This window comes from Vigna angularis, chromosome 2, assembly GCF_016808095.1.
Source record: "Vigna angularis cultivar LongXiaoDou No.4 chromosome 2, ASM1680809v1, whole genome shotgun sequence".
NCBI classification, from domain to species: domain Eukaryota; kingdom Viridiplantae; phylum Streptophyta; class Magnoliopsida; order Fabales; family Fabaceae; genus Vigna; species Vigna angularis.
This window is the reverse complement of record NC_068971.1, coordinates 5,165,742-5,237,830: the sequence shown is the minus strand read 5'-3', so window position 1 is coordinate 5,237,830 and position 72,089 is coordinate 5,165,742. Positions and strand designations below refer to the sequence as shown.

General features: G+C 31.8%; 4 protein-coding genes and 1 long non-coding RNA gene across 11 annotated transcripts in view; 1 reads left to right on the top strand and 4 right to left on the bottom strand.

Annotated features, from left to right (window-relative positions):
- Window positions 1-2,792, bottom strand: part of LOC108329412 (serine/threonine-protein kinase D6PKL1) — a 4,485-nt gene extending 1,693 nt beyond the window's left edge. Inside the window, exons 1-2 of one of the 2 annotated variants that reach the window (XM_052873135.1) lie at window positions 2,375-2,792; window positions 168-1,627 (exon numbers count right to left, since the gene is read on the bottom strand). In XM_052873135.1, the coding sequence (XP_052729095.1) occupies window positions 168-1,579 (1,412 nt within the window). In that variant the 5' untranslated portion in view covers window positions 1,580-1,627; window positions 2,375-2,792. The remainder of the gene's footprint in view (window positions 1-167; window positions 1,628-2,374) is intronic. The other variant, XM_017563598.2, reaches the window with a different exon arrangement.
- Window positions 2,793-5,611: 2,819 nt separating this feature from the next.
- On the bottom strand, window positions 5,612-8,118 carry LOC108327183 (uncharacterized). The gene is made up of 2 exons (XM_017560915.1): window positions 6,522-8,118; window positions 5,612-6,003 (listed from the first exon to the last, which is right to left on the bottom strand). The coding sequence occupies exons 1-2, from the start codon at window positions 8,116-8,118 to the stop codon at window positions 5,612-5,614; spliced, it is 1,989 nt and encodes a 662-aa protein (XP_017416404.1).
- A 27,956-nt stretch (window positions 8,119-36,074) lies between these two features.
- On the bottom strand, window positions 36,075-41,564 carry LOC108329167 (nitrate regulatory gene2 protein). Its single transcript, XM_017563247.2, has 4 exons — window positions 40,211-41,564; window positions 39,613-39,797; window positions 38,427-38,650; window positions 36,075-37,133 (listed from the first exon to the last, which is right to left on the bottom strand). The coding sequence occupies exons 1-4, from the start codon at window positions 41,418-41,420 to the stop codon at window positions 36,347-36,349; spliced, it is 2,406 nt and encodes an 801-aa protein (XP_017418736.1). The 5' UTR covers window positions 41,421-41,564; the 3' UTR covers window positions 36,075-36,346.
- An 8,530-nt stretch (window positions 41,565-50,094) lies between these two features.
- On the bottom strand, window positions 50,095-59,280 carry LOC108327128 (uncharacterized). Of its 5 annotated transcripts, none has more exons than XR_001832049.2 (7): window positions 58,661-59,280; window positions 58,061-58,157; window positions 57,837-57,945; window positions 56,089-56,186; window positions 55,952-56,000; window positions 52,108-52,189; window positions 50,095-50,530 (listed from the first exon to the last, which is right to left on the bottom strand). It is a non-coding gene; the product is annotated as an uncharacterized LOC108327128 (long non-coding RNA). The 5 variants fall into 5 exon arrangements; XR_001832048.2 differs by having other exon boundaries at window positions 50,095-52,189; window positions 58,661-58,764; window positions 59,097-59,280; XR_001832047.2 differs by having other exon boundaries at window positions 50,095-52,189.
- Window positions 59,281-59,891: 611 nt separating this feature from the next.
- Window positions 59,892-68,314, top strand: LOC108327061 (COP9 signalosome complex subunit 7). Of its 2 annotated transcripts, XM_017560752.2 has the most exons (9): window positions 59,893-60,169; window positions 60,673-60,748; window positions 62,086-62,174; window positions 64,100-64,189; window positions 64,960-65,004; window positions 65,119-65,189; window positions 65,636-65,771; window positions 67,305-67,363; window positions 67,953-68,314. In XM_017560752.2, exons 1-9 carry the CDS (start codon window positions 60,014-60,016, stop codon window positions 67,972-67,974), a joined length of 744 nt encoding a protein of 247 aa, XP_017416241.1. In that variant the 5' UTR covers window positions 59,893-60,013; the 3' UTR covers window positions 67,975-68,314. The 2 variants fall into 2 exon arrangements, with proteins under 2 accessions (XP_052729655.1, XP_017416241.1); XM_052873695.1 differs by lacking the exons at window positions 67,305-67,363; window positions 67,953-68,314 and adding an exon at window positions 65,893-67,285 and having other exon boundaries at window positions 59,892-60,169.
- The last annotated feature ends 3,775 nt before the right edge of the window (window positions 68,315-72,089 follow it).

Sequence of the window (72,089 nt, the reverse complement as noted above, 5' to 3'; positions counted from 1 at the left end):
TGTATAGTATCATCAACAGCACAAAATATGAAAGGAATCAACAATCAAAATACAGATGAATACATAAAGGTCACAGACTAGAAAAAGGAGATCTTCACAACTGAAAGCAGCTACTCACAGTTCTGATAAATGAATGTGTATTTGTATCTGTAAAGTTCAAAGCATACCGTGCAGCATACTCCAAGAAATGTTTCCCAGGTTGTCTTTGCCTTAAGGTGTGAAGATCACCCCCTGGACAGTATTCCATTACCAAACAGCAGAATCTGTCGGTCTCAAAATGTGTATACAAAGTAGGCAGAAATGGATGATCCAGCAACTGCAATATCTCTCTTTCTGTCTGAGCCCTAGTCAGCTTATTTCTGCTTGCTAAGGATGCCTTGTCCATAACTTTCATTGCAAAAAAGCATCGAGTTGCACTAAGCTCTGAGAGATACACACTTCCAATATCACCACAACCAAGTCGTTTGAGTAACCTGAAGTGACTCATGCCAAGAATTCCGTCCCGTGCTCGGATGGCAAGGATAGCCTTCCATCTAGGATCATTTCCTTTGTGTGGCTTGTTGGCACTGCCAGTTATGTTACTCCAGTTGCTGTCATCACTGAGGCCACTGCTATCACTTGCTCGGCTAGCACTAGTTTTTGCACTCTCCAGTGAATCCCCTCTAACACTTCCTTTAGTGCTATCACAATTCCTGTCCAAACTAAGCATGCCATCACTAGTGACTGCATCACTCCGGTATGTACTTGCACAACTATTAACGATGCTCATTGTTCTGACAACACTAGTACTATCAATACTACTAAGGGGACTAACATTACCACTTGGAGGCAAAGATGCATCCCAAACACATTCTTTCTCCTCAGAATCTGGAGCAGTAGGAGAGTTCTCGGTATTCTGAGATGCACGAGCACCCGAAAGTGGCGAGGGTATGTTATGCGTCACATTTGACTCATCAACCAGGCTTTCTGCAGGAGAAACAACAGCCATGCTTTGTTTCTTGGCAGGAACACAAATTGAAAGATCTTCTAAGAAAGGACCAGAACCCTTCAAGGACACACTCTTCATCAAACATGCTGCCTCGGATTTGGTTTGACCTATTGGCACATAAACCGTTCTCATAAGATCAGTATCAACAGGTTCTGGGGGATGACTTGCACCAGCAAACGAACTTGGACCAGTTTCCCCAAAAGAATCATTGCTACCCTTCAATGTCTGAATATCAGGCACAAGTTCTACGGCTTCAGGTAAAGAGCTCTTTCCTTTCCACGTTCTTGTAGGAACAGGGGAGGGAGGCTCTTGACAGGACCGTGTATCGAACCCCATATCCTCTCTAACCAAAACTATTCGTGCATTTGATAACTGAGCCACTTCTCTGATGGAGGCAAGACGTGTCATGGGGCCATCTCGTGACTTTGAAAACTGATTCCCTTCTCTTGATGGAATCCCTCGCACACCCGAAACATCCTGCGCATTTAGTCTTTGACCAGCTTCTCTCATTGCAGCAGTGTGCGCATTAGATACCTCAACCAGAACAGGCAAAGACCGAGGAAGTACCTTTGGCTCTGCAACCCTCTCCATATCCCAATATCACATATCATCAAACAATGACTTCTAGTTAAGAAAACCCTGCAAATTCAGCAAAGAACTAACTTAACAGAAGATTCACTCAACTTGAATTACTGTGTATTTTTAATTTAAAACCAATTATCAAGTGAAAAAGCCGGGAACCGAGTAAAATAACAAGAACATGGAATGAAAGAATAAAGTAGTCTTATTCTTCTTGGTAGTGACTAGTGGTAGCTGCGGAAAGCATAAACAGCATTATAAATTGGATCCACAGAGAAACGACAAATGTAGAAAGCTCAATTTAATAGCTTGAAACATCAAGCACAAGAAATCATAGACAACATAAAAACAAAGCCGTCTGTAAATTCTATTTCCCAATACTAAACACGCAGCATAACACAGAATATAAAGGAGCTTAAATTGTTAAAGTTTGAAAATTGATTTGAAGTGGGAAAACATAGTTAATCAGAGCAAATATGATGAAATGGTGGAATTGATGCCTGACAATCAGACACAGCCCCGTTGATAAGATAATCTCAAAGTACAAACCTTTGAGCAAGAAACCTCAACTTCAGAGGAAATAAGAAACATACAGAAGATAGAGAGAGAAGAACCAAAAAAATAAAGACAACAAGAGATGGAGAAATGTAAAAAATGTAAAAACTCCCAATCTTCTATTTTGTTTCCATTGGAAAACCATGACCCAAAACACGTCAAACAAAAGAAAACAAAGAGGGAAAAAAATGATGAAACAAAGAGAGATCTAGGCACCCAAAAGCATAATAGGCAGAAGGGATAGAGACCCACCATTGAAATGATGAAGAAAAACAATGGGTATCCTTTTGTTTTCCCTCCTCTTCACTATACTGTCTCCTTTCACAACTGAACTCAGAGCTTCTTCACCGTGCAGAACAGAAACAAGAAAAGTGTCTGTCTTGACTGAGAAGGTGTGAAAGAAACTAGAATGGTGGGAGAAGATTGGAAGATGAAGCAAGAAGAGAAAAATAAAAGGTTGAAGAGGGGTGCTTTTGTTTTTTATTCCTTTTAGTTGTTTATTTTGTTGGTGTGTGTTTTTCTCTCTCACTAGAATAGAATAGAAGTGAGTTTGAGTTTCTCTGTCTAGGGAAGGGGCTGTGTGTGACTGACTGGGGAACTAAAGTGGTGTTGGAGATAGTTATGGTTAGCTTTTGCTTTCTCTTTTTGATTTTTGGCATTTGAATGAGTGGGAAGAAGTTAATGATGGAAGGTAGTAGTAGCATAGTACTACACTTTGTTCACAGAGAGAGAGAGAGAAAGTGGGGCCATGCATGTTCCTTCTTTGTGGTACACTGCTTTTCAAAGGTGGGACTCAATCAAACAAAGAAAGTGAATGCCCAACTCTAACCTATTTTTGTGTTTTTTTTTTCCAAGTATCTCTGTTTTCAGATTGTGCTATTGGCACGTGCCAATCACTCCCATCAATTTTCTTTCACTTATTTTACTCTTTTATATATATATATATATATATATATATATATATATATATATATATATATATATATATATATATATATATATATATATATATATATATATATATATATATATATATATATATATATATATATATATATATATATATATATATATATATCTATATATATATATATTTATATATATATATAAATATATCTATATATTTATATATATATCTATATATTTATATATATAATATTTTTTTACAACGACCATTAATATTTTTTACACGATAAACAATCTGTAGTTTACATGTTTGGATTATATATTACACGTAATAGTTACAATGGGATGCGCCATTATACATATTATCAACTCCTTAAGAACATAATAGTTCTTTTTTTTTTATCTAGAGTAGTTCTCAATTCAAACTTTTATATTAAAATGTTTGGTTCTAGTTCTACCGTATTTTATACGTTTTTTTTAAGTTTAAGTTTTAGTAAATATTATATCTTTTTTTAATTTTAGTTTAATTTTATGTTTTAATTTAAAAAGTAAATAAATTTAATTATTTAAATCAAATTTTGTTAAAATTTATTTGATATTTTAAATATTTTTAATAATAATATTTAATATTTATATAAACAATTTAAATGTTATCATAAAATTAATATGTCAAACAATTAAAATGTTACCATAAGATTTAACAAAATTTAACTTAAAAGACTAAATACATGTATTTTTAAAATTAAAGATTAAATTAGACTAAAATTTTAAGAAGAGATTAATTCTATTTTTTATTGATCAAAACGTACTTAACAATTTAAATATGATTGTTTGTGATAAGAAAAATGTATAATTTCTTAAGAGAATACTCCATGTAATCAAACTCTTAATTAGTGCTTAAACATTCTTTTCACTTAATCCAACAATAATTGACTAGTATAATTATATGTTTAGTACAAATAATTTCTTTAGAAAATAATCATTTGTCGCTTTTCTTTTGAAAAAAACAGATATTTAAATAAAGAAGTTGTTCTCAAACATCCTCTTAAACTTAGATACATAAAAGGAATAGTTAACAAAAGGCATACTTTTTAAAAACATATGTAAAACAATAAAATTTTAAAATCATGAATAATTAATTGAACAAAAAAGAAAAATATAAATAAAATAAATATAGAAAATTGGAATAAATAATTTATAAAAAAATCGTTCGCAAAGTCATTGCGAATATAATCTTAAAGAAACCATTATTGAGGAGGTTCTGGAGATTTTGTCTTTTGTGAGTTAGAATGATGGCGCTAGGTGAGTTTATTTATTTATTCATTCCTTTATTTATATTTTGGTGAAGATGGATATTCGGGATGCTGAAGAGATTAGGGTTTGAAAGAATCCTCTCATTGGCTTAGCTTCGTTGCTTGCTGTTCCTAAATGCTTTTTTGGGCATATTTTGTTCCTCTCTTTCTTTATTTTCTCTTCTCTTCTTTCTAATTCTAATCAACAAATCTTATACTATATTTTCATTATTGTTTTTGCAAATATTTTCGAGATCGAGAGACTAACCTATTGACGTGTTTCTCCCGCTATCAAACGTCTGGATCGTCTGCCTTTTTTCAATCTAGACCGCTCGGTTACCTCTAATTTATTGTTGTTGTCCGATCGGTATTAGTGTAGATCAACCGATCTCCTGGACGAGGGAGGAGGTACCTGCAAAGGCACTCCGATGCCCAAGTTAGGCGTGCGATTTGAAGAGTGTTGGTCTTAATTGAATGCTTAGTGAACAATTCTCACTACTTGAGTATTTGAGAATGGGGTGAGTGTGAGTGAAACGTATTGGAGTATGAATTGAGCGTGAATAGAACATACCTGGCTTTCGGCCTTGGCTTTGTATTTATAATTTACCTCATGGATCCTAAACTGATATAAGCCCAATAAAATATAAACAGAATAAGATATAAACAGATTACCTGAAAATCCGGTTGGTTGTTTATAACCTGCTTATCAATATCTTTAATTAGATATTCTTTGATTTTATCACATGTTGGACTATTGGCCCAATAATAGCTTAAGTGTTGGCCCAATTGCGGCCCAATCTTTGACTCGGTTAACCGTAGCGGATGGACCCAACGGCCCTAAGTGGATGGACCGAACGGTTTACCCTAGGTACGATACATATGCCCCCCAAGTCTGAGTTAAGGGTTCGACTTTAGTCGTAGTTAACTATAGGACTTATGGGTTTGAGGGAGGCTGTTTTTAGTCGTTCTTCACCTGCGGCGGGATTTATGAGTTCTCCTTTCGAACTTTGCCATGAACCGAGCGGTAAATGATGGGAGTCCTTTTTAGAACTTTTTCCCATTTGATCAGTGACTGATATTATCCAGCTTACCTGTTATGAGGTAAAATAACAACTTAATATGAACTGTCAAAAGAATGTAAACCTCTAGACTAACCCATTTTATAAGGTCGAATAGCCAAGCAGGGGAGACCGCTCTGTTAAAGATGCTCGAATGAGAGTGACTGTTCCTCAGCTCTTTGTTTTTGGCCCAGGAGTTCCTAGAGAACTTCCCTGTAAACGAGAGTGACCGTCTATGGCCTAGGAGTTCCTAGAGAACTTCCCAGTAGACAAGAGTGACCGTCCGTGGCCCAGGAGTTCCTGAAGAACTTCCTAGTAGACGTGAGTGATCGTCCGTGGTCCAAGAGTTCCTGAAGAACTTCCCAGTAGACGTTAATGACCGTCTGTGGCCCAGGAGTTCCTGGAGAATCTCCCAGTAGACGTGAGTGACCATTCGTGGCCCAGGAGTTCCTAAAGAATCTCCCAGTAGACGAAATCTGTGAGGCCGAGCGGCTGAATGCCTGAACACTTGACGCCATGGTGGACGGACGGTAGAGGCCGAGTGGCTGAATACCTGTGAGAGCTGATGGTCGAGTACCTGTGAGGTCGAACGGCCGAATACCTGAATACTTAAGGTCACGGAAGGCTGAACAATAGAGGACGAATGAGTGAGCACTTGTGAGGCCGGATGGCCGAGTACCTGTGAGGCCGGATGGCCGAGCGTTAGAGGCCGAATGGCCGAGCACCTGTGAGGCCGGTTGGCCGAGCGTTAGAGGTCGAATGACCAAGCACCTATGAGGCCGGATGGCCGAGCGTTAGAGGCTGAATGACCGAGCACCTGTGAGGCCGGATGGCCGAGCGTTAGAGGTCGAATGACCGAACATTTGTGAGGCCGGATGGCCGAATACCTTACTACTTGAGGCCCCGGAAAGCCAAACAGTAGAAGCCAAGTGGCCGAATATTTGATAACTTTGTTTAAACAAAAAATTGGTCGAGCGTATTTGCTTCAACAAAACAACTTTAAAGAAAAAAGAACAAATGTTTTAATAAAACATGACAATAATGTTTAACTGAAGTAAAATTTGATATGAGTCTCTTTTCCTAGTCTATGGATAGTTTTTTCTTTGAGCCAATAAGTTCTTTTAGCAAGATGTCGAGTTTAACTAGTAGTTATTTCTGCTCCTCTGTCAGTTTGAGGGGGAACGAAGGGTGTGACTTTTAAGCTAGCATTATAGCATTCTCGAGTTGTCCGTTGATCTGCCCGTACAGTGCATATGGTACCCTTATCTGACGGGAATTTCAAGGCTAAATGTGGGGTAGAGACCACAGATCCGAAAGCATTCAAACAAGGTTGTCCCAACAGAGCGTTATATGGAGTATGAGCTTCTACTAACAGGAATCTTATTCTGAATTCTTTCGCTTCTCTATCCATTCCAAGCTGAGTCCTCAAGTCTAAGTATCCGTGAGTATTGACTCTTTCTCCTATGAATCCCACAATTTGCTCATTAAATGGGCATATGGCATCTTCAGACAAATCCATTTGTAAGAATGTCTTCCAATACAAGATGTTGATCGAGCTACCCTGATCGACTAACACCTTGCTAATAACACAACGAGATATCTCGGCTGTAATGACTATATGATCATCTTGAGGGGCATGGAAGTCCTCATCAATGAAGGTAATTGGTGGTAAAGATCGAGACTTTCTATCCACCATGTGAACGGTTTTGAGTCTCCTCAGGTGCCTTTTCCTTGCTGACGATGATGTTCCTCCTCCAGCAAAACCTCCAGAAATGGTATTGATGTACCTGCGAACCGATCGGTCACGTTCACAACTGCGACTGCGGTTGCGGTTGTGCCTATGTCCCCGTTCGGTCTTTTGATGGGACCGTCCGATTTCTCTAGTAGGACTTCTTGTTTGGTTTCTTTCTTTTTTTATGAATTGTTGCAGATGGCCTCCTCGGATAAGCCTTTCTATTTCATCTTTCAGTATATTGCATTCTTCTGTAGTATGGCCGCGGTTCAGATGGAAATTGCAGCTCTTCCTCGCAGAAGCGCTCTTGGGAGTGGCCTTTTCTCGGAGTGTGAGAAGTTCAGCATTGAGAGCTTCCTCGAGAACCTTAGCCCTTGGTGCATTGAGGGTGGTATAGTCATTAAATCTGGGGAGACACATAGGATCCTTTTGAGGAGGATCCCCATTGAACGATCGTTTTCCTTCTTTCTTATTTCCCTCAGAGGTTTCTTGTTGTTGCTTTTTTTGGGATTGCCTTATATCTTCAATACGAATAAACTCCGCCACCCTCTCTTGGAGCTCATCCATGGTTTTAGGGAGTTTGGCGTATAAATTTTTCGAAAAATATCCTGCTTTTAAGTAGGAAGGCAGGTTGCTGATGATGAAGGTATGATTGATATCCCTGACTCGCTGAGCGGTTTCGTTGTACCTTTGCATGAAGGCTTTTAGAGATTCATCTTTCTCCTGTTTGGTATTTACCAACTCCGCGGGTGTGAACTCTTGTATCCAACTAGATGCATATTGCCGCTCAAAAAGGGTTTGTACATTGACAAAGCAATCCACTGTGTTTGGGGGAAGGGTGTTATACCATGTTAATGCTTCTCCCCTTAGCGATAGTGAAAAGGCTCTACACAGGACCGGGTCACTGTTGGAGTAAAATGTCATTGCATTGACGAATGCTCTCATGTGATCATCTGGGTCGGTTGAGCCGTCATACTTGTCAAATGTGGGAGTAGCTTTCTCCGACATGGGTGCCTGCATGATTGTTGTCGTGAAAGGTAGTAGACCGGTCGGTCTAATAATTTGCAAAGGTGGGGCGCTTGGCCATGTGGGTTACCGTTCGGATTGCCATATGGGTTACCGTTCGGATTACCATTTGGGTTTCCGTTCGGATTGGTACGATGAGATCAGTCCTGACTGGGATGTGTTTCATTATTTTCGTCGTCATGACCCCGTTGGGCCGATGACGCGGAGGGCTGCTCGAACTGTTGTTGACGGGTCCGTTCGGCCCTTAGCGTCACAATCTCTTCTTCATGCTTCTGCTACATCTCCTGTTGTGCTCGAGCATGTGCTTGCAGTTGTGCTTGCAATTGAGCTATCAAATCTTTGGTGGTCTGCTGCTCCTCCATGCTCCTCGCGATCACCATATGGGTTTTCTTCAATCTGGACCGCTCGGTCACCTTCAATCTACTGTTGTTGTCTGATCGGTATTGGTGTAGACCGATCGGTCTCCTTCTGGATGAGGGAGGAGGTACCTGCAAAAGGCACTCCAACGCCCAAGTTAGGCGTGCGATTTGAAGAGTGTTGGCTCTTAATTGAATGCTTAGTGAACAATTGTCACTACTTGAGTATTTGAGAATGGGGTGAGTGTGAGTGAAACATATTGGAATATGAATTGAGCGTGAATAAAACGTACCTGGCTTTCGGCTCTGACTTTGTATTTATAATTTACCTCATGATCCTGAGCTGATATAAGCCCAATAAAATATAAACATAATAAGATATAAACATATTACTTGAAAATTCGGTTGGTTGTTTATAACCTGCTTATCAATATCTTAAATTAGATATTCTTTGATTTTATCACCTGCTGGACTATTGGCACAATAATAGCTTAAGTGCTGGCCCAATTACAGCCCAATTTTTAACCCGGTTAACCGTAGCGGATGAACCCAACGACCCTGAGTGGATGGACCAAACTGTCTACCCTAAGTACGATACAATTATTATTAAGTTTAATTATGTTTAAAATTCGTAATAAATTTGGAAATTTTTAATTAAATTTTTAATAAATTTATATTTTTTAATTGAATTTTATTATTAAACTTGTATATTAATAAAGTGATGTAACTTTAAGTATTGTTATTACCTTACTGATTTATCACCCTATATTATTTTATAATTTTATAAATGTGACGACGACAACTCAACAAAATTAAAATAACCATCATATCAATCACTTAACACTCATATAATTTATTTAATAAAAGAATTTAAAAATAAAAACTCAATTAAAAATTATAAATTTATTAAATCATAAAAAATTATAAGAACTCAATTTAATGTTTATAAATGTACCTTGAAACCTAATTAAGTTTTATTATTATTAATTATTAATATAAGGTATTTCAGACCAAAATTATCCTAAATTTATGGTGATTGTTTGTTGGAAAGACATCTTGCTTGTTTGTCTATGAAAAACACCTTAAATACATTATTAATTGTTTCTATGTTGAATAAGGTTAAGCTATGTATCAATAAGAAATTAAATATTTTGTAAGATTTTAAATTAAATATGATAATAAATAAAAATATATATTGTAATAACGAGAATAATAATTGACTAAAAATATTATTAAAATAATAAATAAAATAAAATAAAATATTAATCACAAATAAATTATTTTATTTATTATTCACTTTCCAATTTCTACTTTTTTTTTCTCTCTTTTTTGCAGTTCTCTATTTTCCATCAATTGATCGAAACGAAAACAGATGGTATGTTCTTAGAACTTACTTTTAACAACAATTTTCGCCATCATTTCGACACGTTGATTCATGACAAACACAAAAATTGTTATACATTGGTTACTTTCCGAGTGTTGTTCTTAAGATTTCTTTTTGTAATTTTCAAAATTAAAGACAACATTAATTACTATTTTATCATCAATACTTTCACACACTATTCAATATTCATTATTTCACATATATATAGATTTATTACAATAAAAAAGATTACAAATATTTTATTATAAAATTCTTATATTTTTTAAGAAAACCTTAAACTACGCTTAAAAAAAGCCAGAAGCTAAGTTGCAAGAATAAAATAATTGCCTTGAAATTAGTTTCATTGTAACGACGAGAATACTTTCTTGGCCATTAAAATGCAGTTACAGAGTACATCAATGATTGCTGTTGATATTTACCAATGAGATGCTTGTTTTTAGATAAGCATTTACAAATTTAAATTTATAAATTGATTAATAAAAAATACTTTTATATTATTATAATTAAAAGTAAACATATAATAAAGTTGAGGAAAAACGAGTTAACATTCATTGCATCTACTCAAACTTGAACTTAAAGATTACCAGTTCAAATTAACTGAGCATATGAGTGCGATAATAATAAAAAAAAATCACGTTTTAAAGTAGAAAAGATGTTAAATAACCTTAGAAGTCGTACTTTCTGAAAAAGAAATATTAAACCAAAAGTGTAACTCAACTAAAATTAAAATGAACGTAATATTTAAAATCAAAGCTTGAGCAAACTTGATGGGGTTATACCAAATAAGGTGATGAGAAAATAGATAAAGGGATTCAAACCCCACCATGTGAGTTACCTTACACCCGTCATTTTTGTTCTATACTGACAACATAGGTTGGTGTGTTATGTCAAAAAATATATATCATTTCTGATAATTCAAAGAAACCATTTTAATGCATATTTATTACGTACGTGTTTGCTTCTGCTATTATTTAAAAACTTTTTTTTTCCTGCACATTTAGCTCTGTTGTTTAGATGGAACCTGGAGTTTAAGGTCAGATAAAAAAGTAAAACTAGAAATGTTATGTAAAAAATGGGAGAACATGAGTTGTAAGCTATTAACTTATTGGTTTAATGTCTCCGTAGGCTCTTATTTTGGTCATGAATTTCAAATAGGTCCTCTTTCTTTTCGGCGTATCAATTGAGTCCTTGTTTTTGTAAAATTGAATCAATTACAGGCCTTCCGTCAAATTGATCAAACACCGTGAGTGAGGGTAGTACGTGACATGGTGACAGTGTAGATTTAATATACGTGGCATTAAAAACGTGGTTTAATTTTATTTTTTAATTTTTGAATTAAGAAATGATGTATACAGAGTGGTAATAATATAATTTCAGTAAGGGCAAAGTAGGGAAATCCTGCTGAAAGCCCCATTCTTCTCTGAAATTTGGAACTCGAAGGGGGAAATATGAGTTTTAGGGTTCATGGAAAATTTTGTTCGAATTAAGGGAGTGATGTTGTTGGAGAATTTTATATATTTATTTCAAACAATAGGCAAAGGTAGTATGTTTTGAAGAAAGACGAAAACTCCCAGAACCATGCTTCTAAAAATCCATAAATTACATTAAGGATCAATCCATTAACGTATGCTTCTTTCCAGTGAAAGACTTGAACTTTACTTGTTCTTCCTTTTGGGATTTCTCTTGACTTTTGTTTCCTATAAAAAACTAAAAACAAAGAAAATTTGGTTAGATGGACTTCTGAAGAGTATACTGATTGATTATAATGACAGGCTAATGCAGTGCTCATTGCATTGATGTTGAAGATGTTTCTTCATATCATCATCACTGCTCATACAAGTTCTTAACTTTGCCTTTAACCCCTTTCCAATTGGGCAGATTTTCCAAAAGCAAAGGAATCCAATCTCTCTCTCCCAACACCAAATCATCATTTCACTCACAAAACCCTATACTCTTCAACGTCTGCAAGCCCAAAAAACACTAACCTCAGTAACATCATCAGCTCAATGTTCTTATATCCTTGGAACTCCAATGACAACCTCCGATTAACTCTCTCACATTCAACGGTGTGAGAGAGGGCACAGCCTCAACCATCCATGGAGATTCAACAATCGCTGAAGCTCACCATCCACAAGAAATGACCATCGTCACCAAAGAAAACATCAAAAGATTCAGAACCGATAAACACCACTGCAACTCCCAAGCTCAAATGGAAGAAAATCTTCTTTCACACTAAAACCAAACCCAAAATCCAAACCCCCCAGATGAGTTCCTCTGCCCCGTTTCCCGTTCCCTCATGTTCGACCCCATCATCGTCTCCTCCGGCCACTCCTTCGAACGCTCCTCCGTCGAAGCCTGTAAAAATCTCAACTTTACACCACAACTCCCCGACGGCACTACCCCCGATTTCTCCACCCTCATCCCCAACCTCGCCCTTAAATCCGCCATCCTCAAGTGGTGCCACTATAATTTTCGCCTCACACCGGCCCGCCTCCGTCGCACTGTCACGCCTCACCGACCCGACGCTTTCAACCGGACTTGCCCTTCCGGGATTACTTCGCGGTAACTCGGTCCTGGCCACCACCGATCGACCCCATGAGAGGGGGGTTTTTGCAGCTGTCAATCCCATCAGCCCTAAGCCGCGCAGGGCCTCTTCAAAATCTCGGGCAATCTTCATCGCCGTCTTGCCCTTTAATTTTTTCAAATTTCCTAGTTTGCCCTTACCCAAAACTTAATATACATCTATGCATACCAATTATTTAATACAAAAATCATTTTAAATGCCATGTCTGAATAGTAATTGCAATGAACCGTGCCACGTAACCAATACTGTAACGGCCGTTTGTCCAATTTAACGGCAGGCCTGTAATTGATTCAATTTTACAAAAACAAGGACTCAATTGAAACGCCGAAAAGAAAGAGGACCTATTTGACATTCATGACCAAAATAGGGACCTACGGAGACATTAAACCTAACTTATTTTAGGATGTTAGATGGACATCCAGCCAACAAAACCATGACTAAAAAGAAAGGAAAAGATAAAGTCTCATGAAGGATTTTCTTCATTTTTTTTAGTCTTGTAAAAATGTAGATACATGTGTAGGTATAAATTTTTTTATAGTAATAATATATAAAATAAATTATAAAAACAAAACATTTGTAAGTAAATCAATCTACTAACTCCTCAAATGAATATTTCTTGTATAAATGATTGCCTCCAAATTTTTATTGAGAAACTTGAGAAAGTTTTAGTTTCTTAATCATTTTTCCTCTGTAAGTCAGGAAGAAATACTCCCATTAAAGTTAACTTTAAAAAATAAAATTTTATAGAATAAGAAGACATTCATAAACAAAAAATCATCAATTCTTATTAATTCAAAGTGAATATAAAAGAGTTTCTTATTTATATATGCAAAGTTCTTGTTTACTCATTGGACTAGATGATTTGGCACTAAAAAGCACAAAGTGTAGTTGCATAAGTCAAATTCATTACTAATTTCCAACTTGAACTTCATCTAGCTCAAAGTTCTAAAAAGTATGCTCATGAACCTAAATCAAAAGTGAGTCTAGAATCCAACACAACAAATTTAAACTCAAATGGACATGTGTGAAAGAAGCTAAGTCAAACAGATAGTAAAGCTGAAAGTATGAAAAATCTTTCATTTTTAGCCTTCTTCAAGTCTCACATATATCAAATCTTGTTTCTTTCCAAGCTTCCATAAGTGCTTTTGTGTTGCCTTGTTTGACCACTTCAATAAGATTTCTTACTCTCTAATGAAAATAACTTGTACATTTAACACCTAGCTTACTGTAAGTCTCACATTGACCGTGTATCGGAAGCTTTTTTGTATCTCTTTTATTTTTATAAAGAGAAAATAATAACATTGATTTTTTACCTTTTATTTTTATGTGCATTTTTGTTAATAAAATCAACTTATTTATAACTTTTATCTTATTTAATCCTCAAATTTATCTTGTTTGTGTGTTCTTATGTTTTAGTTATTTTGTATTTGTTTTACCTTTAATATTTGCTTAAATGTTTCAAATAAGTGAATAGGAAACAATTTTTGTAGAGAAAAATAAGTTGGATGTCAAAGAAACATGATTGGACAATACATGATGATTTTTAGGCAAATAAGAATCATTACAAAGTGAGAAAACAATTAGAGCTACATGACAAAAGGGTGTTAAGTGACATAAAACAGGTATTTGTGCCACTAGGCTTGTTGGGTAAGCAAGATGTGTCACTGAGCGAGACACACTGGAGGAAGGTCGGGTGATGACTCGCCAACACTAATTATGGTCATGCAGCGTCAGGTGGTGGTCTGACAAAGGCTACTCCTTTTGTGATATAATGAGTGTGATTGGCGGTAGCAGTGTTGAGATGTCAAAATTCGATATTTACTCATGCTTTTCATGATGGTTTAGGGATATTCCTCTTTTTACATCAAGAGAAACACCTTGAGTGCTTGAGAGAGTCTCTTGAAGGCTATTAGAGGTGTTGGGAAGCTCTCCCTTCCCTTCCTTGAGTCTTCTTCTTCATCTATGGAGGTTTTCTCCTCTTGGGTTGGAGAGGAAGATGAGTACGAAATGGAGATGAAAATGTGAAGGAGAGACGTAATTGGAGCATGAAACAACTACTGAGAACCTTAGAAAATGACTTTCTTGTTCCTTATAATTTCAATTTATTCCTTATATCTTCAATTTTTAAACCCTAAGTTCTCAACATTGAGTGTTAAACCCATTTGTTGATATTAGATGTAATAAACTTTTTTTCTTGTGTGTTTTGTGATGTTAATACATATATTTTTTCATTTTAATGTTAGTTTTTATTTCTATGTTTAATGCGTGTTGTGGCTTTATCACTCATGGTTTAATTGTTGGTTCTTGAGGTATTGAAAAATATCTTTTTTAATCTAGAATTGAAATTAAGAACCTAATAAAGCTTGTATGTAGGGATAGGACATGATTCATTAGTGATCCTAAGGCTCTTGAATTTAATACATGATTTCACTTGTTGATGATTTAAGGAATTGGAACTTAATAAGTTATTAAAGGTTCAAAGTCATAAGGAATAAAATTTGAGTAAACTTATGAGTTGATTTTGATATGAAATCGGAATAGAGAGGATTGTGAATACATGAGAATGAAGTGAATGATATCTAATATTGAAAATTGGAAGTACTCTATATTAAATTTCAGTTGCACACCAACTATGTGATATAATACCAAAAAGAGTTTTTTTTGTAAACATTATGGTCTAATTAAGTCATGAAATTGTAAGAATTGTGATATATTGCACAAATTCTTTGAGAGAAAATGATAAAATACTTATTACTTATTACATTACTATTGATACACTTATCGTTCCATGCTAACAAAAAATTACATTTATATCTACGTTTTTAAAAAAAATAGAAAAAAGCTATTTGTTTTCTACTCTTCAAATATAGAGTTTTCTTGAGGTTTCATGCTCTCATTCCTTTTAATCATCATTTTATTGGTGGGATGGTTTCATGGGTATCAATCTAATATTTTTTCAATTATTTTAATATAAAGAGTATATATATATATATATATATATATATATATATATATATATATATATATATATATATATATATAAACACATGTGAGAATTAAAATTTTAATTTTTTCATATAAAAAGTGTATATATATATATATATAAGAAGAAAAAACAAATACTGCGATAATTAAAATTTGAATTAAATAATTATAATGTTAAATAATTAAGTTTTTTTGTTAGCGTTGATGGTCACAGATGTGCATCTTAGCTTTATACTTTATAGTTAAACATCCACCAATAGCATATCTATAGGCTGTAGCTAATAGCCTAATTCAATGACGTTTATGGATAGGTAACCGAAGTAGATGATAGTTTTTGAGTGAAAAAAAAGAGAAAAAAGTTAGGTAGAAGAATGGAAGAAAAGAGAAGATGAGTCAAAGTATGATGAGAATTTCGTGACTGATTGTCCCTCAATTTCTTTAAATTTTGTTGTTATGCTAAAAAGCAAATTGAAACCAGAAAACAATAACCAGAATGTTTTATTAGAATAATTGCTGTGGTAAAGGTAATAATTTTTAGAGTAAAGAAATTATGAATGGGAGACTACGTACCATCATCTTTACACCAAACATCTCATCTCGACTCTCACCAACTTGCCTCTGCTCTTCCCAATTCTCATGCTTTTTTGTTTAATTTCTTTGTTTTTTTTTCTCCTCTTCTTACTTTCTCCCTACTTCCTCATTTTTTTATCTACATTAACCCAAATTTTTGTAAAATTAAATTGAATTTAAAATTTATTTTTTAATATAGATCTTATATTTATATATATATATATATATTTATAAAAAAAATTGTATTAAAATTTAATACCAATTAAACATAAAATCAATTTACAATATATAAATAAATATAAATTTTATCTTATAAATTTATTTTATAAGATCCTCATAAAATTAAAAAATTCACTTCTTAACAAGTTTTTAAACAAAATTTGAATCAAATTTTAAATTACTAAAATAATAAGACATTACAGATTTTATATTAACATATAATGATCATGACATATGTTAATATATTATAAAAATAATATATGTAAATAATAATTTTAAATATCATATAAATATGTATTTGACAATTTTAAATTTATTTTGACATAATTTTTAAACAATTTTTGCATTTTATTATTTATTTTGACATAATTTTTAAACAATTTTTGTATTTTGATCTTTAAAACGATAATTTTTTCTTCACAAGAAAAATGATTAATCTTTGAATAACAATATGTAACATCCCAAAAATATAGCTTTAAGTTATACTTAATGGTCCTTACATTTACAATAAAATAGAACAGTTATAAGAATAACATTTATCTTACAATTATCCCGAAATCACCAAAATTAAAAAAACTTTAAAGGAACCTATACTGCTGTTGTTACCCGTACAAACCGAACGGAAAACAAGCTTCGCATTGGACCGAGCGGTCTCAAACTATTTCAGAAATAGGTACAAGACCGAACAGTCTTACTCTACTAGAAACCATCCTCTCCTGCCAGCGCCTGTTCCAGAATACCTTCTACATTCTCTGCTCACACACACAGGGTGATCATTGCAAGGACAAAACGATCGAACGGACAACATGACAAGACAGAAAAATAAGGGTAAGCTAGTGTAATTTAATTGACTATATTAACATATAATTCAGATACCCACCTAACACAATCATACATATACATAAATCATAAAAACATGTTGTAATCGACCACTTTACACTGACTGTCCGGACTAGTATGAATATGAGTTATGGTCGTTCGTGCACTCGTGGGTGGTAACCTGGAAAACCATCAATATTACCGCAGCATGGAAAAACCCTTGAGCTTGCCACACGAGGTTAACCTGTTATACCTCACCTTAGGTCAAGGTAATACATACCGCCCAGGCTAGGGTCTCCTGCTATTCTCACCACATGCATCACCATTATCTACTTGAGACTCAGTGACCATTAGAATTTCAGGATGAACGCCAATACTAAGCTTTCCCTATTCATACTTTTACCACAATACAACCAATCACTGAGACATTCCTCCTTGGAATTCTCTTTTAGATCCATAATATAATTTTCACATCATACTTTCTCATCCCGTCACAATTATCCTATCATAACTTGATACCATCACACTTTCACATTACAGTATAATTATGATCATTCCTCATCCATCACATCTTTAACTAATTTCAAACCAAACATTAAATCAACATCACCATGGAGCATAACTGACTTGGAAAATATCAACAATTATTATAAACAAAACTTGACGGTAGAACACCTCCAATCTGCGAATCTGACCATATGGGATATGGTTTCCCTAAGATGAACCTGACCGAATGGAATATTGTTTCCCTATGGTGATCATGACCGAACGGTCATGTAAAGAGTGAAACTCAAGCATGAGTCGAATGTTATTAGATTGATCTGAGTACTATTGAATTAGACCGAACACTTATTGGTTAATGACGACCACTAGTAGACCATACCGAACACTATTATCTTAGACTAATCACTATAGGCTTAAGCCGAACACTAAGAGCTTATACCGAACGTTATAACCAGACTAAACACTTTAGATGAACCAAATACTTGTGAGATAGATCATTTTCTCATTATTCAAAGAATATAACCAAACGACATTTACTAGACAGAATCCAAAGAATTGACTGAATACTATAGAACATCTGTAATTGGACATAATCAAATACTAAAGCTTATAACCAAAAATCTAAGAACTTAGACTGAATAGTACGAGCTTAAACCGAACACTCTTATTTTCAATTTCAATTACATAATTTGCAAATATGAAGAAACCAAATGCTTAGTGCATCACTGAGCACTACTAAGACTGAGTGCTGGCATCTGGCCGAGCACTACCAAGATAGTTCAAGACCGAGCGGTCAATAATAGTTATAGCCTATGACAGACCGAACATCTTTTACAAACGAAAGCTATGTCTAGACCGAATTCTAAAATAAACTGAAAATCGCACTCAACCGAACGGTCATTATCTGAGGATCCACAATAGCAGAATTCAGTTAAGACCGAACACCAGAGAGAAGCCGAATGGTCAATTAAAGACCTTCAGCAAACTACATAATTATGCAGAATAACTGCAGAAATAGGATCAATACCAAAACCTTACTAGTTTCACTCAACCACTGAATTAGAACCAAACAGAAACACAATCATCATAAACGTATCAACAATATTTCATACCAACAACACCGAATATCAAATCATTCAATTTCATACACATGTATAATCATCAAACCAATTAAATTAGCTAGCTTCCCTTACCTCTTGACCGAACCGAACAACGATTGTTCTTTTCCAGACTTTGCTTCCTCCCCAGAAAATTCCAAGAACACCTATATTTCACCGATTGGTGAGGAAAGACCAACCCAAATTACCAAAAAAGTTAGCAGAATTAGGAAGAAGAAGTGGATGAACACATGCAACCATAAACTTGGCTTGCATGTGCCCGAAAATAGAATTTCTAAAAAGAGGATGAATTACCAACTTTAAGCTTGATTTTGATCGGTGTAAGGCAATGATCTTGAATCCTAGATTGCTTAAAAGTGGCTGGTTGAAGAAAAGAGAGTGAAAGGGAATGGAGAATTTCTAGAGAGAAGGAGAAGAAAAGGTAGAGACTTGAATTTTAGAGAGAAAAAGTGGAGTCAGAAAATAACAAGATGATTTAAAAATAAATTTAAATACTACCACCGAAGCCACTTGTCCACTTCAAAAACACACTTGCCTACTTCTTTCCGGTGTCATTTTCGGGTGATGACACAATATATTGTAGATTGTGTGCATTTCTCTCGGTTTATATTTTTTAATTATGTTTTGCTGAGTAATTTTTATTAATCATGGATTGATAAGTTAATTTCTCATCATGGATTTAAAAGAGGTGTGTTATATTCTCAGTAAGTATCCGAATGACTTTTTTCTCATTCACAATTCTAGTCTTTTTAATAAGAAGAAAAACAAAATGTTTAGAATATTATGAACTAAATTAATTGTTAAAACATTAAAAAAAGTCTTAAAGTCGTTATGAAAAGAACATTGAATTAGTAATCGAATTTAGTAACAAAAATTATTACCTTTTCCATAATTAGTTGAAAATACTTAATTTTACTAATTTCAATTAAAAAAATTACTTGTTTTTTTCTTTCCTTACAATACTCTTCGTTGAATTTTGATTGGATTAATAAAATAAGTCCAAAAATGAAATAAAGTCACAGAATATTCCACATTAAGGATAACTTCAGTGTGAAATATTTGAAGTGGAAAAAATCTGAGGAACAATTTCAGTGACCAAAAATTGATTGTCAATAACTCTGAATCTGAAATAATAGAAAAGGAATTTTATAGAAGTAAAGTACATTAACTGAATGAATAAGAAATTGATACATTATAAAGGCAAGGCTACAGGTAACAAGTACAAGTACACCTACTAAATTAAGTACTTGCTAGTCAACTAATTAACGGCTAAGTAATTATTCAATTATTACTACCAAACAACCTCCATTTACACTATTTGTCACCTTTTCTTGAATTATCAATTTGAATCGGATTTAAATATAATCTTCTTAGTTTTTAATTTAATATTTTCATAATATTCGATAAATTAATTTATTAAATTAGTTAGATACAAATTAATTAGATTGAAGTCGAATTTGACATCTTACTAAAATGTTGATTTTCTTATCAGTCACACCAATAATAAATTTTATCATTATCATAAAAATAGCTTTTATTGTATGTTATTTTTTATTTTTGATACCATAGGAAACTCAAACATTGTATCCGAAAACATTAAATTATATTGAATTGAAAACAGACATTTAAGAACGTGGGACATAATATGATTCTTTTATCAATGGACACCATAACACATTGACGTTCAATTGTAGACACTTCAAACTAAAATTAGGTATGATGTTTGTTACTGCATTAACCGGCATCAAATGTCTTTTTTTTAAGTTTTGTTTATATTTATAATTTATCAAAACTAAGAAAAACAAAAAATATTTCAACACAACTCAAAAAATTTATTAGCACAAATTATATATAAAACTAAAGTTATTAACACAAAATGGAACAATTAACACTAAAGTTATCAAAACTAAAACACTAATAATCAAAATCTTATCCTAAACAGTTTTCAAGTAAGGTCTTAACGTTATTGCGGATTCTAACTTCATCGTTCTAGTAGATACATTGTTCACTCCTGTCTTATTTTCTTCATAGTATCATCCATTATAGGTGATAGATTCTTGAATCATTGATAAAATAACAAATTTATCATGTATGGATATTAATGTTTAAAATTTGATGTGATTTCTAATATGTGAAAGGTATATATATGTTATTACTTTTGTTCAATCATCTCTAATTATAGTTCGAATGATGGTTTTTATCCATGACATGACGTAATAGTCACATTCTCATGAATCTTTTTTCTTGTTACACTAAACATAACAAAGAAAATAATCACATATCAAGGCCATAAATTAACATGAAAAATTACTTTAAGATGAATGAGTTTCAACCTTTGAATATAATACTTGAATTTGTTATGCTCTGAGCTTACCCGCAACTCTAATTAAATTGGAAACATAGGTTAATATTAATATAACTAAGTAGATGATATGAGAAAAAGTAACACTTGTGTTTGTAACATGTATTTCAAATCAGGTTTCATCTTCATATGTACGGAACAAAACCATACAATTTACCTTATCTTGGAACGATGACCATTAGTTGTCAATGGGTCCTACCATGAATCACAAATAGTTAGTCCAATAATTAACTGTACTTCATAAAATATTACATTCAATAACACATACCCATCAATGTAGAGCGCAAGATATATCTCTCTTTTTTACTCATACATCCATATTTACAAATAAGTTTGCTTGTGGTCAAGTGTGTTGCAAGAAGATTGAATGGTCTCGGTTTCAATAAATCCATAGATGGAAGCTCGACCTTGATCCACAATGACTGTGACTATGTACCTGTAACAAGACAGTTAAATATAAATTAAAAGGTAACAAAATTTAAATATAGAATACAATGAAAAATCTTACATGCATCATAGTTGTATAATTGAAATGTTCAACATCATGTCTCGCCCAATGATCTTTAGTGCATCATCTAGATTAATGTACAATGAGACATGATACTGGAAGCCAAATACTATTAACTCTCGCTCTAACATTAGCGGTCCTATATTCAACCTGTTTAATTTTATTAGGAGATTTCCTGGAGCATCATCTTCTACGTCTTCCATGTCATCATCTTCATGGATAATAGGTTGACTCATGACCCACTTTTCAAAACTAAAGAACTGAAATAAAGATTTTCAAATGTATGAATCATTTATTTATAAACTGTAAGATAAAATACTAAGAATAACATTATAGTACCTATGGCGGGCCAAAGTGTGGCATGATTACTGCTTTAGGCCAAGCTATAAATGTGCCTATAGCCTTCCCTACGAATTGGATTTCTGAAGTTGGCATAGACACTTAAGCATGGGGATCTCAAACTTCATCAATCGTCACATGAGCATTCTGAGGTAGTAGTAGAGCACCGTGGAAAGTTTGTCCTCCTTCAAGTAGTCGTCCTATGACCACTACGTGCAGAAGATCTCCATCAACCAATAGATTATACTAACTTGTGTAGTCAGTATGATTTGCATCAGAGAATGAACCATTTGTGCTCACACAATGTCCTATTGAAACTTCAGTGGGTAACTCCATATTCTATTGTTGCATGGACTAAAGCTTTTCTTCATGTGTTTTTTCTATTTTCTGTTGAAGTTATTTCATGAAGCATTGCTCCATAACTACCATGTGCTAGTTGATTCTTTCCTCCATTTAAAACTTCATCTTCCTGAAGGCCTCCTGACTTAAGGATTCATTACTTCTTTGTAGAGGATCAAAGTAATCTCAAAGACCAGTTGCACCTCAAATGCCACACACGACCTAAGAGCTTTGGCTTTCTAATATTCGTTGTGAGTTTATCATCCCAACCATGGCCAACAAACGAACATTGAGTCTCTTGCTCAACTAACTCGTCCTGCACCACATAATTAAGTTTAATCATAAAACACTTCATATGAACAATGGTATTGGGCTTAGGGTTTGTACTTACTATATTTTCATATGTCATTTGAGCTGATTGTGATGTCATAGAACTTAGTCCGAGCAACCTTCCACATCTCGTACCTAGGAGGTGCAAGTAATAGGTCAGGGGGCTCAAGTTCTAAAGCCTTTGCACGAGACTTTCTCAATTATTTCTCTAATAAAACATAGTTACCTCATAAGAGTACGTGTGGTACACCATTAAGTTTTTTCCTTTATGGGTTGTTATCCTTTTTTTTTGTCACACATAACATAAATTAATAACTCTAAATCATAAATGTATGACTTGTGTGACGATAAAAAACATTTAAGAAACAAATAGGTCACTCTACAAACTCTCTAGATACACAAAATTGCATTGACTCCTCCTCATTTATTTTGTACTTATTACAAGGAGTGTCATGTTGTCTGTTTCTGAACACATAATAAAGACATGTGAGTCTTGTCTTTAAGTCCCTTCATTTGATGGCTATGTGAGATAGCATTCTCTTCCTAATTTTCTTAGTGTTTGGAATATATGAGATAACACCTTCTTCCTAATTTGCTCAGCATTCGGAATGTTAAAATTTTGTTGTTGAAAATGGAAAATATGTTAATGGATTAAGTAAACATATTAAACACTATATTTGTTTTAAGTAAACATACTAGAATATCTTGTCATAGGTGGTTCTTCTTACGTTATCCTAAGATGCAATCACAATAGAGATATGCCTTTTAGCCAACACTCCAAATAGATATGAAACTTTTTTTCATATGGGCTTTTAGGTGTACCCGATTAAGGATTAATCTTGACCACCAACCTCTCCATGGCAATCCATAAGATTATGACATCTGACAACCCAGTCATAGATCTACCAAGTCCATTCTTTCCTGATTTAAAGCTCGTCATACCTAAAAACACATCGTTAGTAAATGTAAATAAGAAAAATATAATCAATTAGCTTTATAAGGTTAGAATAGGAAAGATAAAAAAAATTTTAAATGTGGCAATATTAATAAATAAACTCATATTAAGGTATTGTTTTCTCCCATATGCCTTCATTGTGATCACTTCGAATGGCATGGATGTCATCGGCTCTGTCATCGACCTTGTCTTGTATGGTTCTTAATGAGAAAGACATTGTCTCAAGTATATCTAAAGAGTCTTCATCATGATTTTTGTTCATATGCTTCTTTCTTCCAATACGACTGACCATTTCTAATTGGTTGGATCAGTGACATAAAATATTTATCTTTCTTCATAATGAATGGCTCGTTTGTATAACTCATCTTATTAAGACCCACCAAAGTGAAGCTGAGGTCATCTGTCCCAACAACTAAATTGTTATAAACCCATTTACATTTGAAAATTGGTACTATAAAATTTAAATAGTCAATTTTCCATGTTTCTTGTATTATTCCGAAGTAACTCATGGATGTCGTAATTAGATTTTTGTCCTTTGAACTGACAAAATGTACAGCGTTAACTTGAAGCGTAACCTCACTATTTTAAACTCTACTTTTTTTCATTTTCTATTTCACAAGGTCTGGCCCTACCCATTTAGAAAAATTATTTTTTATAATTTGCTAACAAGTACATGAAGAAGTCTAAAATCATAAATTTGATAAAATTTTGGTAGCATTTTGCATTGATCTCCGTCATACGTGAAATGAAAGTGATCACTCATAACTAAAACCAAGATGTATTCGAAGAATAAAACAAAATGGTGTCAACTGAAATTTTATCAAATTATTACATAAACTTTTCAATGTACATATTATAACAAATTATGAAAAATACTTTTCTAAATTGTCCGATCAAACAATTCAAGATTTAATACAAATTATTAATGTTCAATCATTTGCACTAAATTTAAAAGGGAACTATAAGTTTAGCTTAATTTTTAACTAAAATTATAAAAAATCTTAACATAAGATAATGCACCTAATAATAATAAATAATCTAACAATGAAATATATAATTAATCAAACACATCTAAAATATTTCTTATCTAAAAAACATACTACAAACATTTAAAAAGTTCCTAAAATTGCTAAAAATATTATCTAAGATTAAAAAAAATGGAAAAGACAGAATATAACCCATATCATCACATGCAATCAACATATATAACCAAAATACAACGTTTTTTCAAAAACTAAATTTATATCGAAAACCAACGAGAGCTAAGTGTTGAGCAAAAACACACAAACAGAGAACCGAAAATAACTAGAGGCCTCGTCACCGCAGATGGAGAGTGATCTTGGAGGTTTGAAAATGTAGAAAACACGAAAACCATTCGGTTAAATCGGAAAAATAAAACTCCATATACATGATAACAACTAGAATGTGAGTAAAAAGAAGCCAAAATCACCTTTGAAGTTCCTTGCTGCAATCGCTGAGCATGCCTAAGAACAAACTACGAAAGAATAATGCAGCGAAATCAAATTCGTGTTGTTTCTTCTAAAATTTTGAAAAGCTTATATGTTGGATAAATTAAAGACCAAACCGTCGTTAATTGACATCAAAGAAAGAATTGATGGACATCATTTAAGCCTTTAACGTCGAAACTAGGTTAGACTCACGTTAATTTATTATAAATAATTATAAAAATATCATCAATAATTTTTAATGTTAGTATTATGCTTGGCTAATGCTGTATGCGTTTTTTGTTTTATTGTATAAAAGTAACTTATAATGCAGTAAATTTTTCACTTTAAAATTATGGTCGAATATTATGAAATCCCACCAACTAGTTCAAGATGCGATCAAGCCCCTGAGCCCACAGCCTCAATCATGTCAAACAAATTGCAAAACAAGGGATCATCAAAAGGACCCTCAGCTATGCTGGTTCAGACGTCGTAAGAAAATAGAAAAAAATAAAAGGGGAATATAAATTAGTTTTCTTTTTCTTCTTCTCATAAAAAAGATTTTTTTTTCTTCTTCGTTTACAATGAAAAGTATAAATATAATAATTATGTAAACTGTGTTTTATTTATGAATACGATGATATATTAAAAAAGGATTTTTAAATGATTATATTTATTTGTAAATACATCATTTTCTTATTTTAATAAAGTTCCACTTTTCTCCATTGGAAAAGGAATTTCAATGAACTCTGATCTTTTTTCTCCCTTCGCAATGTAAAATTGTTTTTGTTTTTCTTTTGTCTCATTTTCATTTCTTGTTTTTTTTTTAATCTTTTTGTCCCAAAACTTCTTAATTCGTCGGCTCTCTAAATAGGATTTTGCACCACAAATTTTTTTACCTCATTTAACATTATTTTTTATATCTTTTATTTTTTTAAACTACAATAATTAAATTTTATTAAGGTTATTTTATTCTTATAAAAATTATCATATAATAATCAAACAGTATCAAAAAAACCCTTCTTTCTTCTGAATAATAGAATTCTCTCCAAATATGAGTACGTCAAATCAAGATTCTCTACCGTTAAAATTTTAACTGCACAAATTTCAAACCTAAAAGAAGGTTAAATTTTTTCGTTAAAGTAAATCATGATTTTAATTCTAAAAATTATGCAGCGTTGAATTATAGGTAGAGTTCAATTTCAAACTCTAAAGAATCTAATTCCGTGTAATTTCTAGTACGGAAAATAGGATGCTGAAGAATATGAAGATTCTCTTCCTATTCATAGAGAATGAGTATATTGCAATTCTATTTTAAAATCTTATGTATGTAGAATATCAAACAATACAAGAGGTTGAATTTGGTTGTCTCTCTCTAAAATGAATAGCGACGGTTTTGAATCACCAAAACGTTAAGTCAACTTTACATAAATGCTATTTATAATTGTTACAATCTAATTTTTATAAATTTCTAATTCCCTGTATTTGATTTTCAATTAATGAATAGCAAGTCACTTTCAAAAACAAATATACATATATATAGGTGACTCACTATTAATTAGAGAGTCAACCATCATTAATTAACAAGTCAATTTAAATGGACGGACCAAATTGCATCTATTGAAAAATAAATGGAGATTAAATTACATTAATTTGAAAATTAAGAGATCGAATTGTATTATTTATTTAAAAATAAAACAATGATAAATAAAATAAAAATTAAACAAAGAATAATCAAGTCTTAAAATTTAATATTTATTAACAGTATATTTCGTAAACCTTTTCCAAAAAATGTTCCTCAGGTTACTTAATTCTATCCAAAGATAAATTTTTAAAAGTTGAAATATAAAATATATTTCGGAAGATAAATTAGAACTGTTCCAACTTGATTTAATATTTTTATTCTTTGAAAAGGTATAATTTAAAAATAATTATGTGTATTAATTATGTTTTTAACATAATATATCATGTTTTATCTAATAACGCATTATATTTATTGAAATATTATTTATTTTAATATATACTATTTAATTATATATAACAAATAAAATTAAAAGAAAAGTAAAATAAGCTTTTTTCATAGATTAAAATGTTACACTTAAACTAAAGAAACTTAACAAATAAAATTAGTTTATAAAAAAGGTTGAATTTTATTTATTTATTGTGGAATTGAAAGATTAGTGTGATGGATTCCTGTTACAAAATTTGATTGATTTTATATATAAAAACAAGTTTGGCCTTTAGTTACCTGAATGATAGAGATGGGTCCATTATTGTGGGGCTTGGGTGAGTGAGGTACATTATTATGGAAAGATAAGCTATGAATGGAGAGAATACTTAGAACTTGCTTTATAAAAACTCATGAATGATTAATAGTCATATATATTTATGGATCTTATTTAAATTCGTTTTGATGATAACATACATTTTATATCCACCAAAGTTTAACAAGAAAAATAAACGTAAAAGTTTAATTCAAATGGATTAGCATATATAGAAAGTTAAGATTTTGAAGTTATGGATATATATACAGAAAATTGTTAAGGAGAAAGTGAGGAAAGACATGGATTAATTAGAACCTTAATGTTAACGTGATACATGTTGAATAAACAAATTAGAGTGATGAGAGGGTTAAAAAGTAGATTTTTTAATTTTATAAAATTGTAAGGTGAATGATTAAAGTGTAAAAAAATAGACTTTAAATCTAATTCAATTTTATAAAATTGATTTATAAGGTAAGTTTTGCGTCTAATTATATTGTAAATTAGTTTTATCTCTAGTTAATGTAAAACTTCTAATACATTTTCTTACGATGAGACATATACATTCTGAGCATGTGGCTTGTTATTATTGGATGATGTGACAACAGTATGACGAGCGAACTAATGAAAAAAATAACAAATTTGATTAAGATAGATTCTAATTCATATTATACTTTATTAAAAAATGAGTTTTAAGTTTAATTTAATTTTAATTACAAAAGTGACTTGAAAGATTAAGTTTGTATGGTCTTAACATAAAGTAACATGATATGATATGGTACTCTCCAAAGAAGATTGTTCGGTGAATGAGAGTGGCAGGTGCGGGTAGCATTGTATGGTTGACAGACAAGCAATTCTGAACTTGAAAGTGAGTATTGTTGGCTTGAACAGGACCATTGAAGTCAGCATCAAATGTATGCCAAAATTCACTGCACATAAATTCACTGTGATTTCTCTTGGATCCATTTCTTCTCTACCACAATAGTAAATATGGCTCTACCAAAGTTTTTAACATTTTCCTCCAAAAACTAATATATGTCCTTCTCCTATGATGCTAATTGGGTCCAGGGAAACCACATTTACAACCTTCTGCACAATTCTGCAGACCATTTGGTGCAAATGTTTTTGCTTCGATTTCATCAACAGTCTGACCACTCACTCACTTCTTACAACTGTTTCTTATCCGTCTAATATTCTACAAAATAATATTCCTTTTCAAATAAAATATCATAATTTTTAAATGTTAATTGTCACAGTTAAAAACAGTTTCTTAACCACAAAGTTCGGCATATAATATGGTTCTCTGGGTGTTCTATCAGAATTTGATTCTTAATTATATATAATTATGCCTAAGACTAAAAACTTTGAAAACAGAAAGTGACATCAACCCAGTGAGAAATAAATGGTACATAATTTTGATTCTTAAAATAAATGCATGGTGGCAACTAGATATTTAATGGAAAAAAATGATAGAGATATATTAAATAATTGCATGAGAGATGTGAAAATTGTCAAAAGGAAGAGGACATTGGAGAGAAGTGGACGTATGCACGTGCATGGATATGAATGATGATGATGATGGCATGCAGAATTAAGTGAAGTGGCAATGCAGATTTGGAGTGAGATAATAGGAACAAATGAGAGAGTGAGAGGAATGGTAAGATTAACAAGTGGACGCTTCTCCCTCCACCTCCTAGCTCCAACTTTTCTTTCTGCACCTCCAAACTTTCTAATAATGTTAGAATTACCCTTTTCATAAGAGTAAAAAACATTTCCCCTCTTATAATTACTTTCACCCACACCCACCCATTCTTACTCTCACGTTTGTCTAACCCTAGCACTGCACCTCCCTTCCAATATTTTCACCACCTTGCACCACCATTTTATTGTTCTTGCAGATTTCGTCACAACAACCTTTGTTCATCTCTGTAATGGACATTTATCCACTTGTACATATTCCATTTCCTTTTGTTGGTTTACAATTCATTTAAAATGATTAATATAGTGTATATGCACGTGAAAATGGGCCATTTATGTAGATTTGGAGAAATAGGGTTTACTATTTCAAAAATCCGGTGAAACCCTTAATGAATTTCAAAACCTAGTAAAATTTTTAATAGATTTTGAAATTTGATGAGAGCATATCTATACTTATTTTTAATATTTTTTTACTGTTTTCTTTATGTATTCTCTATTTTATATCTGTATTGATTTTAATATTTTATGAATTTGTTTATATATATATATATATATATATATATATATATATATATATATATATATATATATATATAAAAGGTAAAAACATAAGATGCATCTAGATATTAAAGTGAGAGTTTTTCATAAGGTGAATGCAAAAGGAGACTTACGATATTAGTTCGTAAAGGGGTCGTCCTGAAAAAGTTGGAACATTACAACATCTTGATCTTTATGAGGAGCGCGAGAATGTTATTATTGAGTAAGATGTTGTTGTTGAACAACGCAAAGATATTGTTGAACAACACGAAAATGTTATTCAAGAATAATATGAACTAGGTGGATTTTCTAGAGGTCTACATGATACATCACTTTTGACGAGTTATGCTAATCATCTTGGATTTGAGTTGTAGCAAGGTCAGAATAGTACAACAGTTGAATTTATTTTTATGAGTTGTTTGAACTTTATATCCAATTGTTTTGTCTAGGATCAATGCAAGATCAAGTTGGTTTTTCATGGAAAAAAATTAAACAAATTTGGAATATGTCATTTGGTTGTTAAAGATTTTGTGTCGAATTCTAGTTTGATTCCTCTATGTGATATTTCTCACTATTATGTTGATAATAGTTTAATATCGACATTCGTTAAGACATGACATAGAGAGACAAACAATTTCCATGTCCTTGTTGGTAAGATGACTGTTACATTAGATGACGTGTTCGTGCTACTACATCTACCTCTAGTGGGACAATTATGTTCGAATGAAGTTTTGAACTTTGAAGTGGTTCGATGTACTATAATCGACCTATTGAGTGTGGACTGTGCGAGGGTTACATCTGAGCTGAGACAATGTCGTGGTCCCTAAGTTAGGTTGAGTTGGTTGAGAGACATATACAACAACTGTTGTGAGAACCAGCATTGGGAGTATGTTGCATAGGCCTACTTGTTGCATTTAGTTGGATGCACTACTTTTACGGATATAAGTGTCACATTCATTCGTGTATCCTACTTGTTGCTCTTTTGAGACATACAGTCATATGACATATATGTCTAGGGAGTTGCTGCACCAGATCACTTGTACGAGCAACTTAGACATGTCAGTTTTTCTTAGACAGAGCAATTAGTTAGATATCTGACTCTTATACATGTACACATATATCTTGCACTTTCATTTCTTTTATTATTTCATTATTGACCAACATTTAATTAACTTTTTTTAGAATTGAATTTTTGAGCACTTTTCTGGGATGGGAATGAGACATCTATTGCCTAGTTATGATGAAGAAAAACCTCGTGTAGCACGTTGGGTGATAGAGAAGTATATTTCCATCTTACTTGAGGTTTGGGCACATTTTGATGGCTTGACATATGATGGGGTAATCTGACCCTATATGATGAAGATAGATTCCATATGTTTGTCTCAAAATGCATCCACAATTTTCACTATCGAATCCTACATGTTTTACTCGATCAAACTCTTGAGCAATAAGTCTCAAAGCATATTTTGATATAAGTCCAACTAACATTTTATATATGGTTCCTTTAAAAGCGTCACCCATAAGATTGAGACTTTTTTCAAATGATGTCTTTATCTCATTATGTTACAGGAAGAAGATGTTATAAATTGCATCACAACAAGAACAAAGGATTCTCAAACTGCCCAACTAACATTTTATATATGGTTCCTTTAAAAGCGTCACCCATAAGATTGAGACTTTTTTCAAATGATGTCTTTATCTCATTATGTTACAGGAAGAAGATGTTATAAATTGCATCACAACAAGAACAAAGGATTCTCAAACTGCTTCCCAATACTTTCTTCAAGCTTTAGTGAGCAGACTTAACCTTGATACAAATGACGTGATCAATATCATAAAACGACTAACAAAATTAAATGAAGTAAGATTAAAACATACATGGTTGATGTTATGTTCCCTAAATGCATAACTTGGATTGTCTGCGCCTTTACAAAGTATGTCTCATACGAAATTATCCAAGACTTATTGACATATTGAAAGAATAAAGGTCATGAAATATAAGCATGATGAAGGTAATCAACACAATCAGTAAACATTATTTCATGTTCACAATCCATGACAACCCATAGCCCAACAGAATTGACTAACATTTTGCATTTAGCTTACACATTTTTCTAAATGTGGAAGTGCCAGAGGAGATAATAACATTCAAGGAATATAGTGTCAATGACATTCATCAAAGTTAGGTCTTTGTTGTTAACAATGACTTGTGGATCACCTTCATATCTAAAAAATAATCCTCTAAGCCTTTCCAAAGTCCAAGTGAAATTATTTTTTCGTTCACTTGATAAAAATATAAGGCCATTGAGAAAATCAACCTTGTTGATGTGACTCAAACTATCAATTGATAAAAATATAAGCAATGAATGACAAGTGATATTTCTTTGTTTTGTATGTGATATCCATTAACAAAACAACATTAAATGCATTTAACAATTTAACTTCTCAATGATCGCTTGTAAGTATATCTTGCATTATATATTTGCTTGATTATTGTCACATTATAATCATTATTTTCTTTGAGAGTGAGAGCAGATTTGTAGGCTTCACTTGACTCTTAGTCATATCAATAAGCAATGATTGTCACATTACATATCACTTGACTTTATATCAAATCATGGTTATGATATCCACATATTACTTTCAATATCCACCTATCTCCATTAGAAATTGGCTTGCCTCAATTTAAAAAGACGTTTTTCTTATGTCGTATATACTAGGATGAACATAAGATTTGTACTTCTTGTACTTTTCACCTCTTTCACATCCTAACAACACAAACGTCTTTTCCCAAGTTGACTAATAGCTTTATTAGATCTTATAATAAGAACAACAAAGTTAAGATCAAAAGCAATCAGTCGAACTCACTCAATTAAGTCATCACTTGCGAAAAAAATCTTATCAATTGTAAAATTATTTGTATAATCCTCCTCACACATTTCATTGATAAAAGAAGATAAATTTGACATAAAGTTTGAATTTACTTGTGAATTCATCAAACTGAAAGGTTAATCTTTCATCTTATAATATAATCACCTATAACATAAAATCACTACCATTGAATACCTCACTTCTTCAGTAATAATAATAATAATAATACCTCAAGACATTATTAAAAAAAACAAGTAAGAAAAATAAAATAAAATAAGTTAAAAAATAGATAAAAAAATAAATGAACACCACATTTTGAAATCTGGTAGGACTATTAAATAGATTACGAAATTCGTAGAGTGACAACCAAATTTTGAAATTTGATGAGTACCTTAATTGAATTTCGAAATTTAGTGACTTCCTAAACCAAATTTCAAAATTCGACGACTTCCTTAACGAGTTTCGAAATTTGACGACCTCTTTCACCCGATTTTAAAATTCGACGACGACTTCCTTTATCGGATTTTGAAATATGTCGACTTTCTTAATCAAATTTTGAAATTCAGCGACTTCCTCAACCGGATCAGTGACTTCCCTAACTAGATTTCAAAATATGCTAACTAGATTTCAAAATTCAGTGAGTAACTTAATTAGTTTCGAAATCTGGAGAGTACCTTAACCGAATTTTGAAATTTGATGACTTTTTAAACTGGATTTTGAAATCCGGTGACTTCTTAAACGAAATTTCAAAATCCAATAATTTTCTTAATCAAATTTTGAAATCTGGTGACTTCCTTAACTGAATTTCAAAATTCGATGAGTTTTCTTAATCGAATTTTGAAATTCGATTATTTCTTAAACTAGATTTCAAAATCTAGTGACTTTCTAAACTGAATTTCGAAATTCAATGAGTTTCCTAAGTTGGATTAAGAAATTTGGTACATCAAAACATAATAAAAATAAATATAAAATTTCAAACCTTAACGGAAAAAAATGCTTATACTTGAAAGATACGAGATGAAATAAAGAAGAAGATGAAAGTGAAAAGAACAAAGCAGTCAAAAGGTTTTGCTTCTAATGAAAACTCATCACCATAACATACAACAAACACAGAGACGTGAGAAGAAGGATGAAGCGTGAAGACTTAAGGATGCATGATAGTAAATATAGAACTAACATTAAATGCGATTTGCTAAGTAATAATTAGCGCTTACCAATTTTTTTTATATATATTTATACTGAAAGACAAAACTGTAAACTTGTTGGTACAGGAAGAAAGCTTGGAAGTGGAGGGAGAAGTGTCAAGTATATGGTAAAAAAAAGACACCAAAATCAAAACTTTTCCTCTTCAAAAACTAGGCCCATCATATTTCCTCTACATCACACTCTACAATCAATCAATACTGCATACATTTCTCTCATTCAATACCAAATACTATTACATAAGTTTTCAGTTTTAGGTCATTTTTTATTATGAGTTAATATTGTTTTATGCTTTTTGGTCTTCAAAGATAGAAGAAATTTTAGAATGAAATGACATATGAGTACATATTTTATCCACACACATAATATATATATATATATATATATATATATATATATATATATATATATATATATATATATATATATATATATATATATATATATATATATATATATTTTCCCTGTAGATCTTATCGAGACTTACCACACAATGGAAATAAATATTAATGTATCTTAACAAAATTTTGTCAAGAAGGTTCGTGTTAAAAATATTGGGCCAGACTAAAAGGCAGTTTCTTTCTGCACTTCCATAGTTTCAATTGACACCCCATCGATATTAAATTTACCTTCTAATTTAGGATTTTAATTTTTAGTTCTGAATTGTTTAATCCATAAACTTTTCAAAATATCCTATTAAAAATATAAATTACATTATAAAATATTAAAAATATATTTTGGAATTTTTACATTTCGTAATAAACAAAATTTACTTAAAGTATTCTTTATGTAATTTTTCATGTATAAACAAAATATACTCTATTTAATTTTTAATGCAAATTTTATATACTTTTTCGTTTTAATCATGTTTCTGTTTTTTGTTAAATACTATTCTGCTACTGTCAATTTTGATTGGAAATGCCTTTTCTACATTAACAATTTATATGTCGAACTATATAAGAAGAGGGCAAAGCTTACCCCTCATAAAAAAAGGATAAAAATGAAGAAAATGAAATGTGGCATTAAATTAATATTGTCAATTTAAATTAATATGCATATGGAACATTAAAATAAATTAATACGGTATGATGTCAATTCAAATTTAAATTGTATAGGATTTGGTATTTTCTTTTTCTTAAAAGTGTTTTTAATGAAACTCTCCCGGGTAGAATAAATGAAATTTCCAATTTCCCTTAACAAATGGATCGTATAAGAAATATTTTCTTCTTTTTAATTTTTTGTTGTTGAGACTTTTACACAATAAATATAACGAATTTTCTACTTTCTAATTGATATTTTTATTTTCACTTCACGATAAGTACACACACATATATAATTAATTGAAAATAAATGAATAACAGTTAACTAAATAACTACTGTTGTCTCAAATTTTAAAAATAATAATTAAAAAGAACTTTTTCTCAAAATCCTACATATATAGAAAAAGTTATAATAATAAAGTATGGGTGTAAAGATGTTACAAGGAATTTGACTCCATAGAATGGCCTGAAAAAGCCCACTAAAAGGGTCCGACTAGAAAAAAAGGCAGTTTCTCTTTGCACCTACGTAACTTTCTCTAAGTATCTTCATACTCTTTTTTTTTTTCATTTATCTTTTTAATTATACAATTTAAAAATATTTATAAAGTTTTGGATGACGTAATCCAGAAGTTTTTATCTAAAGAAATAACTTATGAGTTACATAATAAAAAATAAAAATAAAAATTCTGTATTGAAAGTCAAAAATAATTTTTGAATTGTAAAATATGAAAATCATTTTTTATATGAAAAAATGATTTTTGAATTACACAATTCGAAATTTATTTGATTTTCATATTACACAGTCCCAAAGTCATTTCTAGATTTTGGATTGTATACTTTGAAAATATTTTTGGTCATATTACGCTCGAGAAGGAAAATGGGAGAATTTTTTTTACGGAGGTGCAGAAGGAATGTTATGGAGGTGCATAAGAAATTGAGCCAACTATTTTTTTAAATGAGTTTAACCATGTTAGTTTCTAAACTTATGGGCTGACTTAATTTATAGAATATAAGTATATTTAAAAAATCAAGTTATCAGAATTGTTATATTTAAAATCAGAACTAATTTCTTAAATTTGGCGTAAATTAAAATATATATATATATATATATATATATATATATATATATATTATTTAAATTTTTTTGGGTGTAAGTGGATGAGGTGGATCTGAATGTGAAAGGTAAAAATGAGAGCATAGGAGTTTCCAAATAGAGCATGAAAATTGATTTGGTATTGGAGAAATGTATGCATAAAATAATATAGCAGTAGGAAGAGGATGATAATGCAAGTTGCAGATATCTATGTTTCCTTCCACTTGCCATGTGATGTGCTGTGTGTGTGGAACTTTCCTGTCCATTTATGTCCATATTAGCTGTCACCCTCAATAACCACACTCACCTTTTCACCAAATCTAACATAAAGGGATTTATATCTTCTACAACTATTTTTCACCCAAATCATCATCTGCAGTAAACAATATTTCACAAACATTTCCAAAGAATTTTATGATGGAACATCAAAGCACAGTGCCTATAATTTATTCATATATTAAAAATTCCAATCCTCTGATACAATAAACCAAGAAATTTCCCTGTACAATAAGAAAATTCCCTTTTTTTTTCCATCGAAATAGGTGGAACCCCAAAATTCTTCATATTTACACTTCAAAATATAACTCAAAATAGTGAGAGTGAGAGTGAGAGCAATAAGAGCTTGCCGCCAAAAAATCCCAGCCCTTATGAAGAACTTAGATCCCATGCAGAAGAAATGAATTATCTTACCTACTTGATGGCATAAGAACGAGTACACACTGATTCAAGAGCCTCCGTGAACAAGGAAGAGAAACTTGTCAATGCCTGAAACACACCAGGCAACCCTGTCTGCAAATTGTTCAGAGTCATGGCTCTTGTTACCTCCACAGCTTTTGAATGCCTCAGCATTTCATCTTCAACGCGCCTTTGGCAGGTTGCCAGTTCCAGTTTTTTCTCCGCCAGTGGATCACGAGCATCCAAACCCTGTCCATTGTCAGCTGCTGTATCAGGAAGGCTAATTCCTACCATAGAATATGAACTGTAGAACTTCCTCTCTAGGTTTCTCACAGAGGATGCCTTTTTCTCAAGTTCCTTCGATGCTGTCTCTGTTCTTTTCTTGATCTTCAGCTCTTCAGTTTGCTTCGAAGATATCACATGGACAACATTGATAAAACTCTTTATGGCTTCAGATGCAACCGTGTCTGGAACACGGTCAAGTGCCAGTTTCCATTCATCAAAAAAGTGGTATGTATCAGAGTTGTCCCTGCTGTTGTTGATGTTATCATTGTCCACTGGAAGAAGACTGAGCTTGAACCAGCCATGCAAGGAGTGGATGAACTCCCGCTGAAACTTTATCAGGCGACAAAAACTGGAGTGCCAGGCTGACACGGCTGCTTCGAGGTCCCGAGTAGCCTGCCTGTGCAGTTCAGAAGTGGAGTCACCTCTTGAAGATCTGTTCACAAGGCCACGGACTTGCTGCACTATGTTGCTTTGAATTTCATGGTAATTATGCATTGCTTTCCACATGTACATAAATCTACAATTTCACATGTCACAATTCACAAACATAATAAGACAACAATGTTATCTTGAACAGGCCATCCCCTTTTTTAATACAAAACACAACAGATAAGTAATTGTTGCAGGGAGACAAATTTTTAATGCATAAAATTCAGTACATGGATGTTTCAGAAGTGAGCAAAAGAAATCTCTGCTTCAGTACAAAATATATAGGGAATGACAGATAATCTCAATTTCACTCCCACTCGGCTCAATAATCATCTGCCACTTTGAACATTCACATAGAATGTGAAAACATCTTGCCTTCATGCTATCTTACACTACCCTCAGCATGCTTATATACAACATATCTTACTGCAAAATTGACCCTGATAGGTTATTTGGACCAGTAAAATGAAAACAGATGAATATTAGTAACATCAGTGTAAGTTTTTACAGCTTATAACACCCAGTCAAATAGTTTAGAATCAGTTAACAAGGGTTATCCCATTGTATGGTTTAACATACCTACTCCGTCCATAAATCAGTTATGCTCGAATGGAGCCTAAAAAGACAAAATAACATTCCGACAGATGCACTGGTGGGCCAAGGTTTGATTATAAGAGGCAGGCAGTTGTTGGACAGTTTAGTACAAAGAAGCACATGCAATTACGCAGAGCTGATAAAACAAGTGGCATACGAGACCGGTAAGCCATAATGTTTTCAACTACCACCCAAGATTTTCTTGACCCAAATTAGGCAGCACATTCACACGAGGTAAATGAGGGCATTTGAAAAAGTAAAAAAGCATTTCAATTCTTACAGTCAAACTTAAAAGTTCTTTAATAGGGTTGGTCACTTTTATCGGCTCAAGGTCCTCTCACATTCCACCAGATTAAATCAACATTTACAAAATATCCAATGAACAAGACACAGCATGATCCTATATTACGGCCTCACAACAAGCAGCACAGTCTTCAAGTGTGTTTGATCATGAAGTCTAAATATGACATTTAATTTGTTTGGAAATGGATATAATAAGACCAAAACACTTGAAAATTTCATTACTCCAAAATACTAGACAATTTTTGGGAACCAATGAAGTTATTAAAGTTCATTAATTACAGCAGTAAAAATAAGCACGTCAGTGAACCCCCATATGCATGATTTGCTGTAAAATTGGATTAATAGATAATCACCATAGTTCTTCACTTCTTCGTTGATTAATGATGTAATAATGGTCCAATCCCATGTACAAGAACTTGATTATTTAGCTATCCACAAAATCTGGAGCTACCAAAACAGTAAAGCTATTGCAGAAGAGACATACCCATGAATGAGAGCAACAAGCTGAGGGACCAGAGCAGAGTCCCTAAGGCCAACAATGGCAGTTGAGGTGGTAGACACAGCCTGAGAAGTGACAACTATCAATGACTGCAGCCTATTTATGGAAGTCTTGGTTTTGAATATCTTAGCTTCATCCTCTCCCTTGTATTCCTGAGTCTGCAGAGCTGACAATTTCTTTTCATGTTCGATCTTAACACCTTCTCTAGCCTTAATTCAAGCACAATTTGTAGAAAGTGTTAGCATAGCACACCTCGTTTCCAAACCACATGCTTTAGGTTTTTAGCTAAAAATAAATGCAACAGAACCACCTGACTTCAGTTTGGTTAAAAGGCAGCCAAGTTGGACACAGCATTTATGGTGATTTCAAACATCCATGACAATATCCTAGGCATTACTTCTTTTTTTTTTCTTTTAGTGCCGTAAGTCTAAAGAAACGTGCCTTTTTCAGTAAGAATACACACACACATGTATATGTGACAGAAAATGTTTGCCCTTCACACATAGACCCAATTGAATGTGAACAATCAATCACATTAAGACAAAATTTGAAGAAACAGACAACTGGTTTAATTACTTAAAATCTGTTAATCGCTCGGTTCCTCTGTAGTCAGTAGTTTATCTCACTGGGGTTAAAAGAGTTTAAGGGTGTGGGCATTTCAGTCATTTCATTTCACACAATAAATTATGATTAAAATAATTTCAGCGAACTGCTTAATTCACGCTAATTTACACCAAAACTCTGATTAAGACAAGCACCGTCCCTTCAAATCAGGAAATTATCCAAAACATGAATGAATAATAAGCAAACCCGGTTTACCGTATGACCAAATATACACTTATATCATTACATGACATGTGTAAAAGTATTTTCGGGATAAGTATGTTTCTATCATGGAGCATTATTTGTACCACAATAATAAAGGTTGGTCCCAACAACCGAGGCTATTTTGGTCAATTCACAATGGTGAAAAAGGGAAAGGAGGTCATTTTCACACTAAACAGTCAAATTCTGCTGTGACCTTACGCTACCAAAGTCCAACAAAACCTACACCGTTTCCTTTTTTCCTTCACCTTTTTATGCTCTCGAAAAATATAATTCATTTTTCTAAAAAGGGAACCTCTTTATTATCCAAATAACACCACCGCCCTAGAAATTAAGATAAAATTACCTTAACCTCCTCGTACAGCTTTTTCTCCCACGCCAAAAGCCGTTCTATGGTGGAGCAGAGACTCTTTGAACCGCCCGGTTCATCCAGCGAACCGGTGTCCAGCCGGTACTTAACCGCCAGTGGTGGTTTCGAGGTCCAACTTGAGCTCAGATTGCTCAATATGCTGCTCGAGTGATACACAGTCTCTGCAAAATCAAAATCATCGAAATTCAAATCAAACAAACCTACCCATAATTTTCAAGAAAACTCGAAACCGTGTACCCTTCATTCGGAAATTGACCCAAAAGCATAAAAACGAAAACTCCCCAATGGCCAAACACAAACCTCATAAAAACCCCAATTAAATATCTTTAACACAAATTCAAAATGTCCAATCCAATTTAAACATGGAAATAAAACTTCAAACATTTCCAAGTTGGTTTTCCAATTAAAATTAGAAGCAAAACGAAAACAAGAGTTAGAAAAGAAAAATCTTTACATTTTTTTAGTACTATTCTCTTAATAGATTCAAAGTTTCTGTTTTTCAATTCTGATTCGAGACCAACAAAAAACAATATTCAAATAATCGAAACAAATTGTTTGAGTTTGTTAAACATACTCCTCAATTGCTTGAAGCTGCGATCGAGCTGAGCCTTACTGATCTCGAGCATCTCTGAAACCTGATCTCCGGCGGAAGCAGCATTATCAAAATTCTCCTTAATAGCTTCCACGATCTCCCTCAAGTCCCTATGCCTCACCACCATCTTCATCTCCGCGACGGAGGACGCGGCGTCGAACCCCTTAGCGCCGCCGCCAGCCGCAACGGACTCGGCCCGCATGGACGACCCGAAATTCGACCGGGTCCCGATCTCGGACCGCGACTCCACATCCTCCTCCACCCCATCATCATCGTCATCGGATGAACTTGTGGTGCTGTAATGATCCCCCCACTCACTGCACTGAACCTCTTCCCTCTCAGTCTCGGTATACTCTTCGGGAAGATGGTGATGAGAGTGAGAATCAGAGTGAATGTGAGAGGGAGAGCGAGAGTGGGAGTAAGTTTTTTGAGTCTCGTGTTTTCCGTCGAAGTAATCGTATTCAGATCTCTCGGAGTCGGAGTCATGAATTTGAGGATTGGTGGGTTGGGTTTTGTGGGAGTAATGAGAGGGTGTTTGTGTTTTGTGAGAGTGAAGGGAAGGTGTTTGCGTTTGTGTTTGTGCCCGAGCCTGCGAGAGTTTTTGTTGGTGTTGGTGTTGATGTTGGTGTTCTTCGGGGAAGTAATCGGAAGCAGGAGGAGGTGGAGGGGGGTAGAAGTTTTCCCAGTTCCAAACAGAGGAGGTTTGGGAAGGGGTGGAGGAGTATGTGGAATGCGCGGTGGGGAAAAAGTTCGAAGGAAAATTCGACGCTTGGCTTCGCGGCGTGGAGGAGGGGCTCGAGTCGGAGAGAATATGGGGTAGCTTCGGAGGCGGCGGCTTGCGGCGGCGGGGTTGGATGGGGGCGAGTTTCGGCGGCGGGGAAGGGTTGAAGGGTGGTGGAGAGTGGTGGGGGTGGTGGCGAGGTGGTGAGGGTGGGCGAGTGTGGTGAATGGGAGGGGGTGGTTGTTGGGAGTTGTTGAGGAAGACGGCGGGAGTGTGGTCAGAGACGGAGAGGGGTTCCCCGGCGGCGAAGGTGGAGAGGGCGGAGCCGGTAAGGCGGAGGGAACGGCAGTAGTCGGAGTGGGCGGCAGCGAGTTGGTGGCGCGCGTAGACGGCGTCCTTCATGAGACGGCGGCGGTCCTTGCAACGACGCACGGTGTCCTCGTTTTCTAGCTTGGACGCCGTGCAACCCATGGTGGCGCGTGGGGGGAAGAGGAGTGGGAAAAGACAGTGGTGTTGAGTTTTAAGTGAATGAGTGAGCGAGAGTCATTGTGAGAAGTGAGTGAGTGAGTGAGTGAATGGCGTTTGGAAGTGCGTTTATTAGATGTTTTGTTCTTTGTTTGTATCGTCTATGGATTTTATTAACAAACAGTGCCTTGTTGTTTTTGTGATAATGGGACATTAAAAGACGGTAATCATGGTGGGTGAACACTGATTTAATACTGCTTCAATGCTGTCACCTTTTTTTTTACCTTCTAATTTTAACCTATGCATGCATGCATTTTTCTCTCAACAAACACACTACAATACTTTTCTTTATCATTCTACACTTAATTCAATTACCTCAATCTAACTACTGCATCTTTCATACCTTTTTAATTCTTTTGTTATAATAAACCTTAAATTCTTCAAAATAACAAAATTTAGTCAATTTTTCTTTCAATAATCATTTTTTTTACAATAATTAAGTAAATAGAATTCAGACAATATTTAAGGTACTTGTAGTAAATGATATTTGTCAAATAACATCTATTCACTTCTTTCACAAGTAAAATTATGCCATTTAAACGAAGATTAACCCAAGACCAATCTAAACTGTCACTCTCATTTTTAATCGAGTAAAAAACTCTTATTTGAATGAAATTATCATAAATATGCATAATTTTTTCACAACACAAACGTGTCAACAATAATAAGTTTAAAATGCTTCAAATAAGTCATATGCATAATTTTTTTACAACACCAACGTGCCAAAAAATAATAAGTTTACTTCAAATAAGTCATATATAACTTAAAATTAAAATTTTAGTTTGACTGAATAAAATATTTGAACTCATAATTTATTGTTTAATCAAATAATTAAGAATTTGGAATGAATTTGTCCACATTAGATAAATTCTGTAAACTAAAATTATTAAAGTCTTAGATAAATTATTTTATAACAGCATAATATTATACATAACTGGGACATTTTCTTCTTGTTATTGTCTTAACATTAATTATAAGATGTAAAAGGTTAATAATATCAGTGTAAACTGAAAAAAGTGAAATTAAATTCTAAAGAAGGTTTTAAAATTAAAAGGACCGAAACTATTAAAACTATAGAGACTATGAAACAAAACTTCAATTGCTTCCCAACTGAAAATATTGAGTTCAAATTATAAAAAATAAACATTAGAAAAGATAAAAATAATATTTATTTATTTTTCTCATAGTTAATGACTTTTACGGTAAACTCTCTGGGTACAACCAAATTAGTTTTTCCATCCTTCTCCATTTTTTTTCCTTTTTATCCTTAATATAACAAAATAGGTAAAACATGTATGCTTTTATGGTAAATTATGAAATAAAACAATAATATGAGGGACTATTTATTGGATTAGATAATCTAACTGACCAGTATTATTAGTGAGTTTTTTTTCAATTAATTAATTTTTTTTCAATTTGTGGTAAAATCAATGAAAAACAATTATCACCCAAGTAGTTCATTCAATATCTCATATTTTCATAATTCAAATTAAGATATGATTGAATAATAAGTAAACAATAAATTAAAATCAACTCATGTTTGATTGGAAAGAAAAAAAAATTGTTGATTCCCTTCTCTCATAATTTTTGTGTCAGATTTGGCTTGAAACATCAGAAAGTCAACTATATGGAATATTGTTCATCAAGTTTAATTTTCATTAAAAATGTCTTACATAATTTTGTTGTTATCACAATCAGTCATATATTGCAATTGAAAACTAAAGGGATCAACCCAAAATAATTCTTTAATCAAGTTAAGAAAATAAAATGATAAATGAACGTCCATGCTTTTTTTAGTCGATACGTAGAGTGATTAAAAATTATATACGTTTAATAAAAAAATAAACAAAGTGTTTGAAAAAACTAATTATCCATTTATCTTATCACTCTGAGAAATAATACTCTTACATTTAAATAAAATAATTATTATAACAGAATCGATATTGGGGGAATATTTCAAATATGTAAAGGTTTTACTATGCAACTTTTTTTTTCCGGCAAGTTTTATTATGCTCTTGAACCCACTAGTTTTATTGTTATGTTAGCAAAATATAATTTTAAGAAAGTGATAACTTAAAATTAAGAATACGTTGATAATTCCTTATCAAGGTAGGTGATTATTTTTTTAGTATAGATTCAACTTTTTTTAATTCTATTTGAGTTTATGTTATTGGTGTAAAGTTTGATGCATTGATTAGATTACTAGAAAATTGTAGAGAAACTACAAAAGTTTACAAATAAGATTTTGTTAGTAGGTATGCTATCTCTAAATAAGATATATTAATTATATATAGCATGTGGGCATTTGTATTATTATTTAAATTTGTGAAGAATGTATTGCGATATTATTACATTTATATATATGATTGTTGATAAATTGTGTATATTGATGTGAGAGTTGTAGGTGATTGATGAAGAGGAGTGTGAAAAGAGGTAGATGTTTTATAATAGTTTTATTATATATTTACTTGTAAAATATGTTTTTTGAATTAATATTAACTAATTTATAATTTAGATATTATTTTATAAACTAAAAATTATTAAAATCTAAAATATTTTCTATTATAAATAAAAATTATAATTAATTTGTAAATTAACATCTAAAAAAAATAATATTACAAATACGGATAGAGAAGCAAGTTAAATTAAGAAAATGTTTTAATTTCTCTAATGGTGTATATATTATATACATATCGGGAACATAAAGTTCTAATAGTTTAATTATATACATATTGTAGTGGAGTTATATAAGTTACAATAGTATATAGAAATATAGGTTGAGCTAGTACAGCTAAATTAAAGCCATAGTTAGAATTAAACACAAGAGCGATATTAAAGTTAAAATTAATGGTGATTAGCGTTAAAAGGTCTAAGTGTTGAAAGAAGTATTCTTTGTCGCTCAATTTGAATAAAAAAATTAAGTTTTGATTAGAAAAATAAGAAGGAGGTGATTATGATATTTGGTTGATGGTGGTTATTTCGAAAAGGCGTTTAATTGGACGTTAGCTGATTGTCGTATAAAATTAAGGCATCAGAATTTTGCACAAAATCTAGTCATCAAATTTGTTTTCTCTGGAAAAGGAAATGATATATGGATTCCGATTCACGTGAAGGAAAGAAAATTTCTGAGATTAATAAAATAGAAAATAATTAAATTGTTGATAGTAATGTTTGCATTTTGCAGCAATCAGAAGAGAAGTTGTATTGTTTGGTTTCATAATCTTACCATCAATACAACAAAAAATGCCTTGCTGTTCCAACCTGTAGTGCCCCACCCCCACACGTCTTTTCCAATTCCTTCTACCATTAAAACTTAAAAAGGGTTAAATATATTGCTTATTCATCCACTAATACAAAATTACAATCATAATTTCTTCCAGACTTTAACAAATACTATTTTATATTGTTTATACTTAAATTGATACGTTTTTACCGTATGTTAATTTTTAATCTGTTTAAATGAAATATTTTTTCTTAAAAAGAAACAAAATGTGTGGAATCAAAATTTAACGCTGTTTAGCATAAAAATCTAAATTCATTGTTTTCTAAAATATAAAGATTAAACAAAATTAATATTTTAAGCACAACTAATTCTATTTTTATGTTATAATAAAATAACTTAAAAAGCACAATAAAGTTAGTTCATAATATATAATCAAAAACAATATTACTTTAAGGTAATTCTTCTCTTATAAATTGTTTTATAAAGATAGAATAGAGTTAAATTCAATTTTTTTAACTTTTTAATGCCACTTTCATATTTTCAACTTCATCGTAATATTTTTCAAATACTTAAAAAGAAGATAGATGTGTCATCCTACTTGATTAGTCACATTGTTACTTAATAAACAATTAATCACTTAAAGTATATCAATAAGTTATTAAGACCAAAGTAAAAATAAAATTTACTATAACCAAAATGTTAAAAACTAAAAGCATTTTCTTACTTCTCAAGACGAATCAAACATGATCTAAAAAATCTAATTAGAGTTTATCCAAACATGCATTAATAGAAGTTTAGGGCATGTTTGGAAGTGGTTTAAGTATGGAATAATTCATCACTTCAATATAAAAGCTATGACTATAGTCTTCTAAAATTCACTATATCCCTATTATATATGAAAGCTTCATGTGAATATACTTTGGTTGGATTACTTTCAGTTTTTGATGTTCAACTTTTCCCACTTTTTCTTATGGCAATCTCGTTTTATGGAAAAGATGAAATAGGTGCATGAATATTCCACCAATAAGTGGAACCTTTTCTGTGGTAAAGCAAAGGATAAAAGAGAGAGATGAAAGGAAGGAAATTCAAAACTAGTGAAACAACATTTCTCATCAATCCCTATCCTTCTTACTCACTAAATTTTCTTTCACTTCAAGACACATCACATGCACACCCTTTTTCCTTCTCTATATTTTATGTCATAAAAATATGTTTTTTTTAAAAGTTAACATTGTTTTGGCTTTCTTCTATCTTTCTTCTTGGCATGGAACCCTAGAAGAGTATCCAATTCTTCACAAAAGCATCATGTTTCTATCAAAATATTCTTTATCTTAACTTCTTTTCATTTCCTTTTCTGTTGTTATCCAATCTTTCCAATTTTCCCTCCCTTGTTAATTCTCTCAACTTTCAAAGATCATGCCATGAGAAAATTGCAATGTACAACATTACTTTTTTCTTTTTTACATGACTATTGAGTGAGAAGTGTGAAATTAATGTAATTTTTTTATTCTTCTCTTGATATTATCTATAAATCAGTTATATAGAATGAATTTTGACTTTTAATACATTTTACTTTTGTAATTTATACAGTAAAAAAAATTATTAAACACAATGTATAATACTTATACTATTAATTAAATATAACTTTAGTGAAATGATTTTGGAAAGAAAAATAAATAAAATAAGAGACATATGAGAGAGATTTATTGAAACAGTGGTAGTGAAGTGAGTGAGGAAAACTTGAAGCTTCCCTACGACCACACATGATTCACCCAATTATTCTTTTATACCAAAAAGTTTCAACATTTTGGAATTAATGCTGTTTTAGTACATAATAAAGTACTTTATGAGATGTTTTTGAAAGCATAAATTCGATTTTGTGGGAATAACTTTCCCATGTAGAGTTTACATGTAATGGCTTTAGCCAACTCTTAACAAAGAAAAAGAGAGCATAAATTCACTGTTTTTACTTTGTTTAGTATAATTATTTGAGTCGGTTGTTGAGAAATCTTTGATTTTTAAAAGGATAATTTTTTTATTATACTTAGATTTTTAAAAATATTATTTTCTACATCATGTCAGCAAACTCACTTTTTTTTTAAGAATCTTTATTAGAAAAGTCACACTTTCTTACCATTATGAAATTCAAAAGTTGTTTGAGTACAAAATATTCCTTGCACTCATTTCACGTAAAAAAAAAGTTTACTCTAGGTTAGGAGTATGAATTTTTCTTTGGTGCTTCATAGTTTATATATACAAACAAAAGAAATATAATTCATTTGATATTATATGGTTGAAATGATTTATTATATGAATAAATTATATTATGTTATATATATATATATTATAATTATTAATATACAATTGTAATTAAAAACATCTTAAATAACTGTATATCAATTGTGAATAAATTCTCATTATTTTTACCCTGTACTCCTAAAGCATCCCAAGCCATCAATTAACTTTAATAAAATTAATATAACTTTTTTTTATTTTTTACTTATATATATATATATATATATATATATATATATATATATATATATAAATTAACTAGTTTGAACAATAAGATTATACTAATAAATGACTAACTAATGTTATTAACCTTTTGATAGAATAGAAAGTTTATTTTTTAGAAAAATTACTATACTTTAAAGATGAGGAAAACAACATTTTACTTGACCTTAGTTTTATATGCACATTGAACTTTCTTATTGAATTCATTTTACTTTTAGTTAAGAACTTTTATTATATAAAATATTCACGGGTAACAATTTTTATTTTAAAATTAACATAAGAATATACTTAGGTCTGTTATGTTATAAGAGAGACAACTATTTTTATAAGAGTGTGTTAGAGGATATGTTATTATTTATTTTTCATTCATTATCCTATTATTATAAAATGATTCATAAACCTATTAATTCCATGTTCAAGCTTGTTCTGTTTTTTATTTTTATGTAAAAGGAATATCATACTCAAGTGATATCACAAAATATTACAGGATTGGGTAGGCAGAATTCTCCATAAAGAAAAAAATAAAATAAAAGATGTTTTTACAAGTTAAAAACTTATATTATTCATAAATTAATTTCGTAGAATTTATTTATATAAATTCTCTATATTTTTAACTAATAAATAAGTTAATTTTGACATGATATTCTTTTTCTTTTCACAACAAATTTTGATTATTTTGATCGTATCATTATATGAAATTTCTATCACTAATAATCTTTTATGGGAAAATTGATATATTTTTAATTTTTTCTAAATTCTCTGTAATCCCTTTCCTATATTGTTGGCTAAGCGAACCCTAGCGAAGAGGCCCGTGTCCCGCGTAGAATGGCCGTAAACTGAAATGTGAGATACTCTGTGTAAATACATTATTATGAGTAGCGAGTGGAAACAAATCATTGTAAAACGAGCTCTGAAGAAATTAGTAAAAAGCTGCAATAATAAAGGATTTTTGATTGTTGATTGTATAGGTGTGTTATTGAGCCATCAAAGAAGACATAAAAAGCTGATAAGAGAGTATTAAAGAGCTACAAGGTGGTGGGGGCAACACACTAATCCAGAGAAAACTATTCATATAATAATATTTCTTCTCTTCTCTTCTAAAAAGTCACAGGGACCCCTTCGAAAACAAGCTCCAAGCATTAAAATTCCAATCCCAGCTCATTTTTTCTTCATGTGGACCCAATTTATAATAAAATCTTCTTTTCTTTGTCTTTTATAATGTCTGAGTGAACCATTTAGAGGATGGAACATGCTGACACAAGAATGAGAACCATTTAGGAAACTGGTTGGTTTGCGTAACTTCATGCAAATATACATAATCTGTCGTCCTATTATTTGATTTTAGGGACAAAACTTGTTTATGTTACTTCTCTATACATTTAAATTTTCACTGGTCTGCGTGACTATGCGTAAGAAGTGGTCCTAATAATTAATGTCACGTAGATCAATTCAAAATGAAAAAGAAAGTTTTCTAAGTTCAAAGATAAACTCTTTTTTTTTTTCAAGTGGACATTGTTTTGATTCTGCTCATCCTTATTTTATGATATAAATAAGTAACGTATGCCTATCAAGAATGTTTTATTTTAAATTTGTAAACTATAATATATAAGATTTTTTTATGGACAATGTTAATAGTTAAGACTTTTTTTTTTTTGAGAAAATTAAGCTCAACTTCTTTTACCTTTCAAATCTATAAACCAATCTTATATAAGATTTGATTTGTGTAAAGTTCGAAAATACACATAACAAATTTAAATATCCTGCCATGTAAAAATTCTTATAATAGCATCATGTCAAAATTACATTCTATTCAGAATGAACATGTTTTCTTGTTTTTACCTACTTTAGCTTTAATGATTCAAATGTTACTTAATAATTATAAAATGAGGTGAAAAAAATAAAATAAAAAGATAATGTTTGAACAAGTATTATATGGGACACAGATTAGTATTTGTTTCATGCTAGCTGGTTTCGATGGAAACCCAAGAAAGAAAGATTGTATCAATTGAACAATAAAGCGTCCTGTCCCCTGTAATTGTTCTGCAACAATAAGCAATGCACCATCCAATTGTTATTGCTGTTAATAACTGCTAATAACGGTTTTCATCCTCTCTCTTTGAATGTAACTTACTATGTTGTCGTTTCATTTGCTAATAAATTGTTAAAAAAAAATGTTTTAGTCACGTTTTGTTGGGAAGGTAAAACATCATTTCAACCTCCAAATGTATGTTAGAGTTGCAGACTTATTTGTCGTATTAGAAACTTAAATTAAAATTCTCCTGAAATTATATAGTCTAATGTGTCAATGTCTACACATTGGGAACCAAAATAGTGTCTTATAAATATTATAGGTGAAAATCAAAGATATTTCACTATATTATTATTTAGTTATTTTTTTCAAGAATCATGTAAATATAAATTTAAAAAAACAGTAACAAACTAAATTTGTTCCAGTTTAGCCCAACTATGCACAATTTTGATAAAAGATTCAATCAAGATGGAACCAACACACTTTCCAAAAATTTGACCATATAATTTAACAACTCAAGCATTAATGCTTGAATAACTGTAATTATGTTATAATGAAAATAATATAAAATTATAACAATCAAGATATAAACAAGTATAATTTAATATAAATAACTAAATTATATTTCATAAAAAAATAGTAGTTATCAAAACAATTTATAACTGTGTACACTTTTTATCTTTATTAAAAAAAATTTAAGAAACTTAAAAGGTTAAAAAAATATACTCCTTCTGAACCAGCTTTTCATTCTGGTTTTGGACTACCCCTTCTTTACTGAGAGTTTTGGAGTTAACATACTGATGATCAAAGTAGTTTAAGATTTTAAAAGCAATACAAAGCATAGAAAAAATTGCTCAAAAGCAAAAACATTACACACTATTTTCGTATTTGTTCCACATGGACATCCCCACACAGGCCTAGAGTATGACTTTAACAGTTGGTGCTGTGTGGACACCACCACGTTTTCTTTACTATACAGTTATCAGAAAATATAAAGTATATGTGTTTTGCATCAAATAAACAATATCTGAAGGGATCTATACAAAAATACTAATTACTCAAATAGTTGAATTCTGATACAATAACTAACAAGTTGATCAGAAAACCTTTTTGCCAGACAACATACCAGTGAGCTGGCACCTGCCACCGTGATACCTGGACTGTATTAAGAGTTACAGTCACCACAAGAGAAATATAATATAAATATATGTGTTGTATCCTCGTTTTTCATGAGGAAGGAAACCTACTTTTGTTGTCATTAACAAAACCAAAATACCCAAATAGACCCTGCATCATGGATGAAAGGTGAAAGTCAGTCAATGCTTGTCCAGTGTAGCTCTAAAAAACTTAGAGTACCATATTATATTTTTAGTTTGGAATCATCTTCAGAAACAGACTCCAATTCCCACCCCAGCACATCCTTTTTTTCCTATTAAAATTTTCTATTCACTCATCATCATCATCATCATCATCATAATCATCTTAATCTAAGACTGCTAGAAATGGTTCAGTAAAAGTGATTTGGTCTCTAATTTCAATCCAGGAGGGAAAGATATTACCCATGGTCCATTTGTTTCGGTATTGATTTAAATGACATGCTGCCCTATTACGTTTCCATACTAATATGCTCTATTATAAATTTACTATTTACTTTTCCTCTCTGATCAATGAATCTTAAAAAGAAGAAATAAAAACAAACAGTTCACTTCCCACTTAAAATGAGAGATGATTAACTCTGGCCTAGATTCCCCACTCAGGGCCCCAGTAATTGTGTGCAACAGAATTCATACATTTTTTATAGCAAACAATTAACAACAGAACATTTATAAAAAGCTGACTTTCCTGCATCATATACCACTCTTCAAATTCATCAAACAATTCCATCCATTCAATCCTAAACAGTAAAGTTCTAACACTTAGTATCTTTTAACAAAATTTACAAGAAAGAAACAGGCTACCAACCATAAAGTAGATAGAAAGAGGAGAGGTGATAGAAGATCAGGGAAAAACTGCCTTACATATGAAGATATGAACTTTAGTATCCTGCCGTTCCATCATATGGCAATCATAAGATATAGATAGAACATAGTACCTTGAACAGATTAAAATGCTGATAGGAATACAAAACCAGGCAAAATTCTTCTTTAAAAGAGAAGCCAAGAGATAGAAGAAAAATCAAATATTACTGAAGCTTATTTAGGCAGAGTTGATGAGGGACCACCACCCTCCCAACCAAAGAAATTTGGTTATTTTCATCATTATGTTTGTTCACCATGACTTTAAAAAAGATATTGCCCAATCCAAAGAATATTTTTGTTCTGAACAGTTTATCATTGTACTCTTAGTCTAGTCAGACACAACAGAAAGGACCATGATGGCTACACAAGAATACCATAAATTTGTTTTACGAATGTTATTCTTTAACTTTTGCAGGCCGCAAGGCTATTGCTAAGATAATTCTACTGTTATTAATCAGTAATTTTTATCATTAAAACACCAGAAAACACTAACAATTGTAAATTTTATAGACAAACTTCCAGATCTAATTCATCCCAGGCAACAGACATCTGATACCGAGAAAAATTAAAATAGTATTACTTACGAAGTAGAATAAATACACACTAAGACTACATGATGAACCATTTCTGATATTGATAATCGTTATGATAGCAAGAGTTGCAAAAGTCTCAACCATTTCTAGTTTAGTCTAGTAAGTTCTAAGACTATTCATGCCTAGATGACCCATTTATCATCATTTAGACGTTTTTTCCAGAATTGTAAATTGAATAACCAATCAGATGCACTGTAATAAGTTTAAAAAATTAAAAAAAAGGACCCTTTCTAGAAAAATTTACACTGTATACCTGCCCCATCCTTGGTCTAGAAATTATTTTTCCTTTGCAAGTAACCTTGGTGTAGAATGCCCAACAGAGCACAACCTCAACTCTGGTGCAAAACAAGAAAGTCAAGTCATATTACAGTATCATATGCATTGACGATCATACTATCTATGGAAATATCAACCAACGCATGAATGTATTTAGAACACACTTTTATGCACTTGAGATAAATATATATATCTCAAATAAACGGTTCATTTATCCACTCAGAAACCAACTTTTTTCCACAAATGCATGTATGTCTGTCCATTATAGGATAAGTAAGAGCAAAAGATTAAATCAAATTTAAACCAATAAAATATACAACGGCAGCAGTTATCATTTTACAGTCTGTTCTTACAGTAAAACGAGACATTTTTGTTGAAGCAATTCTTCTAGTCACATTGAAAAATTATGTCAAACATTTGTAGAAAGTATGCATAAATAATGTATTACATTCTTTCTTATCCATGAAAAGTACAATGTTTATTGACCAAAATATGCATAAATAATGTATTATCAACCCTCAACCTAAAACTCAAGGTATAGTGATGGTTATAAGCAAATAAATTCTCCACTCAAAAAGTTTATGAGCCTCACTTCGCATAATACAACACAACACATGTTGTATTCCCTTGTAGATGATTTTGTAACCAAGATTATTAAACTTGAGAGTCTATGTAGAGGAGTAAGAGTCTACATAACATGAAAAATAAGTATGATGCCATCCTAATTCAACATTTCAAAACGAGTTGAAAAATGCAGCAGCTTGAGCATCAACTTTTTCTTTATCCCCTTTTGTACAATTGATTTAAAGTAGGTTGAATGCCATCAGTAGATTTTCCTTTCCTTATTTTTGAACCTCTTACTACTAGTTTGAGTTCTTGAACAATGTTTATAGGCCAAAATATTCATAAATAATGTATTATCAACCCTCAACCTAAAACTCAAGGTATAGTGATGGTTATAAGCAAATAAATTCTCCACTCAAAAAGTTTATGAGGCTCACTTCACATGATGTGACACGGCACATGTTGTATTCCCTTGTAGATGATTTCGTAACCAAGATTATCAAACTTGAGAGTCTATGTAGACTCATGGGAGCGATATAGACTAGTAAGAGTCTGCATAACATGAAAAATAAGTATGATGCACATTGGAAGTCCCACATCGACTAGAGATAAGGCCAATTTAGAGTATATAAGTGGGTGCAAACCTCACCTTACAAGCCGGTTTTGTGGGGTTGAGTTAGGCTTAAAGTCCACTTCTTAAAATGGTATCAGAACTATGGTTAGAGTCTATCCTAGCGATATTTGTTGTTTTTTGGGCATATTGTTCCACTTGCTATCAGGCCGCTATCGGACCACCCATTAATGTCTAGTCTCACGCTCGAGATGTATATACCTCGACGTGAGGGGGTGTGTTGGAAGTCTTACATCGACTAGAGATAAGGCCAATTTAGAGTATATAAGTGGGTGCAAACCTCACCTTAAAAGCCGGTTTTGTGGGGTTGAGTTCGGTTTAAAGTCCACTTCTTAACAATGCCATCCTAATTCAACATTTCAAAACATGTGTTGAAAAATGAAGCAGCTTCAGCATCAACTTTTTCTTTATCCCCTTTTGTACAATTGATTTAAAGTAGATTGAATGCCATCAGTACATTTTCCTTTCCTTAATTTTTAACATCTTACTACTACTTTGAGTGGTATCCCTTTCAACTTACTCATCATCAAACCCTTCAATGTTATTCAACCTACTTTCTTCATTGATTTAGCTTTTGCCACAACTTTCATCATTACAATTTCAAGTTCTCGTGACACCAAGGCACAAGGTTCAAACTCATAATCAATACTGACAAGATGATGCTTGAATTTGAAAATTCCCCCACTGAATGTCTTTAAACAATAATTACATTAACATTTTTTCCATTGCCCAAAACATCTATTCCATGTTTTCTCTCATCCTATTTCCTACAACATATTTACTTCTAGGTCTAGGTGAGGTTGCATCAATATTGACATCAGAAGAATATAAACAAGTCCTACTTTCAGTCATTTTGAAATTTTTGCAACTAAGCACGAAATAAATAAAAAAACTTTAAGAACAAAACAGATCCAACATAAAGAAAAATAAGTAAAAACAGAGGAAAAAACAGTTAACTTAGTTGAATGTTAGTGTAACAAATTTCAAGGTAGCTGAATAATTATTGATGCAAAATCGAGAGAATATTCAATGCAGCTGCATATTACCTTAACCCCCTATTTGCACTATGAACATAATTTCAGAAATGGTGCTCTAAGGGTAAAAGAAGGGCTGTATATATGCAGATGAGAAGATTGATCAAGGATGTTGCATAAAGGAAAAAAGTTAATTTGCAACTTATTGACTTTCATTATGCTAGAGGACTTTCTTCTATGGAAAATACAAATGATTGTAAGAAAGTTATGCTTCCTAGAGGATGGTGGGAGATCTTTGGAGATGAAACTCCAGAGTTGAAGAGATTTGTTGTTCTAGTTTTGAACTTGACTTGCAATTCTTTTGGGCTGATGGTGAGACATAGGGAGGACCGTTATTTAGTTTGGAGAAAGATATTGAAGCTACACTCAAGAAATATGAGAAAATGAGTGATAACTGAAGATGATGATAATGTTGAGGTTGAAGAAGTTGACGGTCAAGGTGATGGAGGAAATGTTGACAGCTGATCAAGTTCGAGTGATCCAACTCCACATGCATTTGATCTTGATATCATTGTTTTTTAAGCCAATGCCGATGATGCACACTTATCATCAAAGGAAGAGCTTGATGGTGATGAAGATTATGATGATCTTGGAGATGATGTCATTAGAGGATTGGAGACAAAATCTTGAAGATGCTTTTTAACTTAGTTATTTAATAGTATGGTCGTGAGAATTTATGTTTTGCAACTATACAAACATATCTATTTGGTGTAGATTAAACTTATATAATAGTCATGTCTACTAAATTTTGTTACTAGAGTTATGGAACTACTTTTACTGCTTTGATTAATTATGGAGTTGAAATTTTGATTAATTATTGTAGTGAATTTATTCTTTGATATGATGTAGTGACTTACGAGTCTCCGAGTTGGGCCTCATATGACAACCGGGTGAGGTGGGAACAAGTTTCATCAATTAAGGATATGATAAGACAAAAAGTATCTAGGGGATATGAGAAAACTTTTCATATATTGAATTAGTCGAACCATTGATATATGAGAAAACTTTACAGATACATTCACCCGCCCATACACACACAAATCGGATATTACTCATATCCAGTACCCAATAATTCGGGGATTTCCGTCAAAACGGAGATGGATTCGAAAAATACTCACGAGGACGGGTCTATTTGCCGTCCCTAGCTCTACGGGTCAAGTCTATAAAGCTCTCATGAGCCTATCTATTTAGATTTTCACGTCTGATAACCATGGTATAGATCATAAAACCCAAAACATTACATAAGTGCCATTGTTCGAATGGAAAGAATCCTGGGGATTAAAAGAAACACGTTCTAGAGAAACTAAAATCAAAATATTCAAATGAAAAGAAGATTCACTTAACATAGCATTATGGGCAAAAAATAGTATAATGAACAAAATAGGGACAGCAATTAGAAAAATAGACACGTCCAATTCATGGGTAATCTGACATAAAATGCAAAGCACATATGGCTGTCTGTATGTGCGTATTTAAGTGAGACAAGAAATTCCACTTTTGAGATCAGACATTTCCAATGTACGGGTAATCTCAAACGAGCCAAATGAAATCTAAAAATCAGACATTATAAAACAATTCTTTTACAGACATACCTCTAAATTCCGTATCATTTGTTCTCCAAAAGCATCATCTGGGTGGGATCTGTTAGCAAAAAGAATCATATAATGCCAAGAAGATCGTACTTCATTCATCTAAAAGAAGTAGGAACAGAAATTTTGAAGGCTCTAACCTACTCATACAAAAAAAATATTGCTGCAGAAAAAGTTTAGGAAGCCCAACCAACAATTGCACGAGTTGAATCAGGATCCAAGTTGATCAGAACACATTCTACAATTATAAAAGTTGGCAGACAGATAAAAATATCAGAATGAATCAATTTATCATGCTTTGGTCAAGAAAGATACGAAGTTAATTTAAATTAAACCAAATATACATCCACCCTTATATACAGGGAGATGGGATCATCATTCTCAAATAGTAACGATAATAGAATTACTACTCATATTCACCTTCATTTTTTTTTTTGTGTGAGCACACATAAATATACAAAGACAAGGAAAATTAAGAATTCTTACGCTCAAACTTGGTTTATTCTGCTCATTTCCATTTGTTAAATGTCAAAACATGTGAAAGGGAATAAGTTATCACTTTCCAATAATAAAATTGAGATGTATTGTTTTCAAAGTGATTTTAAAACGTCAGTTCCATACTCTATTGTAAGCTGTGTAAATAAACACATATTGCTGTTGCTGTCCAATTATTAAATTCAGAATTATTGCCATTAATGAAAATTACAACACATGAAATTAACAAGAGAAGAACAGAAGAAGCACATGATAAAATATCACTAATGCCTTTAAAACCTTTTTTTGAATTAGAACTTCCAAAGGTGGCTGATACCTCCAAATAAATAAATTATTTATGAATGGTAATAGAATTCAGAATTGTACAGAAGAGAATGAGAGATAGAAGGAGAGGTGACAGAATTGTAAACATCTTAACAAGAGGATAAAGCAAAGGAAAAAATGGCCTAAGGCTCTAATCAAGCCCCGAATCAAATTATTTTGCATTGATAGTACGCATGGGTAAAGAAGGAAACATTTTTCCTCACCAACAGGCAACGATAAACCTACAACAGTGTGAATAAAAATAATAAGAAAAATTTTGCAGAGAAGCTTCAGACAGTGCAACGGATTCACCTTAGGTGAAAAAGTATGAGTTTGTTCTACAATCAGTACAGTACCTATACAAGGACACAACAGAAAATATGTCCAAACTACCTTCGGTGCCATTAGAACAAACAGGAAAAACAAAGAGAATAACATCAGAGCCAGGAGAGAATGCCAAAATCTTAGTCATAAAAGCTGGAATGGATGCTGGATATAATCTTACATAACTACATACCTAACAACAATACCCTTATGTCACTAATTCAAATTTTCCAGCACTAACTAGTCACAAATAAGAAGAGACAGGTCCAAAAGCCATAAATTTGTAAACAAGCAATTAGTAGCTCAGCAATATTAATCAACCACAATTCCACATTCATGCACTGATGCACCTAATCCATTGTCCACGTTCCTTAAAATTAAGTAATTAATGCACACAGTGTAGAGAGGAAGTTATATTCCACCTCCAAAAGAAAAAAAAAACTCAGCTAAAAACACATTCGTTGGTTGAGAACTTTCAAATTAGTCCTTGCTCCTAATCTCCTTGTCCCGTGTTGCACAAGGTATGATATTCTGTCTCTTAAAGATTAAGATTAGAAAGGCAGCAGGCCTTTAGCACAGGAGAACAAACAGGTACAAAAAGGAAAAGTGCACTCATAGCATGTTAGAACATAAAATAAGATTTTAACAAGATTTAAATGCAATTCACTCAATCCACATGTCTCCAAAACATAGCAAACCTATAATTTTAAAGGTACAAGCAAATTAGCTCTTAAACAGAACTTGTGAAGTACTTAAAAGAACTCACAAGATGGCACGTGCAACTGAAAATATGTTGCATAAAAGCCTGCTCCGAGTGATAATATCTGCTTCTTTACAGGGGCATCTTCATCTGATTTCTTCTCTACATCAAGAAACTGAAACAGAAGTTTCCAAATAACAGCCCAACGAGCAAAGTAATATAGTCACAAACAATACAAAAGCACCAACAAACTACTAAGTTGAAGAGCAGGAACTTAAACAATTCAATACCTTCAAGAACACAAGTCCCACCTCAATTAATAATTGGAGTTTCTCACAAATAAATGAATGTAGTCATCTTTCATGTATCCCTTTTTGCACACATAACCTACAGCCAGTTTATACAGATGAAATAGTTATCATACAATACTAATGGTTAACAACATTGCAATTCATTTAAAATCTGAATTCAATAGTGACCAAAAATGAGAAAAAAAAAATTCAAGTATTAAAGTTATCTGAACCAATGTCACATGTCCATAGTACATGACTTTTACCATTAACGAACAGGAGGGTAAACATAATCAGATTGCTATTTGGGATCAACATTCATTTAGAATTGGATCAGTATGCATGAGCTCCAATCAATATTCGTATGAGGTGAAAAACAATTGGATAGTCAACCAAGAAAATAAATTTATCCAATCAATGTTTTTTCAAAAACATGTTTTAATTTCTGAGCATGGCATCATGGCATGTCGTGCATGAATAATCAACATTCTCTTTTACATACAATACAGAGTTACATTTCATCAGAAACCAAAAGCATTTTATGCCTCTAAAGAACCATTCAGTAATAATGAGACAAGATTCAGCCAGATTAGTGCTTACGCTTATTCACATTAGAATCCTCCAAAGGAACCATCTAGATTAACCTTCTATAACATCCATCTTGCCAGGTCTGAATGCAACCTTAACACCTCTGACAAGCCAATCTAGAGAAAGCAAACAATGCCAAAAACCAAGAAGTAGAAGAAAATATTTACACACAACGAATTAAAATTTCAGAGAGAATAGATGATGGAAAACTCATTAGTTTTAGAATCTAAACACCGGCAAAAAAAAAAGTGGGAAGGATGGAGCAATTCTAATAAACCGACAAAAACGTAATAAAATATCATATTCGTATGTCATTTTTTCGCGGGAAAAACACGCTTAGAAAAACAAAACAGCTTCTAGATAAACCCGTTCCTAATTCACCAATTAAAAAGCCTGCATATGCATTGGTCTTAGGCAAAAAAAGAAAGAGAAAAGGAGATGGGCGAACAATGTGCTGCCGGAGGCGTCATCGTTGGTGGCTTGCACCGCTTCACTGTTGCTTTGTGAATCGTGCATCAAAGTTGATCGATCCTGTTAGGTTTCGGAATGCAAAGGGAATCACAACAACCCAACCGGATTCTGGCGCCGGGAGAAAAAAACCACGTTGGTTATGCAACTACAAAATAAATCAATAAAGCGCATTTTCCTTCTAAATCAATAAATATATAAATATTTATATGTATATAATTATGATAAATAGATATTTTAAATTTAAAATATATGTTCTAATTAAGATTATGTTGTGTTCAAATTATTAAAATTAAAATTCATAACATTACTCGACACAACGATAGATTAACAAGAGACGTTTTAAGATTATTTTAAATTTATAAAAATTAGTATAGATCGCATCTGTTTATTTTTAAATCGAGATGAATAAACTGTAACAATTTGGGATTGAATTTACTCTCGATGTAAATTCCAAGGACATTGTCAAACAAATTTATAGATCAATTTATTTTGACAGTCGTGTACAAATTTTGCTTTAATAAATAAGTAAAAGTTTGGTTTTAATTTTTCTAAATATATATCAGTATTCAGATAATACTATTATACTAGATTTTTTTTTTCTGATACGATTATACTAGACGGCTTTACATAAATAATTTTGACATAAAAAATACTTTATTTTAAAAAAATATTTATAGAAAAGTTTATCTTATCATACTCTTAAAACATTCAGTTATTTTAAAATACACATTTTAAGCAATTTTATACATCTTGAATAAAAAAGTATTTTGAACTTCATTAAATACGGTTTTGTTTTCACTTCCAGAGTTAAGAACGAGCAAACTCCTCGTTCTGCCATTACTCTTCGAAATTCAAATTCGAAACGGAAGCAAATCGAATTGATTTTGTAGGAAGATGGAGCAGATGCAATCGCAAGCTATGGAACACTTCGTGATTAAAACCATTTCTTCCTTCAGCGCTAACGTCCTAGCTTCCGTTCTTGTAGAAGCCACTTCTCACCGCAACCTCTTCATTTTCTCAGATTTTTTCTCCCTCTCATCTCTTCAGCAGGTTCTTCACTATTTTTCTCCGCACTGTTTGCTTCTAAAAGTGATAGTTGTCGATTTGTGAAGGGAACTGGAAAAGCAGGACTGACTTCATAATTCTCTGGTGTTTTTTTATTGATTTAAGGCGATCGCGTTCACTGTGATTATGTTGCATTTTATGGCTAGTACTTTAAATAATAATAATACGAATAATTATTCTTGTTGTTATTATTATAAAGGCAGTATTTAGTTTAGGCGATTGCCATTTTTTGTGGTAATATGAAAATTTGTGAGATTAGCTCCAAATTGATCGTGTATTCCTGTTTTATGGCGAACATTTTTAATTACTATTATTATTATATAAATAAATGCATAATTTATTTTAGGGAATTTCTGTTGTCCATATTTTTTAGGTAATATGAAAATTGTGAGTAACATGAGAATGCTGTTTTCGCCATTTTTTTTCCCTGTGAAATAGTTCCTAGCTATATGTCCTGCTGTAATTTTTTCACTCGTGATTTCTTGCAGCTTAAAGCAACTGAGAACTGTGTTTATCTTGATATGCTTCAGTTGTTTGCATATGGAACATGGAGTGATTACAAGAGTAAGCCTATGGATTTACTCTTATATTATTTTTTCCCCTCCCTACATTTATGATGGGTATTTGCCTTCCTTCGTTGTTTGTTTTTCTTTTCCAACAGTAGTATGTTGTTGAGGTGTCAGATCAAATTGTAGCATCCATCTTTTACTATTTGATGAATCTTCATGGAGAATAATGAATTTTGGATTTATAATTCTTAATGTAAACACTGGACGTTGGCGACTTGAGATGGAAAGTTGGAACTTTTATGAGACTATATGAAAGGGTGATTGAAAAATAAAGAAAGCAAACGACGACTCATATGTTGACAACCAGTATTAGTGATATTACCACTTATTTAATTACTTGTCATTATTTTTAGACGTTTATTTCATTGTTTTAGAATTTCTCCTTTTTGTATTTTTATTTATAGTGTATTTGAAATTGTCCTACTTTCGGTTAGTTAATGTTTATTACCCTTGCTATATTGGTAGTTCTTTTTGCCGTAAACAAATCTGCAGGACAATTTAGTTGTTAGTATATATTGCAGTTTTTTAACGTCATTGCCATGTTTCTGGAATTGGCGTAGCACCATCAAATATGATGAGGTGGATTTTTTATTTTTTACGTATTTCCTTGAACTCCTATTCGTTAAAATCACTAGTTTCTTAAGTAATGCGTTCTAATAGGCTTAGTTAAGTTTTAAGTTCTAATTTTTTGGTAAATTTAGATATTTTTAATTGAGTCCCTTTTATTTATTGTATATTCAAAAGGTTTATATTTTTTAATTGAGTCCCTTTTATCTTGTCCCATTATCGTGCTATCTATTTCCTATAAGAAATGTGAGATTTTGTGATTAATAAAGCAAACAATATTGTGATTAGTGTAGACCGACAAAAGACTTTTATTGTTTTAATATTGTTTTATATTAATCACAAAAACCTCACATCTTTTAAAACATGGAAATAAGGAAATAAGATGACTTGACAAAATAACTAATTAATGAAAAAATTAAACAACAAAAACTCGATTAAAAAGTATAAAAATTTTGAGTACTCATTTGAAAAAATTTAATAAGTCATCTAAATATAATGTATGTGTGCTGCAACAGAAGCATATTTTTCATTTTGTGATTTGTCAGTCATAGCTCATTATTACTGTGCTAAGCTTGATGTATCCTGCATATAAGAAGCCTTTATACACGTCGTATTAGTTTCTACTTTGTGGTTTGCAAGGAAAACTCGTACATTTATCCTCATGTAATGATTTTTGTTATTTTGTTTTAGCATCTCTGTTTCCTTATTAACTTATAAGTAAAAATAAAATAATAGTGTTTATTAAAATGTTTAAGTGGCTCGTAGATAATGCTGGTCGTCTTCCGCAATTGATGCCTGATCAGATCCTCAAGCTTAAGCAACTCACTGTTCTTACACTGGCTAGCACGTACGAGGTATTCTTTCTTTTGTTTCTGGATCTGTGGGATATACGAGGTATTACCTATTAAACCCACTGTTATTGGCTATCTTGTGTTACTATTTTTCTTTACATTGTTATTGGAGGTGATCACTTAACCATTATAATGTGAGAATGAGTGGTACGTGACCTACTCTACTCCAGATGACTTGGCTTATTGTTGTAAGTAATGTTATCAATGGAAGGTCACATATATATTTAGGTTAAGAAATGAATTATTTCTACTGTGTCTGCCTTGTGATTCTCCATCCCCCACGCCTTCCCAGTAGTGTGCTAGGTCCTGAATTTAGGTGCTTATGCACTGATGGTTATAATGGTTGTTTAGTTCCCATATCAATGTGGGGGACTTGATAATGCTGTCATGCTTTAATTTCTGTATTCTATTTGTTACGTTCTGGCAGACCTTTTTAATCTTCGTCATTCATTTTGATATATTGGATTTGCTAGACAATTGACCAATGTGCGTACAACACAGTTACTTGTAGTTCTTACATCTTGTGCTCTTTGCAATACTCGCCTATTTTAATGGTGCTCTCCAGTTACCCTTAGATCGTTATGTGGTTAGGTTTTGTGATAGATAAAGTAGGTCAAACTACGGTAAACAAGTTTAAAAAAAAGAAACGGGCTAAAATTCATATTCATTCTTGATGCTCCTATATTTAACAGGTGTTCAAATGGAGAATTTTACAATTTTAAAAGGTTAAAAAAGTTCTAACACATTATTTTTCAATTGGTTTCATTTCAAATTTATTGAGTTTTAATTTTATTTTTTGAATTAAGTATTTCAGTTTCTATCAAAAACAAAATTATCAAATTAAAAACCAAATAATACTAGTGACAAAAAATAATCATTATAAACTCCAACAGCAAAAATTTGGCTGACATCCAACAAAAAATAGCTTCACCAACACTGGTCAAGAAGATTCTATTAACAAATATCCTTTGCCTACATTATTGGAAGATAAATAATCTCAAGCTCAACAGCAAAAATGACCCCTAATAACGTTGACTAAAAACTTTGACTTGCATTAGCCAAAGGTGCTAAAAAAAGCCTTGGCTGACATCGACAGAAAAAATAATGCAGCCATTGTGGGTCAAGAAAACCCTGATGATGTTGGTCAAAAAATAATCAAGACCTACTTTTTAGTAAAGTTGATAAAATCCCAGTTAACTTTGATAAACTTTGATTGAAAATAATCCCAGTTAACATCAACCAAGACAATTATTTGGCCACACGAAAAATACTCTTGATGTTGACAAAGAAAACACTCACTAATGTTAGCTAGTAAATAATACTGAGCAAAAGAGTAACCTCGGCAATGGTGGCTGAAGAATATCCATGATCATGTTCAACATGAAATAAACACCCACCAAAAAAATATTTAAAAAATAGATGTCGAGGAATTTACCTTGACTAAGCTAACAGCATCTTGACTGAACTTAAGCTGACATGTACTAAGCTTCTTATAGCAAGGAAGACCCAACGGTCCTATAATATGTGCTACACTTGTACCATGCAGATTACTACTCAATTATCCCTTTATCAAAGAGGGCTTTTGGGCATGTCTGTGTCCTTTGAGGGCTTGCTATCATTTTGTTCATGATTCGTCCATGGTGTTTTGCTGTAGGACTATTTGAGAAATCAGCTTTCTCTTCTTTGGAGGATATATTCTTTTTAATTACACTTGGAGAATATCTTATCCTCCCTTTAGTCCTCTGTAAACTTATAAAAAATGGATCCAACTCTTGGAATCTATTTCTTGATTGTGTAGGATTGTTTAATCGATGTCATCATTTTAAATTGTCATCTCTGTCTCATAGAACATGAGTAACTTTCTGACAACTTTTGCTTTTTTGACATTTGTAATCAAATTCTGTAAGTGTGTGTTTATTTTTCTTTAGGTACTACCGTATGACCAGCTGATGCAGGAGTTAGATGTGACAAATGTTAGTGAACTTCAAGATTTTCTGATTGATGAATGCATGTACTCGGTAGGCATCATTCTCTTCAAGATAATATATTTCTGCTCAAACTCAAATGTGGTAATATTAAGGGGATGTGAATTTCCGCAATTATTATTAATATTTTTATGATTATTTATTCATTGCTATTATAATAAAACAATTCATTAGAAGAGGGAGAGGATTTCGGGGGTATAATAACATCAAATCTTTCTACTGGAAAAAGGAGAGAGTATAATACATCCACTACAGTGTTATTTAATTCTTGTGCAAGAAAACATCAGCAAAAACCGTAGTAAGTTTCATAAATCACATACAATCTGTTAAAGGAACTAATTGAGACGTTTGGGTATTATTCTTTGCAAGATCTTTTTTGGTACATTTGTATAAGATCTTTGCATATAAAGGGAATAATTTATTTTAATATAAATTAGTGTTACAATCCAAGCAACAGCTACTAGGGGATCTGAGGACATTGTTGCAATGGTTATGTGATTGATCTATTTTATACTGTTAATGCATAGAGATAGATTGCATCGAAATGGTCTTCCTTCCCCCTTTTTTTTGTTTTATAATGTTCATTCAGTCCTCTGCTAATCCTTTAATTCTCTTCTGCTACAATGATAAATTGCATTATAAATGTGAAATAAATATATTCATCATTAATTATGTTACCTTTTTTTCTGCTAATTTTTAATATTATCTGTTGGCTTGTGCTATTTTCTTTTATAACATTTTCTGACTAGTCATTCAGCAGAAGATGTAAGATAGTCATTAATAAGCTTTATGGATTTCATCAGGGACTGGTAAGAGGAAAGCTGGATCATCTGCGACAATGCTTTGTGGTCCTAGCCAATCGTTATCTATTATTTTCTAAAAATTTCACTTTTGCTCCCTTCTGCCTTTTAATTTAACAAGTTCCCTATAGGAATTTAGTTGACTTTTTAGGACCATTTCAGGTCCAGTTTGCAGCATGTAGAGACTTGAGTCCTGCTAACCTTGGGAGTATGATACAGACACTCTCCAACTGGTGATGCATTTTTTTTAAAGTAGGAGATTGAATTTGATCATATGCCTGATTATTAGTAATTGAATTGCCTCATCTGATGGTAACCATGGTTAGTAAGACTTGATAGTGGTAATATCAATGCAAAGCTGTAATTTCACTGCCTTGTTATTTCGGAATATTGAATTTTTGGAGTCTGGCCTCTTTTGAAAATAGGCCGTATTATAGTTTTCTCAGCATTCAAGATATGTTGAAGTTAGTTTGAACTTCCAGTTATCAACATATCTCAAATTTTGTATTTTATAGAAAGCTTTTTGATTCTTAGGTTTTTACTTACCATTTTTGTTTGTCTTGTTCATGGTTCAGAACTTTTCAAAACGGTAATTATGTACGTTCTGCTAATGTTTAGAATGTGATAGACTTCCTCTCCTGAATACTACTGAAATATAATTTATGACTGGGAAACATAGGTTGTCTGCATCAGAAAATCTTCTTGTTGTACTTCAAGAGGAAATAATATTGACTGATGCTAGGCATGAAATTGAGAAACTGAAAAAGAAGTGTGTGGAACAGAATCTACAAGAAGTAAAGAATAATCTTGTAAAGGTCAGTTGAGTTTATTTTCATCCTTTCTTTTCTCAGCATCCGCCCCCTCCCTGATACAGATGAGAAAATGTCCAATAAATTATTCCTTACATGTAATTTTGATCTTGTATATAACTTGTAGGCCGTTCCCATAACTGATTATGTATCCTGTGGGAAGCAGGATAAGTTGTGTAAAGGGTTTGTTCTGGATAACGTCCTTGCTTTAATTTAAAACTCAATTAGCAAACTTAGGGTCAAACCTTGAAAGTGTAATACCCACAATTGCATTCTATAATTTTCTCCCATTTTTATTCTGGTGATTGCCTAGAAGTTTCATGTGAGATCATGATACATCTTTTTCTCATTATGGCTGATTGTAAGTACCTATTTTGGGCATTCATTGGTGGAATTCTGACAGAACTGGATCAGAATTAGTAAGAAAAACGGAAATCTAATTCAAATCAATCCTCACACTGTAGCTCAATAGTAGGTGGATTCATAAACGGAAATGGTTATAACAAATTGCTGAAAACAAATATATATATATCTCAAGTATTCTCTTCCTTACCTATATTTTCCTACCCTCTATATCACCAATATTTGCCCACTAAACAGTTGCAACTATTTTAATAAATCCTTACGACTCTCATCTTCTGTTACCAGTCTTTCTCTTTTTGATATAAACCTTCTGAATGGCTGATTTACTAACACGGTCTTTATGTTTGAATGGAACCAGTAAGTATCTGTTAAATATTACAAAAAATTTGTACAGAATTTTTTATCTAAGGAGAAAAACTCAATTTCTTTATTAACTGATAAAAAACAACTAATTGGTTTTGTTTATTGGATTTGATACTACTATTTCTCACTTTGGACAGGACTCTGTAAAAACTAATTTAGTAATCAAAATTGAACGCCCGGATTTGAGAAAAACGATATCGCTCTGCTGATTTAATTTAGTTTTATTAGGTTGGTCAGTCAGTTCCTTGAATCCCTCCACTGTATATTTTTTCTTTGCTGGATTAACCCCTCTAATGTATGCAGTTAGTTATATGGGATGGGGTAGTTTGGCTACTGGAAGATGTTTAAGAGGAAAAGCGTTTATTATTACGAGGGAGGGAAAAAAAATAGTCCCAGAAATATATTGCACTCTATATTTAAGATGATAACTGTCTGCATAAATATCGTATCCAACCTGCCCTTTTATCTCTATATTGACTTTAAATTTTGAGGGCAATTGTGTTGGGCAAGGATTTTGCGTTATACTTGTAATGAATAGAAAAAAACATTAAGGATTTGGAATTTCATTTGATAATAATATAAAACCTTGTCTGCTAGACACACTGATAATTTGCTGTTATAATTTATTGTGGGGATATAATGGTCGACATGTCTTTGTTACACTAAATGTATGAACCACAACTGCTTATCTGTTATAGCAGTTCAGTTTCCCTCTTGTATATATATATATATATATATATATATGGGCTCTTGAAGCTCCCATTTAAAGTGCGTTTCTTTCTCGTATTTTCTTTCATTGTACACTGTAAACAGGCCGGTGTTGATATTTGGAACCAAGAGGATAATGAAGGTCGCTGCCGACAGCCGAAGAGGTATTCTTAGACAACTTTGCGTATACCAGAGTCAGAGTATTTAATAAATGGATAAAATATGTTTTAAGTTAAATTTGGTCTCTAAGTTTCCGAATTTTAAAAACAGCGATTTTGGTCCTCGTATATTTGATAATCTGTGAATTTCCTACCGTCCATCTTTTAATGAACATAATGGATGAAGAACAAAATTCCCCTAAAAGGACCAAAATTATTACTTTTAACGTATAGAAACTTGGGTAAATTTGGATAAAAAATTGTACGACTCAAAAGTTGCACTTTGATTAAATGTATTAATTAAAAATTTGTTGTCTATAATCTAACTAGTCATGACATCACCTGACTGCAATACTAAAATATCTTCGGTTTTCACTGGCATATCATCTTTAATCTCCACATACAATATTTTATTAGAAGTTACAGACCCTTTCTCCCCCTTCCCTTTGCTTTTGACCTGCAAAGGAAAGCTGGATATGAATGTTTTCTGTAGCATATATTTAAAGCTAGAATGTAATTGACCTGAGCATTTTTTTTCTTAGATAAATAATTTTTTTCTCATATTGTATTACTATAAAGCTTGGGAAATTTGCAGGAAGCGGCATATAACGTTTTGAACATTGCAATGGTTGAAGACGTTAATTGGATTGGTGTTTTAGTAGCTTGCCTGACTTTTATTCTTGGCAAGGCTCAACTCACAGTATATCTTTTAGAGACAAGTATATCTCATCGATATTGAACTTGTCTATCACACCACAATAAGAGGCAAGAACAACGGAAAACCTGTTATTTCTGCAGTATTTTTTTTTTTTTTGATACTTATTGAGCCATTATAGTTGTCATACAGATGTATGGTGGTGTGGCCTTTTTTCTTTGTGTTTGTAAATGATATGTTGGTTTTGTTTGTACTGTGCCTCGTATGAACTAACTCCTTGTGTATGTGCATAATTTTCTTTAGTTTTTGTTCAAATACTAATTTTAGAGGATGGAAATGGGGGAAAATATGGAAAAATATGACCAATAAAAAAAGGAAAAATAAAAGACCAAAACAAGAGAAATTTATTTTATTTTCCTTTTAACAACTAACAAAGAGTATTGAGAATAGATTTAAAAAATATTTTTATCGAACACATTCTTTTTTGTTTTAGAAAATATAAACAATCAAACTAACAATCCCCATGTTAAATTATCTTTTTACAATGATAAGGAAGGTTGATTTTCCAAAATTCATAGAAAAATGTATTTTGAATGGTACCAAAATTCATAGGAACATTACAAAAAATGACAATATTTTCTTAAAAAATTAATGATTGATATATAATTTTGAGTTTTAAAAAAGACGTACTTAGTTTGTCTATTATTTAACCACATAACCTTTTATCATTTTAAACCTATAATTATGAATATTTTGAATAAAATATATGCTATATATTTATTAAATAAAGTTGAATTGTTTAAATTGAGCCGAGTCTTCTGGCTCTCTCACGATAGAGTAATGCTTTTAAAACTTCTTAAATAGTCAACATGTCTTAATTCATATTGAATAAGTAGTTTCATTTTTCAATATTTTCAAAAATATGTTTCTTATTAATAGTACTATAATTTGGTCAACATGCGTGTTTCTTCTTTCTCACGTTTTCAGTCCACCATCATCACCATGTTCCTTTAGTATTTTGTGGCAAGATTGTGCTGTGAGAACTTTGTTCCATGTTTCTCGGAGGATCAACGACTGCCATGTGAATGAGAATGGAAATGGCAACCAGTAATTGTCACAAACCAGTTTATTTCATTGAAAGACATTTTCATTTATCAATCCTTAAGAATATATAATTATATAATTTAGCAATTTCACTCCCTAAGTATCTGTTTAGACATAATCAAGACACTACTGAACTCATTTGCTTTTCACAAAGTCAGATTTATCTTTCATCAAAACAATAATAGTTATTGAAGATGACCAATATTACTATTAAATGATTATAATTACATTATATACATTTCAATTAATTAAGTTTTTCTTTAAAACAAATGTAAAATCAGTGTTTCAACTAAACTGTAAAAGAGAAAGAGAGAAACGATATCATGGATTAAGGATTAAAAGTGAAGAAAAAACATAAACTAATATATGTTTTTCTTTTCTGTTTTTGAAATATGGAGTAAATATTTTTTTTCCAATCCGTCAAATTTAAAGAAAAAACCTTTTTATTAGTAAAATCTGGTTTTAGTTCTTAAATTATAAATTTGAGGAACTAAAATAAGTTTTAATTCTTGACTTTAAAATTTTTTTTCAATCTATCAGAAGGACTACATTTTTTTTTTAATTTTAAGAGATTAAAATTGAGTTTTTCTAAATTTGAACATCAAAAACATCAAAACTATAATCACTCTAAATTTCAAGAAATATATGTGTATATATATATATATATATATATATATATATATATATATATATATATATATATATATATATACATTTAAACCTTTAATATATAATAAAAACAACACGCAATGGTTTAATTAATGATAGGAGATCAAAAGAGTATAAATGAAGTAAATTATGCATAGTTTTTCCCTTGATTTTAGTTTTCTCGTGCAGAATGCAGAAACGTATCTAAAATAATTTGGTAGGAAGTTTAACTACTTTAAAAAACGTTGACCTTATTCAACTAATAAGGTACATACAAAGATATTTTTGACACTAAATTCAATAATAGAATAGTCAAAGATAAATGTGAACATGAATAATAATACAACCTTCATTTCATTTCATATAAGGTTTGAATGATTTCTGCTTAAGCGAGAATCGAGGAAGCATGAAACCATTTCTTTACAAATTCAAAAATACTGAAATCGTGTACGAAATTGACAATGTTAATATAATTTTTATTAAATTAAAATTGTGTTTACATTTCACGATTTTAATGTAAATCCTGCTTATATTATTTTATTATTTATTATTTAGGTAGAAGTCGTGTAGTAAAAGTACTACTTCTCTTTTCTCATCCCGCCTTTTTTTTCTTAACTTTTTTACTTTTTCCAAAATTTTCATATGTTTTTTATTTTAAATTATTTTAATAATTCAGCTCTTTTCGTAATTATTTTAAAACTTTGACAAACAATAATGTTTGTAATAACAGCAAATATAGTGTAGCTTAGATTTTTTTTTTATTGCAATCAATGCTGATTCTCTATTAAAGGGTTTAATTATAATTATAAAATATAGAGATATTTCTTTCTATAATAATTGAAAATTGTCGATTCTCTATGTGAAGTTTTTATTACTTTTTCTTTCGCCTTTGATTGGTTTACCGAGTTTTTTTTTTATTAAGCTTAATCTTATTATTTTAGTGCATCCAACATCAAACCACTTATTCTGATTATCAATCGATTTACTCCAATTTTCCCAACATAGGCTTTTCTAAGAAGCAATGGAGAATACTCAATTATTTATTATTTTCTAAAGTTAACTATAAATTACATTGGATAGAACTTAAATATCCTGATGTATAGTGGGGTCATAACGTCTTGATCAAGAGTGCCTAAAAACGTGATTAAGTTTATCAAGCATGCATGTCTAATCATTTACCATAAATAAATATATATATATATATATATATATATATTAAAAAATATAAAATCTAAAATCTAAAAAATAGTTAAAAATAAAAGTGGTTTTTTACAAGTAAAACTTGAATATTTTATTATAAAAATACAAAATATATAAATAAAAAAAGTTCACTATTCAAATTTTATTTTATAATGAATATAATTTTTCTAAAATTATTTTTTAAACTATATTTTTCTTTTTGTTTGACTTAAGATTTTTAAGAACTTAATCATCTTCCAATATCAAAGTTTGTCATAAAAATTCTAGAAAGAGGAGTCACTAGTACAAAAATTGTGTATAACATCACGCGTTCAACGTCCCATAATAGAATAACTAACGTTAACAATGATCGGTGTTATTATTGTAAATAAATTCTTTCACATGTTTAGTGTAATAAGCAGACAGATTCCTGGGCATGTGGCTACTACATCATGTCATGGATGAAGACAATCCTCCGAGCACGAATCACAACAGAATGGACTGAGGTAAAAATTTACATTTGAAATCTTACAAATACCAATAAACTTTTCACATTTGAATGAATTTAATAGTAAAGTTTCCTTGATTTTGCAGCGGTTCAACAATACCACTTCATTGCCAAAGGCCGTAATAAGGAAGATAAGAGGGGAATGAACAGAATATTTGAATCAACATTTTAAATAGCTCTAGCTTTAGATGTTTTTTGTTTTGATGATAGCATATGTTTAGCTTTTAGTTTTACTTATAAATTGATAATAACATAGTTTAAATAAACATTGATTGATGAATTTTGTGAATATATATGAATTGGAAAACTGGGTTCTTTTTGTTTTGATGATAGCATTTGCTTTAATCTTTTAGTTTTACTTTTGAATTGGTTATGATGAATTGATGATATCATGATTTAAACTATGAATATATGAATTGGAAAACTAGTTTCTGTAATTCAAGTCTGGTTAAATAAACAAAAACGAACCAAATTTTAAAAAAACACTAGCGTTGACGTCGAACCATACACTGCTCGACGTAAATATACTTATATTAACGTCACATGTACACTGATTGACGTTAAAACATTTACAGTGGATTACCATATGCAATGCAATGCTGGTTGAGCTCTCTCTAGCTCAGCGAGGGTCGTTGACG

Excerpts from the sequence above, each read along its gene's own strand:
- LOC108329167 (XM_017563247.2), bottom strand. The coding sequence starts at position 41,420 with ATGGGTTGCACGGCGTCCAAGCTAGAAAACGAGGACACCGTGCGTCGT. Across the intron at positions 38,651-39,612 it reads AGCTGTACGAGGAGGTTAAG|GCTAGAGAAGGTGTTAAGAT; the intron begins GTAATTTTATCT and ends GCTTGAATTAAG. Across the intron at positions 37,134-38,426 it reads CTTGTTGCTCTCATTCATGG|ATTTATGTACATGTGGAAAG; the intron begins GTATGTCTCTTC and ends GTGAAATTGTAG.
- LOC108327061 (XM_052873695.1), top strand. The coding sequence starts at position 60,014 with ATGGAGCAGATGCAATCGCAAGCTATGGAACACTTCGTGATTAAAACC. Across the intron at positions 60,170-60,672 it reads CCCTCTCATCTCTTCAGCAG|CTTAAAGCAACTGAGAACTG; the intron begins GTTCTTCACTAT and ends GATTTCTTGCAG. Across the intron at positions 65,772-65,892 it reads TAAAGAATAATCTTGTAAAG|GCCGTTCCCATAACTGATTA; the intron begins GTCAGTTGAGTT and ends TATAACTTGTAG.
- LOC108327183 (XM_017560915.1), bottom strand. The coding sequence starts at position 8,118 with ATGTCGGAGAAAGCTACTCCCACATTTGACAAGTATGACGGCTCAACC. Across the intron at positions 6,004-6,521 it reads AGGAGCAGAAATAACTACTA|CCTTCCGTGACCTTAAGTAT; the intron begins GTTAAACTCGAC and ends TCTATTGTTCAG.